Here is a 72,089-nt window from a genome sequence, read left to right on the forward strand (position 1 = left end):
TGAACATGGAAACCACTGTTCCTTGAGTAAAACAGTAAATTAACATACAAAGGAAAATAACTGTCTTATTTCTCATGTAGAGCAGAATTTGTTCATTAAGATCCATTACAAACTTGATCCAAAACAGTAAGCCAACTTAGGTGTCTGGTAGAGACCTGAACATTGCTGATGTTCAACTCTTAGAACAAAGGCAATAAAGAACCTTTCCTACTTGGAGAGGGAGTTCAGACTGGAGCCTTCCCTGAGAAGGATCCAAAGTCACAAAGAGCACATCTGTGAATTCTTTCCCATAATAACAGACTAACCAAGGAATGAACAGACAAAAATAACAAAGAAAATCAATACTTGATGTTGAATACTTAAAATCAAAAATCAGAAGCAAAGCTGACAAATGTAACAGAAGCCAACCCAGAGCCCCTCTGTCCATTTCAGGAGGTGAGATCCAATAGTCAGAACCAGCTAGATGAGGAGTACTGCTTTTTCAGTGAGCATCCTGGAACACTCAAGTGTGAAGAACTTGCACCTTGCTGTACTGAGCCATCTCTGAGCATCTCTGCTTGGCAACAACCCCCATGAGTGGGATCAGCAATGTGTGTGGGCAGATTTCCACAAGGACCCATGGCCTTGTCTCCTTGGAAGGCAATGCCAAAGGTATCTTTCCCATAGAATATGAATCATAAACCACCATTGCCAAACGAATCTTAGTGGTCTATTTTTCTGCCAAGGAAAGGAAAGGAAAAACACAAAAGACAAGGAGAGGAGAGGAGAGGAGAGGAGAGGAGAGGAGAGGAGAGGAGAGGAGAGGAGAGGAGAGGGGAAGGGAGGTGGGGGGGGAGTGGTCCTGCTTTCACATGTGGTCATTTAGTACTATTTTAAAAGACAAAATTGCAACTGTCCTTAGTAAAGTATCGACAGAGACTCTTTCCTAATCACACATTTTGTTGGGCACCTGAACTTTCTTCTAGGCCCATCTGTGTACTTCCTTTAAAAATCTAGTTTTAATACCAATCTACTAACTCACTTTAGCAAGAACCACACACACACACACACACACACACACACACACACACACACACACATAAATACACCCTTGATATCTGATTGCCCTCCACATCTGATCAAGTTTCTCATCCTCATCTCTTTCCACCTTTCTCTGCCCCTCTCATCCTCATGTCTGAGTACCTTGGCCTGTCTTCCAAAAAGGGTCTTCTTGGATTGGCTTACACAGAACCCCTTTTTAACCTCTGACTTCTTCTTAGCAAGTTTCCACTTAGTGACTCTGCCCTACTCCTCATTATAAATTCCCACTTCCTTACGCTATCTTGGGTTGAGCAGTCTCTCCCTATTGCAAAATCTTATTGTTAGTAATCTTTATCAAAGTCTACATTGTGATTTAACAACTATCACTGAATAACTCTTTCTTTAACAATATCCAAACTAAGACACAGCCTTCTGAAAAGACAAAAGTAAGGGAAGGGTAACAGGAAGACCTCCAGCATGTTAAAGGAGAAAAGAAGGAAGTCATTTACTGGATTCATTTTCACTGCAGTATTAATTTATGATTCTTAGAGACTTTGGCAGGAAAGTGGAAGAAAGGATTTCAAGAATTCATAGAGTCATTTAAAAAAAAAAAAGCATGGAAAGGGGTAGGGCAGGTGGCTGTGCAGCACATCTAGTCCAAGCAAACATGGGTCCTTGCTTTAACAATAATGGAAATTAAAACTAAATCAGGGAGCCACCATGGGGAATGGGAGAAGAATCAAAAAGCCAAACCACATCTTCCTGAGAGCCAGCCCGTGCACCAGGAGACAGGAAGAGCAGCCCCACCTCACCCCCGCCACAGTTAACAATGAGCTGATTCAGAAGAAGTCAGGCTGAGATGATAGCAACTGAAGTAAAAAATAATAATAATAATAACATAGTGCTTGTATTGCTGGTTGACTTTGCAGGCCTAAAGCTGGTAATCTGAGAATCTATTTGGAGGATGATAAAAGCACTATAGCAACTGAGGGAGATTTCCTTTTGCCTTGTTTTTGAAATCCAATATTTTGTTCCATTTTACTGTTTTGTTTCATTCCTATATCTAGTAACCTGAGCAACTATTTTGGAGATAACAACATGCAGTATAACAGCCACTGTTAAATTCCGACCATCTTGTTTTGAAATCCTATACTGTTGTTCTTTGTGGTTGTTATTGTTGTCATTTTGTTTTGTTGTTGTTTGATTTGTTTGCTTCTTGATTTTTTATTTCTTTTTTTCTTTAAAATAAAAATAAAAAGTTAAAATAAAGCAGGTATTTATAGGAAAAAAATCTAATAAAAGATAAAGAAATGATTCCAGGTTGAGTAGTAGCTGGAGGGGGGCACACTCTGATGAAGAGGATCAGACTCACTCACCCACAAAAAATGGGAGGTGAGATTTTAAGGATTGCCAGAGGTATCTCGGTGCTGGTTTTGTAGCTCAGTTCAATCCAGTGCCTGGAGGGGCAATCCTGGAGGAACTTCTGTGGGAGTAATCTGCATGACTTGAGGAGCAACTTCAGTGGTGTGACATTCTTCTGAAACCCAAGATACTTTAGGTCATAGCTAACTGTCCCTATAAACCTGTTATCCTGGTGTCCTCAGTCTTGAAACAAGATAAAGTAGGTGAATTTAGGATAATAAAAATCATTTTGCCAACTTTCAGAGAGATACTCCCTAAATGACTAATACGCCTGTATGCAGAGTTAAGAAGGATTTGATACAGAGTTTTGCAAACTAAAAGTCAAACTTTGTTCTATTTTTAGTTGTATTTTTAGTCAATTATTGTAAACTATTTGTGGGCCAAGTGAAGTGTTACAGTTTTTAGCAAAACCCACTCTTAGTCCTTGATGGCCTCAGAAGAAAACATGAAGAGTAATATGTCTAGGGCCTGGGAGTTTGTCCTTCACCCCTGTGGTGGTTTCTGATTAATCATGAATATGTCACCAGTGCAGTATTTGTCTCCAGTGCAGCATTAAATTTGTCATCGCACATATCCTTTGAAAAGTGCAATGTTCAAATTGCAAAGATGGAAGCTAAGGAGCAGCACATTTAAGTAAATTTTCTAAGGAGAGATTGGTTGGTAAACAAAACAGCAAAAATTTAATCCAAATTTTCCAAATCTAGAGATCTCCCAGTAGATTAACTTGCCTCACAAAGAGGCACAGAAAGGTGAAGACCATCCTCAGCAACAGCTAGGAGAGGACAACTAGTCCTCCTGATGACCAGACTTGTAGACTTTCCACTGTAAATAACACTGCAATTTCACTTGTTGTTAACTGAAGACAGATGACTCTGAATTAAATTATTGCAGCCATTCAGTGTGCTGAGTGTCTTTTGTTTTTGTCTGCCTTGCATCAGTCTTTCCTAGTTTCTCTCTAGCCCCTGCTTCACCTGCGCCCAGAATTCACTTTTGTACTGGGTGAGGCACTGACCCTATTTCACACATTCCTTTTAATTTCCTCCATTCAAAAAGTAACTGTATTCATTATTTTAAAAATAATAGTACATCTTTATGGGGAACACTGTGATGTTAGGGTCCAGGTCTCTTCTGAGATACTGACTCATTAATTAAAGAAAATTATTAGCAAGTAAAGGACTGATGTTTTAGCATGTTATGCCCGCCCAGATGTAATTAATGTGTTAATAGCTGTCTTTATTGTAGTAACCCAAAAGTTACAATATAAAGAATTTTAGGCATCAGGTTAGTCAAAAAGAAGAATATTAGTGGTCTGAGGGCTTCTTAACCAATAATTTTAGAGTGAAACCAGTACTTTCTCACTTGAAACTTGCCTCAACCTTGGCAATTTAGCAAGATCTTGTTTCAAAAAAAAAAAAAAAAAAAAAACCTCAAGACAAAATAAAACAAAAAAAAGATGTAAAGGCCGTGGGTTCAATTCTCCTGGAGATTAAAATACATTTACCAATCAATACACATTTGTTGAATGCCTGTAATATATTCAATACTATGCTGATTCTTGGGAAATGTGAAAAATGCAAGATTTCAGAGCACCATTCCTCACCTTAATTTGCCTCTATGCTAATATTCATAAGAATATTAGAAGAAATGGCATTCATATCCTATTACAGATCCTCTTTTTGGTGCACTTCTGAAAGCACCTCGAACTCAGCATTTCCTTTTCCAAGAAAACGTAACTGTCCTTTTGCCTTCAGGAAAACCTAGATGCCTTCTTTGGTTGATGAGCATTGGCCACTGTCTCACCCAACCAGCCAGCCCTGTTAGTTCATGCCCAGCCCTGCCAGTTAGCAATGATCCTACTGTTAGGATCATGCCTTTATCCTAATTGACTGTTGCAACCATTTTTCTGTCTACAGTATCTCCCCCTTGCTAATCCATTCTGTGCATGCCCTGGTTTAATGAAACCTTCAGCACACCTCTGTTCATGTCACTTCCCTGATCAAAACTTCAATGACTATCCTTTTCAAAAGAAGTCTAAATTTCTACCCTACAACCCAAAACCATTTATGGTTTGGCCCAAATACTGCTCTCCCAGCCCTACTACCATCATGACACTCTTTCTTAAGTTTTGTTACACCTTATTCATTGAACCAATTCCTATTCCTAATAAGAATTCCTATTTCCATACCTCTGTCAACTCTGTCCTTGGCAAGTCCTTCCTTGTCTTAGTTACTTTTCTCTCATTGCTGGGACAAAATACCTAACACCCAAATTGAAGGAATGAAAGGTTTATTTAGCTCACTGTTTGTGGAGGTTTCGGTCCGTAATTAGCTGGCTGCAAGGCAGGGTGGCAGGCACAGGAGCAACAGTTCAAGACTGCAGCCAGCAAAAAGCACCCAGAACAAAAGGTGGGGAACAAACCTCTTTTCCTCCCTTATATTGTAAGCAGGCTACCACCCTCTAAGGCAGATGTAGTGGTCACAAAATCTTTGTGTCTTCCTCTTGCACAGAATGAGGATATTTACAAAGTAAGGATCCTGGCTCCCTGCTGAGTTACTTAATTAAACTTCTAAACTTTTCAAGTTAACACAATGTATCAAACATAACACTCCTACTTCTTTTCCTTCCCACCCAAACTGGATCCATTCCTACCACTTTCCTCATAAAGAGCTTCTTTTCTATCTAAATGCTCACAGGATTTTATCTGATAATCTGAGAAGACACTGATCAATCTCTCCCCTGCACCACAGGTATTAATGGATATATATCATTCTTCCTGCTGGCCTACAAACTTCTAGAAATGCAAGACTAGCATTAATGTGAATACAATCAAAATTCTTTGGTGGCATACAGAAGTTTGCTGTTATTTTCCAATGAGGACAGAAATAAGGCAAGTTGCACCTTGAATTTAGCCTTAAAAAGTGAGAACATTTAAAATTCTGCTATAGAAAGGCTCTTAGAATAAGGCTAATTTCTAAACAATATTTGGAAGGGAAAAAGGGCTGTCCAGTTGAATAGAGGTCAAGGGACCTGAAAGTTAGTTTTTTTTTTATTTTACACCTTACTGATGAAATGCCATCAAAATAATTTTCCTAAACTAGACATAGCGGCCAGTGCCCATAACCCCATCACTCAGGACAAGAAAATCTCAAGTTCAAAGTCAGCCAAGACTACATAGTGAGTTTACAGCCAGTCTGAACTATATAGCAAAACCCTGTCAATAATAATAATGATAATAATAATAATAATAATAATAATAATTTTCTTTGAGTTATAAACTTTTAACTCATGCAGGGTGATAGCCCAGGAGTAGGAGGGGTAGAGGTCTGACTTCCACACTGGAGAGACTCTTGTATTGTCCCACTCTGTTTTCTCTGACTACTTTTGAGCTTTGTGTAAATGATTCCAACCACCCAAGTTAGGCATTTGGTGAGAGTATTTGCATTCATAAATTAATCTGCATGTTTTATGTTTGCACAATTGGTTCAATATTTTCTGATAATTTAGCTTTTCCTAAAACTGCTGCAGAGAAACAGAAAGCTAACTGGCCCTGAGGTTTATCTGCTCTGAGTAGCAGACTTTCCAAGACATACTCTGAAGAGAGAGAGAAGTCTAAGAGAGAGATTGCTATTGCTTGAATATCTGTGTCTCCCTAAATTGAAATCCTAATCCTCAAAGATGGTGAAACAGTACATATTAGGAAGTAAGGCTTCGGGGAGGGCATGGGCGTTTAATAATAGATCCAAGAGAGCTCCCTCACCCCTGCCACCCTGGGAAGACTCAGCAAAAAGGTACTGCCATTTGCTAGGAAACAGGAGCTCACCTGATCTGCAGTACCTTGACCTCGAACTACATGTTTCTAGCATTTTGTCACTGTAGCCTAAACAAACTGGGGTCATGTTATAACTAATCTAAACAGCTAAGGGAATCTGTGGCCTGATCCAAGTAAGCTATATTATTATTTTCCAGTCTATACAAAGTCTTGACTTAAAAATTGCCCTTACAATCATTTGCTTTTTAAAATGATATTGTAACATCTTCTGCTAAATAGTGTCGCACACGTACTGTCTTCGCCCCATTATAAGCACTTAATTCTGATTAGATATTTTTAATATAGAGGAAAAACCCATCAAATTATTAAATCCCATTACCAGCTATTAAAGATAAGCTGTCTAGAGTCCATTAAAATATATATGCTTGAATGCTCCTTCATCTCAAAAAAGTTGGAAAACAAAAATGAGAGACTTTGCTTTCCTAAAAATATCCATGCCAAACTGCAAGTATGTATAAAGAAGTTGTCACTTAATAATAGCCAGGCAAACTCTTATAAAAATACCTGAAACTAATATAACAATAATTACCCACTTGAAAGCTCCTGAGCCTAGCATGACTTCTATATTTATGTGAGCGTTATGTGATCCCATTTGATTCTGTCTCATTTCCCAGTAATACAGTGTCACATATAATGATGTTATCAACCTCAGAAAAACATGTAACTGTTGTAACAGGGTATCTTAATCCTGCTAAATTGGTAGTTTGTCACTAATTTGCGGCAGCACTAATTTTCTCAAGGTACAGGCACCATGCATAGCAATCCACCTGCATTTACTAAGCCCAGGCTTAGCAACCCAGGCCTCTCCTTTAGCAACACTGCCACCTTCTGCTTGATGTGGGTTTGAACTTTTATCCCTGCGTCTTGGAGTGTCCTGAGAGTGACTTCAGATTCATATACACTCACAGTTGGAAGAGACCAGAAAGAATGTCTCATCCGGCCCTCACGTTCTATAGACAGGAACCTGAGGTCCACAAGAATTAACTCATTTCCCAGTGTCACAGCTATGCCGCTCAGATCAGAATTTACACATGACCAATTCTCCCTAATACTCTTCCCACCAATGTACCTATTATAAAGTGGCCTAGAGTGAAGAAGGTACCTTGACTTTATAGGGTTTTTTCAAGCATGAGACTTTAGGTTATTTTTGTTTAGTACTTTTTGTTTATTTATATTATCTAAAGTCATACCACAAACAAATATTATGCCTTCAATTTTAAAATGTTTCTATTTGTTCAGAGTGTGGCTTTAAATAGAAAAAAAAGTTCTCCAGAAAAGCAGATGATAATTATTTTTTTCTTTTATTCTATTCCTTGTGTTTTCTTTTTAGTTGAGAAAGTATTTCAAATCAGGATATGATACCAATGCAAACAGGAATAGTTTAGAAAACATAAAAGAATATATATATATATATATATATATATATATATAAAACTTAAAAAATATTTTAAACTTTATATGTATTTTAAACTTATATATAAACTTTGTATGTATTTTAAACTTCTTTATATATATATATATTTTATACTTCTTAGAGGAGTAACTACAAGAATTCTGTGGTGAGGATTTTTTTTTTTATTTAAGGAGAAAAAGAAGAAAACAGAAAAAGGGTACAAGTAATACCAAATTTAAAAAACAAACAGTAAGAAATCACTAGTTAATAGACTACATATTCTCATCTTAGAAATAGTTGTTCAAGTTACAAAATTAAAGCATATAAAGTGGACTTTCAAACAGTGAGAGTGCAAACAGCTTTGTTCAATGATCAAAAAAACTCAGTAATATGGTTATCTATCTTATACACTTAAACATTTATGCAGTTATAACCTTTAGAGCACTTTCTTTTCTTTGCTTTTGTACAATGACAATTACACATTTTGGGTTTTATTACTCCCACAGTTCTTATTACTTTTTTTGAAGAGAGTAAAACCAAATGCGACATAACAGAACAGAGTCAGTCAAATCAAAAGGATGATATAATAGATAATGTAAGAACAAAACACAAGGTGATCAACAATGGTTACCATACTGCCTCTTGCTATTTTAAGAAGAATTGGCAGTTATAATAAAATTGAACAAAACAGTAAAGAATAAAACAAAGCATTGGTGACATTACAGGACTTTAAAAGAAGATAATAGTCAACCAGAATGGGCATCATATTGAATCTTATTGTCTTCACAGTTGTTGCCTATACTTTCGAACTTGGTACTATCAAGCAAAGCAAAATAAGGGAAAATCAGTCAAAACAAGATGGTGAGGGCAATACAGGATTTCAAATCAAGTTAATAGGAAATCAAAGTGGGTTACTATAATGTATCCTGCTATTTTTTATTTTTCCCTTAATTAAAAAGATAAAAATAAAAAAGTAAATAATTTTAAAAAGGGAGGGGATTGAGATAAGAGAGGGCATAACAACAGAACAGCACAGGTCAAAACATAGCCATTTAAGCAAAATAGTGTTTCACCACAAGACATCCTGAAATAAAAATAGTTACTATAGTGTCTCTTTCCTTGAAATCTTTGAGTATAACTTCTTATACTGTAGCACCAAACATATCAAGACACTATAAAACCATTCAAGAGAATGACATTATTACAGGGTATTTAGAACCAATTAACAGAAAATGAACAATGGTTTCTGTATAATCTCCTTGTCTATAAAAGTTTTAGCTTGTATTATCATATATAATAAAATCTGATACAACCTTTTAAGACCGATGGAGGCAGAAGAATACAAGTTTGATGGGACTTCAAAACAAGATGAAACTAAATCAGCACTAGCTATTATGATGTTTTGTTTTCTCCAAAATAGCTGTTCCTACCATCTGATTTTCTCTGCCTCATTTCTGTTGAGCTCTTTTTCTGTTGTTTGTTGTCAGTTTGTCTTCTTCATTTCGCTTTCTGCTCCATTCATTGTGGCCTCTCTGCCACTATTTCTGGAATCTTGGTATTTTCCTTTTTTAGAATATCCTGCAGTATTCTCTGTAGAGTTGAATTGGTGGTTACAAATTCCCCTAGTTCCTCTTTATCCTGGAAGCACCTTGTTTTTCCATCAATTTCTAGGGACAGTTGTGCAGGATATATCAATCTTGGCTGGAGGTTATTATCTTTCAAAGCTTGAATTATTTTCCCCACACTCTTCTTGATTTGATGGTTTGTGCCCATAAGTCTGCTGTAATTCTGATGGGTGTTCCCTTGTAAGTGATCTATTTCTTGTCTCTAACGACTTTTACTATTCTGTTCTTATATTGGACTTCTGGAATTTTGATTATTATATGCCTGGGTGTAGCTCTGTTTGGGTTGTAGGTGGCTGCAGTCCTGTATGCCTCATACACCTGAGTATCTTTACCATTTGCTAAATTAGGGAAATTCTCTTGAATTATTTTTGTGAATAGCTTTTGTAGTCCATTTGTTTGTGTCCCTACTTCTTCTTTTATGTTCTTAACTCTTAAGTTATAGATCCTCTTATCATCTTCTAGCCTTTGTATTGTTGCTGTTTGTTTTTTTGTTATTTTTAAGAAGTTTTTCATTTCATTCTCCCATATTACAAATCTGCCCTCCAGTTCAGATAATCTATCCTTAGTTTCTTTCAAGCTGTTATGCCAGCTTTCGATAGAGTTTTTAGGTTCCTGGTAATCTCTTTGAACCTGCTTCACGTATTCTATGTTTTCTCTATTTTCTCCATCAAACAATTCTCCCCTTTTTTTCTGCACCATCTGTTTTTTCTTGGACAGTGCTTAGCATTTCTCTAACTATTCTACTTATATCTTGCTTCAGGTCTTTAATAACTTCATTCCTGAACTCATCTATGAGGCTCTAGAGATTGTGCTTTATGTCTGTTGGTGTCGTGTCTGATATTGCATGTTTCTCAGGATTGGGGGCCGAGGACCCTTTCTTGTTGCTCCCTCTTCCCATATTTTTTGTTCCTTTTATACAAGCGTATATAGGAGGCCCAGTTTCTTTCTTTGTTGGCTACAGTTTGTTTGAATTGCACTGGCTAGGTGTTCCCACCCACTGCAGTGTACTAGAGAGACAGAGACCTGGGCAGCCTCTGCTGGGTCCACCCCTCCAGGTCACCTACCAAAGGCTTTACTGCTAAGGTGCACCGTCAGGTGCTGGGACCTGGTTTGGGCTAGCTTACTGGGTCTTAGTCAGCGGCATCACCCAAGCCAGGTACTCCCCACCAATCTCGCTTGAGAGGGGAATATGTGACGGAAGTCACTGCAAGGCCCAGTTCCGGCTAGTCTGCCCGGTCCCAGTATATCCTTTGCTGAAGCCTCCCACTCTATGGAAGGTTCCCCGATCTGCTCACTCACCGCAGGTCGATGCAGGGCTCCCGGCCAGTCCCACTCTCAACCTCATTCACCGCTTCCCACTCTCAGAGCTTTCACACCTCTCTCCCTGCTGTGCCAATTGGGATGCTGCAGCAGCTGCAGGAAATTCAAATCACAGCCTCCAGTGGCGCAGGGTCCAGCTTCCGTGCTGAGACCTTATCTGTTCCTGTTATGTCACTGGGATTGCATTTCCAGTTGGTTTCTCTTAGTTTAGTTTGTTCCTGGGTCAGCAAAGTATATCTCTCCTTGCTTAGGACTTCTCGCCTGGCACCATTCCTGTATTTAAAGTGGAGTTTCTCAGAGAGCTTCCAAAGCTGCTGCTGTCTATCCACCATGTTCTCTTGTGGGTGAGGATTTGCATGCTTAGCAACCTATAGCTATATTTCAAAATAAACAACTGTAATCTTCATAAACTTGCATTTGACATTTGTTTTAAATTTTTGTATCAGATATCTAAATTGAGAATAAATGAGAATAGCCTATTTTTTTTTCTTTTTCTTCTTTCCATCCCTCCATTCTTTTCTTCTTTCCTCTTTTCTTCCTCCCTCTCTTCCTTTCTTTTCAATTTTTGTGGGTGGAGCAGGGGTGCTGAAGATTGAACCCAATACCTTTGCATGGATCTATACCTTGAGTCCTTGTCTGCTTTTTGTTTTGAAACAAGGTCTCACTAAGTCACTAAGTTGGCCAGACTGAGCTTGAATGTGGAATCCTCTTGCCTCAGCCTCTTAGGGTGCTGGAATTACAGGTGTATGCCACCAGGAAATGACATAAACACAACTTAGACACCATTTATTATCCTTCTAGCACATTATATATTTGCAATTATTTTGTTAATGACTTTCACATCAACCTCATGATGGATATTGATCTGTAGCATTCTGATCTTGTAATATCTGGCTTTGATATGTTGGCCTCATAAGGTGGTTTGGATCTTCTGTTTTCTAGAAAAAGTTCTTGTAAAACTGGAAATATTCGATCCCTGGTACCGATTAAAATGAAAAAGATGAAAAAAAAAACTGGAAATATTTCATACTTATACATTTTGTACAATTCAACAGTAAATCTATTTGAGGCAAGTTTTTGGTTTATGAATTCAAATGCCTTAAAAATATAGATCAATTCTGATTTTGTCTCCTTTTTAGTTCATTTTGGAAATTGGTATCTTTCAAAGATTTGTCCATTTCATCTGAATTGCCATACATATTTATTGACATATTGTTCATAAGTACCTGATATTATCGTCTCAAAATCTATAGAAACTGTGCTGACAACACCAATTTCAATCTTGATTTCAGCATTCCAAATCTTTTTCATGATTGGTCTGGTCAGAGATTTATCAATTTTATCAATGTTTTCAAGGAACCCGCTTTTCGTTTTATTGAAGTTATATAATGTTTGTCTGATTTTAATTTCAGTAATTTCTGTTCTTTATTATTCCTTTCTTCTACTTCTTTTTTTTCTAGTTTCACATGGTACAAGCCAAGATCACTGAATGTAGCCATCCTTCTGATATAAGCATTTAAAGATATGAATGGATCTCTGATCCCTGCTTCAGCTGCATTCTTTAAGCATTTCATGAACATCTGGCTCTACTTTCTCATTCTGCTGCTGATTCTTTCTTTTTGTGTATTGTTTAACTTGCAAATAGATGAAAATTCTGAAAGGATTTTTGGTATTGATAACTAATTTAATTAAGTTGTGATCATAGAGCATATTCTGTATAATTTCAATTGTTTAGAAGTTATTGAGAATTGTGTTGTCATATAGCATATGGTCTTTAAAAATATTCCATGTGTAATTGACAAGAATAAGTATTGTACTGTTGTTCAGATGAACATTTACTAATAACATAGAGAATGAATTTGTTTTAATATTTTATATCAAGTCGATTTTAATATTTTTATATTTCTCATGGTATACATTAACTTTTAATTTAAATTTTGTTTTAATAGCTTTTAGATCATCACAATCATCCAGGAATATCATCAAATCAGAGTTGAATATTATTGCCTAAGGCAATAAATTAGTTTAAAAGCCGAAGGTCATTAGTATTCTGAAATTCTATGATTAAGCATAAAACTTGAAAATGTCATTAGAACTCCTTATTGAAGGCTCATGGAAAATTTGTTCTAAAATTTAAGACTAGTAAAAGTAAGAATTATTCATTTTCTCAAAGAGTAACATTAAACTTACACAATGATCAATGCCTTTAGCATTATGAGTGTAGTTATAATTATCCCACATTACATTTTGAAAAGTACTTGCTGGTGGGTAATGAAGTTTGCTTCTGTTTTCCTAAAGCTAATCTGGTCTTAATCTCTTTAGGCTATGATTTTTTGCGTAGCATACATTGTACAGTCTCGGCTGTAAATAGGAAGTAGATATCAGTGAGCTGCTCTGAGATAGTCTGGAATCAAAGTTGAGAATCCCACAGGAAAACACCTTCCTTTCTCAATCATGGGATGATATCCTTGACTCAGTCACACAGCTCAGCCTACCTGCAACACTCAAGCAGCAGGGCCATGGACTCATGCTTCTTTTCTCATATTCAAAGCCAAGATCTTTGAGAGTTCTTTAACTGTAAAGAAGTCTGATAATCACACCCGATTTTAGCATCTACATCTTTAATTTAGGAAATCTGTAACATGGAGTAGAATTTAAGCCAACTTTGTGACAGGTAGTAAAGGGTTAACACTAATTGCCTTCTAATTACTCTCCAGTCCAAAAAGGTATAATTTGTCTGTATTAAGGATATTTCTATCATAAACTATATCATTAAAAACTATGAAAATAAGTATTAGGACGTGCAGCTCTATTTCCCAAATAGACTTAGCCAAAGCACATAAAGGCATTTTGTTTGTAAATTATCTCAATTCTACAAAGTACGATCATACATCCTTTACTCTACATCATTCTTTCAGCAGCCAGTCAGACTGTGTATTGCACAGTTGACACCTCACTGTGTCAGGGGAGGCAGTAGTCAGAGAATATTAATGAAGGTTAAACAAGGCAAGTGTGCTTCAAGGTAGTAAGAAATGGGAAGAATTTACTTCTAGAACTTTGCATATTGAATAGGTCATTTACGCCCTCGAGAGTTATTACTGGATTAAAGTGTGAAAATTTCCAATATTCTTGCTGTGTGATCATCTGTACTTGTATGACTTTGTTTCCAGTGGAAAGTTCGTAGTTATTAACAGGCCAAACATTTTGCTGAAAAGCTTTTACCTCTTAACTTATGATGAGGAACACATTCGGCAGTTGATTGTTGATCAACAGCAACTGTGCTTGGCTCTTACCAGGAATTTAAAGGAAATAAATCAAAACATAGACAATGTAAGACCCATAAAGTAATGTGCAGCAGCTTTTTCCTACCTATTATGTCACAACCCAGTAAAGTAGACATGTCTAAAAATTGTCAAGATTTCTCATTACAGAAATGATTGCTTTTTGCTGAGAATTAATATATCTTGATTAATAGAAATCATTTAAGGCTTATCATACAAATAACATCAAGAAATTATCAACTTTCAAACTATTATAGTACAGTAAAATATACTTACCATCAAAACTCTGCTGAACATAATTTAATTATTTTCTGGGCATGTTGAGAGGCTTCAGACTTATGCTTCTGAGTCACTGTTGTTAACAGCAGCAATCATTAATTAAATACTTGATATATGTATATAAAGAAAGAATCATACCATATAATAACTCCATGTGTTTATTAATCATGATGTCTACAATGTCAGCAGCCGCTTCACACCAAAAGTGCCCTAACCTACAGCTTCTGCATAGTGACAGCCCAAGGCAGCTGTGGTTCATGTTCAGACAGCACCTGCTAGCTGGACCCACGTGATCTTTGACCCATGAAAATCCAATACATAGTCGAGCCAGTAATTTATGACACTCGTTGAGATAACCAAAAAAATCAACCTCTATCTTAGGGAAATTTAACTTGCAAAAATAAAAATTACAGATACCAGAAAAAATCAGTGAAGTTTGATGGGAAACTGAACAGCTGAATTTATGAGTAAAGCAAAATTATGAGTAAGCAGGGTCATAAAGTAGAGGAAGATAAATAATGGAGGATGAAGAATGGTCAAGGAACTGAGAAGAATACAGCAGACCTATGAAAAGCAACTGAATCAGATTAATGGCAGAGCCCTTGACTCAAAAGCAATTGACTTCTCCAAATGCCTACGTCTACCTTGAATTCTGAGCTGACATTTGGTTTCCTATTGATTCTCATATTTTATTCTCACCTCTCTCTTCAGAGTACTTTAGATAAGTTGATGGACATCAAATCTTTCCAAACTAGTCAGTAAAATCAGAAGAAAAAGATTAAATTATAGGTGTCTACAGCTTCTATGGCATTCCTTTTTTTATTTCTTTTCTTTTCATGATCTTCTCAAAACTGGAGCTTGAACCCAGGGCCTCAGGCATGCTAGGCAAGCCCTCTACCCCTAAAATACATACTTAGCCCTTTATATTTTTTACTTCAAAATAGCTTCTCTAATTGTCCAGGCTAGCCTTGAACTTGTGATCCTTCTATCTCTACCTCCTCCTATCTGGGATTATAGTTGTATGCCACCATGCCCAGCTCCATAGCATTTATTTGTCACTGGCCTGTTTCTCACAAAAGATTAGCGTAGAAATAATAATAGAATTTATTTCAGTTACCAGGTTTTCAGATTTAATTTTTCATAGCATGGAGGTTCTCTGTGATAACGATTCTCATATAAAGGGCAGATTGAATTCACAACTATACATTTTAGATTGAGAATCAAGCCTGGACTCTCCAATTGCACCAAAGCCAGCTCCACAAAAGGAGGAATCCTAAATCCCATTGCTGAAACTATTTTGAAAGATTCAAGTAGCACTGTTGTTGGTCTTAGGTCCATGGAAAAATACAGTTTGTATCCAGTCTCATGTGAAGCTCTATGTTAAGTTCACCTGTGCCTAAGTTTAGTGTACAAAATAGAAATGGAGAAAAAATCTAAAGAAATTACAATTACAATGTTCAGGTTAGCAAATTTACTTAGGATAAACTGAATATAGCAGAAATGCTGGGATAGGAAAGAAGATAGGGAAAAAGAAACAACACTGAAGACTAGATATTCTAAAAGTTTAAAAAGGGCCCAAAATCTATATAGAAATGTACTCCTGCTCAAAACCAAAGTGGGCCTAGTCTGGAGAAATGTAAAATCAGGCCTAGAAAAAGGTGGACTAAAGAACTAGGAAGACTAGCATCTCATTCATGATCCATACCCTCTCAGCTTTCTGCAGGAATAAAACAGCACAAACTTGTGTCCATTAGTTCAATGTTATAATTTCTTTGGCTGTAAAAAAGAAATTAAGGGGCACTGGTGATCAATGTTGAAAATAGAAGTGTATTGCTCAGGGAATTTCAATTTCATTTTGTTATATTATGTTAATGCACTTACTTGTTTATTATATGCCTGAGAATATTTGTCCTGTATTATACTGTGGCCTCTTCTAATTTCTACTACAAATAGAAATATCTAATGGGTTCAGTTTTTTCAGGTTATTCCAAGATGTGGAATACTGTATGCTCTTTGTAAATAACAAGTAAAATCAGCTCAGAGTTTTGGTAGCTATTGTACCTAACTGTATCCTTTACCATCCCCCTTCACCCTGGAGTCCAGGATCACTACACAGCAAAATGTCACTGGTGGATCCTATGCACCGCACCTTGGTACCCACCATTACTACCAGACTGCAGAGTAAACTCCCTGTCCAGATAAACACCCTGACCAGTGGAAGTCACGCATGGTGGTAACTGGTGAGGGCTGAGTAGGCATTAGAAGAACATAACCACACATCGTATGGTTACTCTGGGGAACTACATTCTATAATGCTAGTCACTGAATCAACAGTTTTTGGAAGGTGCATTTTGGAGCTGCCTAAATATCTGTGTAGATGTGTGCTACTTAAGAAAGACTTCAAGATTTTCCCTGGGAATAGATACAAAGGGATTTTTTAATCAAAGGAGAAATGTTAACTTCTTTTTCTTTAAATTTTCTGCACTCAAAAGAAGTATTGCCTTAACACATTTGTTTTGAGAAGTCAGACATTTTACCATAGTTAAAGAGTTGCTGTTTTTATACATTGCCTAAAGGTGAGTCTGAAAAGAAAAATGCCAAGTGTTTGTGTCATTTGAAATGTTAAAAGCTTTTTAAAATCTATTATAAAGTTTACATGGCAGGGCAAATAAATTTTTTAATGGCAATAGGGGAAAAATAATTCATTTTGTGGGGAGCCTACTAAATTAAAGTGATTTTTAGCACACACTGCATTCTCCTTGCTTCAAAGAGAAGTAATAGTTCCGAGACCAGCCCTTTTTTTATTCCCCCGAGAGGCATAAAGAACAATGACTGAAATGACTTTGAGAGGAGAAAAAAGAACTGACAGCCAGCAGGAAGAATGGATACCGCTGTGAAAAGAGGACTGAGAAGGAAAAATACATCCTGGGGAGGAAAAGTAAAGGAGAAGCTGAAAATGGGAAAAAGAAACCCAGAAGAACAAATGTGTCGGCAGAAGTCAGAAACACTATAAAAGTTTTGCATTCAAAACATAAAATACAATGGACATGATATCAATTAGAAATAAACAATGAGAAGAAATTTATATTACTTCTAGTGTCCATGAAATATGTTTATAATATGAAATTCTATTTTATTAGTGTAGTCACTATTTCCAAAGCTAACAACAAGACTGAATATTCATATTTACTATATTTATATTGTGATACATGTTTATTATAGGTATAAATATAGATTTCCTAGCTGACATTTTAAACACTCTAAATTGCATTGAACCCCACAAAAAAATAATTAAATGAGAAAAAGAGTTTGGATTTCCTTAAGAGAACATACTTGCTTCTTTATTTCATTGCACGAGAATTCTTACATGAGGTAATCATCAAATCTTATGTTTCTTTTTCAACGTCATTATATTTTAACATTATAACCAATGCTAAACTAAAAAGGTGAGGTTAATAGCTTTTCTGGATTAAATATATTTCTGATTTTTTATGAAGTAACAACAAACAGTAAATATTAAGCAGAAGTGTTATAAAATACAATTTTAACAACTCTTTCCCACTCTATGTACTTCAAAGCATTCTAACACTCAGTCCAGCAACGTAGCCAGTCTTTTACTAATTGTAAGTAAGTATGTCCCCATTAGAATCATTGCTTTTCTTTCCTCAGAACCTGTAATGCACAATAAAATGCTGTCACACTATACAGACCCAGACAGGCCTCATTCACTCTGAGGCTCATGTACAAGGCACTCCATGGAATTCTGCAGTGTAAAAAACTATGGAACTTTTTCATATTAAAGCACATGTTACAAAGCTATAGAACAACTGACCGTGATAAAGATAAAATGTGAGAAGGAGACAAGGGAGGGGGGAGGAGAAAGGGAAAAGGCACTTTTTAAAAGAAAAAATTGGAGGAAAAATGGAACCAGAACTTTTGTAGAAGGGGAGGTAGAGAAAAGAAGAATTAAGATATATTATGTACAAGTACAAATTCTCCAAAATGAATATGATCATTACACATGGCAAACATGCATTAATAAAAAGTGTGTTAGTTGTTGTTAACTCAAGCACCAGCATACTCAGTCTTACAAATTTGAATTATAAGAAATTCCAAAGGTAAAAGGTACATAGGGACTCCAAGCTTAAAATTATGCCTTGTATTGTATAACTACTATAAAAAATTATATGTGGTCTTCTGTGTTTAAATATATGTAGAAATGGAGTTATAATATATGGAGAGTTGAATATTCTCATATACATATAGGCCTACAAATACATGAATTTAAATGGAGACAATAATAAACATAACAATAGTTATTAAAAATTGTGTTCAACCATGCAAAACACAAGCCTAGCCTCAGATATCTTAATGAGAGGTTAACCAAAATTTCAGAAAGTCTATCATTCTAATCTTATACTAATTGTTTTACTAGTTTTAATTAACGGGGTGCTGAGCCAAGAACAGTGGTGCATACTAAGATTCCCAGCCACTTGGGAAGTTGAGGCAGGCAAGGGGATCACAAGTTCAAAGTCAGCCAAGGCAAGTTAGTAAGACCTTGGCTCAGAATTAAAACCTAAAAAGAGCTGAGGTTGTAGCTCAGCATGCTTGGGTTTGCTCCCCAACACTGAAAACAAAGGAGAATAAGAAGGGGAGGGGTTTTCTGGTACCCAGATTTTTTGTTTTGCATCGTATCTTGATCAAAAACCAAAATATTTTGAAAATAAAAATTATAGGTAATCTGACAGTCACAGACAAAATTTTCAATCTAAATCCAATATTTTATAAAAATAACCATCTTGCATTTATTATAGTAAAACAAAAATGATTAAATCTATTTATATGAGTAAAAACCTATTTATGTGATATGAGCATATTAATGAATGTTATGGCTGTGTTTAAGTGACCCAAAGCTGCATATGGTCATAGGTAGGGCTTTTTCAGACATGTGTGATGCTCGGATTGTTTCAATGTTCAATGCTAGGGTTAAGGGTGTGCATGCTACCCACCTTAAGGGCAGGTAGCCTGGAAAAGATATAAAGTACATAAAGTGACTTGTTACTTGCTTGCTTTTGCTGTCTTCTGCCTGGCATGAACTGTTTCTCCTCTGCAATGCTCCTGTGCCATGTCACCCTGCCTCGGAGCTAATCAACTACAGACTGAAACCTGTATGAACTGTGAACCAAATGAAGCCTTCCTCGCAACTTGTAGGCATTGGGTATTTTGTGTAAGTAATGAGAAAACTATCTAAAACAATGGATTATAAGAAGAAGACAATTATATAACCACCTCAATAGATGAAATGAGAAATGACATTCATCCTATTCATCGCTTTTTAAAAAGTGAAACATTACTAGAAAACAAATTGCATTGACCTAAAAAGGATGCACACCAAAACTCAGAGTGAATGTTAAACTAAAGGAAAGTCTAGAAAGGTATGAGGTCTCTTTATTTTTTAATATGTATGCTTTTATGGTATACGTTGGTGATACATGACAAATATAATCATTGTGGGGAGTTGATACAATGTGATTTTTTTTTCTTTTTTTTTCTTTAAAGGAAAAAGAGAAAAAACAAAACAAAACAATATAAGGGTACAAGTAATACAGAACTACAAAAAAAAAACAGTAAGAAATCACCAGTTAATAGATTACACATTATTATCTTAGAGATGATACAATGTGATTTTTGATGGAGATGATATTAAGAAAAAAACAACAGCAGAATATCCCTGTTCTCCAAAACCTGCATGATTTTATTCTGTCTTTGTAATCTATATATGTAAGTCTAAACAAAAAGCCCAACAGAAATTTCTGAGAAACTGGAAAAACTGATCCTACAATTTATTTTAAAGAATAGTGAACAGCAAATACCAAAGACAGTTATGGAGGCAAAGAACAAGCTAGAGTTACTTGCTTGAGAAGAAAGAAATCAACATTGCAGAGCAAAGCTCCAGAAGTTAACAGTCTCAACAAACTGGACCCATGGAATAAACAAGTGCTCAGAAAAAGACTTCAATAAGTGGTGTTGGTCCAAATAATTGATATTTATTTTTAAACATATCTCTTTTAAAAACTGAGTTACTGTACACAAAATTTGCTCATGGCTAAAAGATCAAAAAAATGAAAAGCAAAAATTTAGAACATTTATAGAAGGGAAACTGTCTTCAGGGTAGAAAAATATTTCTGAAACAATAAAGAAAATACGTATACTACTAACTACATGTTAAAAATAAAACATTAATACTAAAAGATAGATAAATAAGAAAAGACATGTTCCAGACCCAAATATACAAAAATATAACCGCCACTGACTGGCATCTAGAATTTACCAACAACTCTGAAAAATAAAAAAAACTCATCTTCAATATAAAAGTAGACAAAGGATATAAAGACAAAAGCAAAGCAGAACTATTAAGGAACAAAGGAAAAGACATTCATCCTAACCAGCAATGTATAAAATGCAGACTTAAGACCCAATGTGATATCATCTCATGCCCACCAAGTTAGTAATAAATGTAAAGTCTAACAGTACCAAGCGCTGGTAAGAATAAGGACCAGTAAATTTTCAAAACTGCTGATAGAGTTATAAATTGGCACAATGTAGGAGCAAAATTGAGCAATACCTGACATAATTAAAGATAGGAATATTTTGTGTCTCAGCAGCTCAACTTATAAGCATATGGTCCAGAGAAACTACTATGAGGGTAACCAAAGAGTCTACACGAAGTATTCTTGCATGATAGAAATGTAATGAAAATAATCCTATTTATATCAATCGAAGAATGAATTAAAATTTTATATCATTAAATGATGGGATTTAATTTTGTTATATGATTCTTATACTTCTCTTTATATTTAAAGTAATGTTTAAAATAAGCAAGGAGGAGACAAACAGAGTTAAGTATACTTGAAAATACAATACTTCAGAGTATTTCAAATTTATGAGCTATGCTGGAGAATGATCAAAGAAATCATTGCACAATAAATTCACAAACACCTCAAAGACATCAGAATGAATAATCCTCACAGAACAGGTCCCATCAGACTAACCTAATTTTGTAACATGACAGAATAATTGGCCTAGAAGAACAAAGGGAAGAGATAAATGTGATGTCCCAACTTCGGCAAGAATTCTTATCCAGTGCCATATGATATTGCCATTAAAAAATAAATAAAAGAAAAGGCAAAGAAAGGTGAAAAGGAAAACAGGGATAGCATAGTCCAGACCTAGCCTGCAGCTGATAGGATAGAATGACTAGCACACTAGAAGATGGATAACCCTTCTTTCTCCCGGCCCTTTATCAACAAAACTAGTGTCAATATTAGGTTACACATCTCTAGGCTCAGGGGCAAAGACCTTAAATGTGATGCTGGCATCTCTCTGAGGAAATGAGAAGAGCTCTATAATATGGACATGTTATTTATTAAATTGAGGATGTGGTCAAAACCAACCTGACATTGTAAGAGGAGATAATGAAAGAGCAGTTCACCTATGAAAGGGAATATAGTATCTTAAAAACAAAAGAAACATAACTGCAGCTCTAACTACAAAGTTCTCCACATGAAAAATGTAAAGAAAAGTAATAATTTTCACCAAGCAATCAGTTTGACAGAAGACACATTGGACAGCAAGAGAGGGAACTGTCTTCTCTACAGATGCATCTCCGTGGACTCAGGTAAAGAAACTCACACCAGCAAGCAGCCAAATGATCTCACACAGAGACGGATTGGTTCAGAGTGTAAATCAAAGCAGAGGTCTGAAGGGGCAGCCAATTGACTTTCAACATTACATGTCACTGTGATCTGAAAACTCATTACAATAATAGAACACAGAGACAGTAATACTGGCCTGTTCGTGAGACCAGTTATCCTCCATATTGGTTCCATTAGGTGTCCACTGAGTCTCCACCACTTAAAAGAAATACAGACATATAATCTTGGTGAGGAGGTAAAAATCAACAAGTCATTTATAAGATTGTACCCTTAGGGGAAAAATGATTTTAAGATCCAGTTGACAAGAGAATTTTACTAACCTATATGAAATATACAAAAGGCCTCACCTAGAATTTTTGGCTGGCTTGTTTTCATTACAAAAAAGAAAATAAGAGTTTGCATATGTGACTTGAAATTCTTGGTTTAAATTATCTATATTATATTATATTTTATACCTGACAGCAGGTATAAACCTTAGAAAGGATTTATGTGAGAAACTGTAGGGTCTCCTTTTAAAGGGGTAATTTTTAATAAAATACATTGTATTATGTTCTGGATAATCCTCTCAAAATTTCTGTCAGTCTTCAGATAATCTTCCCATAAAAAGTTATTGAAATTATTTTTTTAAAATCTTATACAAAAAAGTCACTATAAGTATTCAGTGAAGTAAACTTTGCAATGTGCAGTGAGAGTGTTTTACCTTAAATTATACACCCACACTCTAAAAGAAAGATCAGCATTAATGCTTTCAAAACAGCTAATGCTTCACAGAAAAATATATAATTTCAGAAGCCATCTGCCCACTAGTCATATTTTCTTTGTTACTTCCTTGTTTTCTTAACTGCTTTGTTAATGTTTGTATAAAAACAAGACCTTGCTTTCATGAAAGCACAGATACTCCACCAATGTTTATGATATTACACTGTTGTTGAAATTACACAGAACAAAATCACACATGTAGTTCTGAAGAGCTTGCATGCCAAACGCATGAGCATTCTCAAAATAAGCTGTATGTGTGTGCTCGGCGTAGCAAGGCTGATACCTTCCTGTTCTCCAGTGTGTCTTTCATCTGAGGAAGGGGCTTAACTCTTCCATTTCTCAGGTAGAATCGCAGAAGGGGTGGGAGGGAGACAAGTGCATAGGGTGGGACAATATCTTCCTTTGTGTGGCTTCCATCCTTGCTTTCTTAAAGGATCGAGGTCAGGCTGGGGAGGCCTTGCACAATTGAATTGTTCAGGAAGGGCATTTTCCCCCTCCTGGTGTGAGATTCAACAACAGCTGTCTTTAGCCAGCAAGGACCACTTAGAAGTTTGGGTCTTTAACATCTCTGCCCTTCAGGCATAATAACTCTGGTAACTGAATAAGCTCTTGATGCAAATATGCACACAAAACTTTTTCAAGACTCCTTTGAAGTTCAACACAGCCACGAGAAACATATTACACTGGGAAGAATTTCATCATCTCCAGACCCAATTAAGCAACACGTTAAAAGTTAAGAGGCCTATAAGCCATCCAAATAGAACACTCAGAATGTTTTAAAACAGTGAAGCTATTGATTAATATATGTTTATGATACATTAAAATGTACCCAAAATTAAATATCTGTGTAAAAGGCATATTATTACACCACCGTTTATGTGTAAATATCAATGTCAGCACCATCGTGCACCCCTTGGTGTCAAGTGGCACCCACCTCAAACAGACCACCCTGCTTTTTATTTTTTCTGGCTTTCATTTATTTCATAGGAAGTTCACAGTGCTGCATGTCTATGCACACATCTCCAAGTACCTGCATACTCCTCTAAGTCACATCCAGAGAGTTCTTACACCTTAGGTGGATACTCAATACATCTAGCACATTTATAAATGATTTACTAAGTAATAAAATCCTTTTACCTTTTCTGGGTAAGAACATGAAGCAAAGAAAAAACATTTACAGCAACCTGGGTTTAGCAAAAAAAATGCAAAAAATGTTAAGATAAAATTATGAAAGTAGGACTCAAGGAAACAAAACGTCCCAACACCACGGGAAAATCACATTTTTTTTTTTTGCTGAGATCCCAAAGCTTCAGTAAGTTGTTAAACATGAAGAACTGTACCACAGCTCATAGCTTTATGAATGCAGATAAACCAACATATGTGGACTACCAGCTATTGAGTAAAATTTGGAATAGAAAAAGAGTTCTTAATGAATTGTAATGTTTTCAAATATCTATAAAAATCCAAGGAAGGCAACAAATAGTTACTATAGAAAACTAAGATTTCATGAATAGATAAGCAGAATATCTTATCTAGCCTTCAATAGTCTTACAGACCACAAGTGCATACCAAGTTCAAATTAGATGTTTAAAAACAGTTAAAGGACACTGCATGACCAAGATGGCAGAGTGGTAAGCAGCAGAGAAAACAGCCTCTCTGAGAGTGAAGTACTCCAAGTTCTAAAGGAAAATAATTTTCAACTCAGATTGATGTACTCTGCAAAATTATCTTTCAAAATTGATGGAGAAATAAGATACTTCCCCAGTATGGGGAATGGCGATAGACTTAGCAAGAAGATGAACCACACCTTCTGAGCCAGAGTCTGCCATGGGGATTGGGAAGAGACCAGCAATAAGACAAACTACACCTTCCTGTGAGCCAGCTGGTGTATAAGTTGGGAAACAAGAAGAGCATTCCCCCCAACTCCCCAGAAAGCAGCTGGATGATTCAGAGGATTCAGATGATAGCAACTGAGAGGAAAGGAGTAGCTTGATGCTTGTATTGTTTGACATACTTTACAGCCTGGGGCTGGTGGTCTGGACATCTATTTGGAGGAAATGGTAGTGTTGTATGTATTGTAGCAACTGTGGAGGATTTCCTTCTGTCTTGTTTTTGAAATACATTTGTTTGCTCCATTTTACTATTTTATTCCTGTGTGTCATAACCTGAGAAGCTATTTTGACAATTACAATATGCAATATTACAATATAACAACCATTGTTAAATTTCTATACTCTTGGTTTGAAAACTTATATGTCTACTGTTTTTGTTGTCATTTTGGTTTTGTTATTGCTGTTTTTTAGATATGTTTGTTTCTTGATTTTTCTGTTTTTTCTTTCTTTTTTCTCTTTAAAATAAAAAAGAAACAAGATATTTCATGACAGAGAACATCTGAGGAAATTTATGACCACCAAATCAGCAAGCCAAAGTGTTTTGAACGACCTTCAAGAAAGAGATAATAAGGAGTATAGCTCCATTAACCCCAACAGAAGGAATCCACCAGGGAAAGCAAACAATTAGAGTGAGAGGAAGAAAAGGGAATCCAACAACAGGAAAATAACATGAAAAGGATGTCAATACATATAATTTATAACTATCAATGTTAATGGTTTCAATTCACCAATCAAAAGACACAGACTGACAGAATAGATCAAGAAGCAAGATCCAGCAAAATGCTGCGTACACAAAACACATTTTATTCAAAAAGAAATTAATAGACTGAAAGTCAAAGGATAGAAAATAATACTCCATGTGACAGGAACTCAGAAAAAAGCAGGAGTAAACTAAGCTATTTGCAGACAAACAGTGAATTTCAAGCCAAGACTGATTAAGAGAGAAAAAAAGGTTATATTCTCATAAAAGGAACAATGCAAGAGGAAGAGATATCATAAGTATATATACAACAATATCAGAGCACCCAACTATATAAAACAATTATTAGGAAATCAAGCAACCAGCCGGCCTCCCTGGTAAGCAGCCGTAAGCCCACTGGCATGCGGGTTGAGAATCAAACATCCCATCCCACCCCCTCTTCCCTGTTAGCAAATGGGAGTCAAAGGTCTGAGCATCTCTTGGGAGGTTGACCGTATGCAATGTAGCAAATAGGGGGGATTTCCTTCTACCATCTCTTTGAAGGCAAATATCGTTATCATTGTTTTTGCTTTGTCCCGATTAACTGTATTTCTCTATTCAATATTCTGTTTGGATAAGTTCTATAATGTTCTGTATTACATTGATTTTGCTATACCTGATTGAAAGGAACAACTATAGCGAAGATAATGAGATATATATGGTACCTATTACTATTATTCCAGTAATTTGCTGTGAAGTCCTGTACCAATTTCACTGCACCGTCTCAATTGGCTTTGTTCTGTCTTATTCTGTTGTATTTTACTACCTTCGAAATAATAAAAAAATTTAAAATAAATAAAACAATTATTAACAGACATGAAAAATCAAATAATCCCTAATACAATTGTATTGGGATATCTCAATATCGCACTGCCACAAAAAGACAGATCAACTAGACAAAAAATAAATAGTGAAATATTAGAACTAAATAAACTGTTGAACAAATGGCCTTAGTAGATGTCTACAGAGTGTTTCACCTCACAACATCAGAATACACATTGTTCTTAGGTACACAGGGGACAGTCTCCAAAATAGACCATATACTGGCTCATAAAACATGCTTAAGTATATGCAAAGGAACTGAAATTATCACATGCATACTATCAGACCACAGTGCAATGAAACTGGAAATCCATGCCAAAGGAAACCACAAGAACTTCATAAACACATGGAAACTAAGTATCACCCTGCTGAGCAGCAGATGAAATTAAAGAAGAAACTAGGCAGTTTTTACAGTTGAATGATAGTGACAATACAACATGCCAGAACTTATGATACATGATGAAAGCAGCCTTAAGAGAAACATTTATGGCAATAAATATCCATATCAGGAAAACAGAGCAAGCACAATAAACAACTTAATGGTGAACTTCAAACTTAAAAAAAAAAAGAACAGGCTAAGCCAAAAGCTTGTATGAGAGAGGAAATTATAAAGATCAGAGAAAAAAATAATACATTGGAGACTAAAAGAAATAAAGAATCAATTAATCAAAGAGTTGGCTCTTTGAAAGATTAGATAAAATTGACAAACTTACCAAAAAAAAGGAAAGAAATAACTCAAATCCACACCATTAGGAATAAAAATGGTGAAATCACAATGAACCCTGCAGAAATCCGGATCATCTATACCTATTTTGAAAAGTATTATTATAATAAAATGGAAAATACAGAAGAATTAGACAGGTTCCTATATACATATGAATATTAAAGTTGAATTAAGAAGATACAAAAATCCTAAATAAACCAATATCAACCAATGAAATCAAAGATGTAATTAAAAACCTATCAACAAAGACAAGCCCAGGCCCTGATGAATTCACTGCTGAATTCTACAAGAAATTTAGAGAAGACCTAACACCCATACTCCTCAAACTCTTGGATGAACCTGAAAAGGAAGCAATACTCTCAAATTCATTCATGGAATCAAGCTTTACCCTAATACCAAAACCAGAGAAAGACCCAGCTAAAAAAGAGAATTGAAGGCCAATTTCCCTAATGAACACAGATGCAAAAACCTTTAATAAAATACTGGCATACAGGATATAGCAAATCATCAAGAAGATTATACACCATGATCAAGTGGGATTCATCCCAGAGATGCAGAGATGGTTAAACATATATAAATCCATAAATGTAATACACAATATTAACAGAGTCAAGGACAAAAATCATATGAACATCTCATAGATGCAGAAATGCTTTTGATAAAGTACAGCACTCTTTCATAAAAAAACCATGCAGAAAACTGGAGTAGATGATTGTTATCTCAATATGACAAAAGTCAACAATGGCAAATCAACAGCCAACATCATACTAAGTAGAAAAAAACTGAAACTATCTCTCTAAAATCAGGAGCAAGACAAGGATGTCCACTGTCTCCACATTTTTTGTTGTTGTACCAGAGATCAACTTTTTTTGTTTGATCTCTGGTACAAAAAAAAAAAAAAAAAAAAAAAAAAAACTCACACTTACCAGGAAAGCACTTAAACTGCTGAGCTAAATCCCCAGCCCCTCCACTCTTATTCAACATAGTCCTGGAAACTTCAGCTAGAACAATTGGACAAGAGAAAGAAATAAAAGGAATAAATATAGGAAAAGAAGTTAAACTATCATTATTTAAAAATGGCACAATACTCATAGAAGACCCCAAAGCTCCACCTAAAGACTATTAGATTTAATAAGCAAATTCAGTAATGTAGCTGGATACAAAATCAACATTCAAAAATCAGTAACCTTTCTGTACATAAATAACAAGCTCACTGAGAGAAAAAATTTGGGAATTTCTTTCATAATAGCATCCAAAGAAATGAAATACCTAGGAATCAATTTAACAAAGGACATAAAAGATCTCTATGTTGAAAACTACAGTACTCTGAAAAAGGAGGTTGAAGAGGATATTAGAAAATGGAGAGCTATTTCATGCTCTTGGGTAGGAAAAATCAATATAGTGATACTTCCAAAACTGCTATTCAGATTCCAATCAAAACTCCCACCAGCATATCTCACAGAATTAGAGAAAAGAATACTAAAATTCATCTGTAACCAGAAAAGACTTAGAATAGCAAAGGCAATCCTAGGCTACAAAGACAAGACAGGAGGCATCACAATCCCTGACTTGAAAATATACTATAAAGCTACTGTGAAAAAAACAGCATAGTGTGAGTTGAAAAAAAAAAAAAGACTTGAAGATCAATGGAACAGATTAGAAGATGCAGAAACAACTCCAGACCTTCTAAATCACCTTATCTTTGACAAAGATGTCAAACACATTCACTGGAGACAGACAGCCTCTTAAATACAATGGAACAGATTAGAAGATGCAGAAACAACTCCAGACCTTCTAAATCACCTTATCTTTGACAAAGATGTCAAACACATTCACTGGAGACAGACAGCCTCTTAAATAAATTGTGCAGGAGAAACTGGCTCTACACATGTTGAAGATTAAAATTGCACACTTATCTTTCACCATGTACTAAACTAAAATTGGAATAGATCAAAGTTCTTTTTTTTTAATTTTTTTTATCGGTACCAGGGATCAAAGTCACAACTGTGCGCTTGCAACCAGGTGATTATGCCGCTGAGCTAAATCCCCAGCCCCTAGATCAAAGTTCTTAATATTAAAACAGAAATATTAAATCTTCTGGAAGACAGCAGAGATAAAACTCTTGAAGACATAATTGTAGGCAAAAACTTTAAGAATAAAATCATAATTGCACAGGAAGTATCACAAAGAATCAATAACTGGGACCTCATCCTATTAAAAAGCTTTTGCATAGCAAGATCACCAAAAAAGTGAAGAGACAACTTACAGTGTGGGAGAATATGTTGTCAGCTGTACCCCAGACAAATAATTACTATCAAAAACTAATAAAGAACTCAAAAAAATCAGTCCTCCCAGATTTAATGACCCAATCCAAAAATAGGCACCTGGGATGAATACATACTTCTCAAATGAAAAAATGCAAATGGCAAATAAATGTGTGAAAAATGTTCACTATCACTGGTCATTTGAGAGGTGCAAATTAAAACAACACTGAGATTTCATCTAACATAAGACAGAATGGCTATTATCAAGAAATAAACCATTAACAAATGTGAGTGGGGCCATGGGGAAAAAGGAACCCTTCCCCATTGTTGTTGGGAGTGTAGACAGGTGCAGCCCATTGTGTAAATCAGTATGCAGATTCCTTAAAAAGCTAAGCCTAGAGTTTTCATTCCACCCCTTCTGGGTATCTTCCCAAAAGAATTAAAAACATGATACCAAAGTGATATGCACCTATGTTTATAGCAGAATAATTTGTAATACAGCTTGAAAACAACATAAATGCCCATAAACTGAGGAATGGATAAAAACAATGTGGTATTTTTATATATTGCAGTACTATTCGGCCATAAAAAAGGATAAACCAGAGAATTTTATAGGTAAAAAGATGCAACCTGAGACCATACTTACAGGTGAAATAAATCAGGTATACATGTAAACATCATATTGTCTCACTAGTCTGAGAATCTGAAAGAAATAGCATATGAATGTGTATACATATATATGCATATTATATAAGTACACACATATACATATATGTATACACAGATACTATACACATGTATACACATATATAAAGGTAGTTAAATAGTTATAGTAATGCTCTTTCTGAGTTCACTGAAGAGAAAGATTTGTGCTGGTATTGTTCAGAGGATTGAATAAAGATGTGCTCTAGGTGAATGATTTGGGGATGACAATGCACAATGTATGTATAATTGTTGGCCCTAATTGATGTGTTTTGAATTTTTTTCTCTTTGAAATAAAATGGATTTTTTAAAAATTAAAAATATGGCATCAAGGATGTAAAAAAGCACATATAATTTTTTTAAAAAGTTACAACCTACCACATTAAAATTTTTAAGCTTAGTCACAGAAAAATCTATAGCATAAATGTTTTAAATTCCACTTTTAGAGTCACAATATGTCAAAAGTATTCAAAAGAGATATCAACTATTTTTTTTAATTTGGAAGAACTATTGATCACATTTTCCCCTCCCTGGGCACTCAGCTGCTATCACCATGTAAAAGCACTGCCAGGAGTGGGGTTAATTCAGTGCTAAACTCACACTAAGCATGTGCATTTCTGAGTTCAATCCCTACCCCACATACTCAAAAAGAAAAACAAAACAAAATTGCCAAGAAACATGAGAGCAGCCTCTCCTACAAAATGATATAAACTAGCTTCAGGCAGGAGGAAAGAGTCTGTAGTTGCTATAATCAGGGCATAATTTAGGTTTAGTCAAGGAGAGACTATTGTAAAACCAGAATGCTCGATGCATGTTCTTCAATTCATGTTAAATACCTCCTTAATGGATCAAACAATGTTTTAAGTCTCTGGAACCTCTTTGACCAAATCTTCTAGGAGCAGGTTGGGCTCCTGCTGTCTAATACTGGGTTTCTTTGGTCAAAATCAATTAAAAATATGTCTCCAAATATAAGACTTGGCTTTAATGGAATACTATGCAAAGAGCATTATATTTATATTTCACACCTACTCATACTGTTCTAAGTTTTTTTAAGTACATTTTACTGTGTTTTTGTGATAATATATATAACAAAAATTTCAATTTTAGATCCTTTCTAGGTATATCACACATATAATGTCCTACAACTATTACCATATCTACCTCTAAACCTTTTCATCACTCTAACTAGAAACTCTGTAGCAAGTAAACAATTTTCACTCCCTGGTGACTTCTGTCTACTTCTGTCTCTGACTGCCTACTCTTAAGTATTTGATGAAAGTGGAATCATACAATATTTCTTCTTTTGTGTCTGGCTTCTTTCATTTAACATAGCATGCTTTCAGAGTTAATCATCTATGTTGCACTATGCATTAAAATTTCATTCTTTTTATGACTGAACAATAATCCACTGATGTATATTTCACATTTTGTTCATTCATCTACCAATAGACACTTGGGTTGTTTCCACTTTGGGTTACTGTGAATAATACTGCAATAAACAAGTCTTTGTTTTCAGTTCCTTTGGGTTATACCTTAGCAAGAATTACTTGGATATATAGTAATTCTAGGGTTAACTTCTAGAGAAACCTACACACTGTTTTCCACAGAGGCTAACACACTGTTTTCCACAGAGGCTATAACATTTCACATTCTCAGTAGTGTGTTTTTCCCATTTTTAAGCATTTTTAAGTTTAAGCCTCAGAATAGCCAAAAAAGGAAGGAAGAAATAAAGAATTGACCTACAGCTTAAGGCACTAGCTTAGGTGATCTTTAATCTTGTCACTCTGTCCCCCTGACTTGGATAAATAACCTGTAAAAGTCCCCTCATTTTAATACTTGGCTTCATTTTTATTTTTTCTGTAACACAATTATGTGTAATTAAGTACACATTTCTCCATTTAGTTCACCAGCCCACATATTTCCATTTTCCATGACAGGACTGTGGGAAAGTATTATTTTGGTTGAATGGAAGGAAACATGTCTAAAGCCTATTATTACTTACCCTCCATGTATGCTGGGAATTATTTTCTGATCCCTAAATACCCTGATCCTTCCACCTCACCAGATTGTGGTTATACTTTCCAGCCTCTTTCCTCCATTAACGAGTTTTCCCATGTCATTTCCCAGAGCAATTGCAGGCTTCTCTTCCTGCTTCTGGCAGATTGATTGTCTCATTTAGTGGTGTGGTTTTGCTTTGCCTATAGGAAGAATTTCTGCTGCATTAATCTTTTGTCTTAAAATTTTAGGAATAACTCTACTACAAATACAATTTAAGGATTCCTGAGAATGTGAATTGGGTGTAATTGCAAAAAAAGAGAGAGTCTCTCTCTCTTTGTTTCTGAAATCTTCACTCAATAATATATCTTTTGTACCATCGATTAATTAGTGGTCTGATTGCAGTCAGACCACTAAGTCCTTAGAGAACAAGAACCCCACTAGAGGGCGCATATACCCAATGTGCAGCTAGAAATAGGCCCTTTCCTCTCTATGAATGTACTTAAGAGGATGGCAGTAAATACAAAGTGTTATTATCAGATGGCTAGCAGCAACGACTGAGGCAAACGAGGTACTCTGCTTGATTTCAAAGGCAGCCAAAAATTTCAGTGATCAAAACAATACAACATTTTTAAAAATAAAAATGAATACAAAAATAATCCATGACAAACAACTTATCAAAATTTTAAATGAAGATAGGATTCATATTCATGATTGTCCCCTCTGCCTCTGGCTCCAGTGTGTCTCAGCACAGCACTGGTGGCAGGAAAAGTGCTCATTGTGACTAAATAAAAGCAAAATTACTGCAACATTTGTACGGTTACATTGTCTATTTCCTCAAATTTATCTCCCATGGACCTCATGAAACCCTGGGCAAAACTGTGAAAAAAAAAGTTTACCTCACTTGCTTCCATCTCTTTTTTTTTAACCTAGGGATCCTAAGCCTCCTCGACTTTGAGGACCTCCCGCTTGGCCACCTTAGCTGGACCTGTTGTCTCCAAACACAGACTAAACTTTATGTGAATCCCTAGCTATTTTGGGGTTGATATCAAAAAGGCTGAAAGAGAGAGTAGTATTATAGTAATGTAAGTTCAAAATAAGGTTACAGAGACTAACCAGTTATTTTAGAGTCACTTCCATCCCAATATACACAGCTGGCAGACCTTAATATTTACTTTAGTTTTGGCTTTTGTAGATGGCTGTCTAAAAATTCAGGACACCACGAAAATATAATCTATTCAGTTTCTTGGGTTACCACACAATAATCATCATTAATGACTTGAAATAGTTACCCAGGAATTATATAAGAGTATGAAATATCGTGCTAAAAATGTTGAAATCTTAGTGTAAGAAGTGAAATTTCAAATAGTAACTAACAAATAGGTCCACAGAGAAAAGAAACTGAGCAAACACATATGAGGAAATTTTTTAAAAATAGGCAGTAAACTCAATGCAATTTTTTAAAACTAGTGTTGAGGTTACAAAATTTGATGTGAGGAAATCTGAGATATTTAAGAGATCAGAAAATCAACATTGCAGTAAAATTTTTTTTAAAAGTCAAGTAAAATCCTGGATTTAGGGTGCTTATTTTCCAAATAGAACCTGAGAAAAATAAGAATCATTAATCCACCCACAAATCTGGCTAAAAGGAAAAATAGTCTAAAACCAAGTCACACTTTTGGTAACTTTAAAAAAAGTACCTCATTATTAAAATCATTATTTTGATTTGCATAAATCAAAATTTAAAAATACAAATCACTTAGAAAGCTAAGTCATTGCAATTCAGCACAACTATTTTGGGGGCATGGAAAAAATCTGAGTAGGTCAGTCTCATATGTTGAAAATGTATCAATTTACAGATTTGTGGTAAAAGTAAACATGATTCATATTTTTCTCTCTCAGATTTGTGCAGTTTTCCTACTGTAGTAGGTTTTTTGTCTTCATATAAGTAGTCGTTTATTTTCTATAAATTGCCCTTTTTTGAAAATCAAATTCTAACTCATTTTTAAAATACCTTTAAAACATTTAAAGTAAATAAAACTTTTTAATATCATCTCAAATTATACTTCTAAGTTTAACATAATGATCATGTGAGAGTTGTCCCAAGTGACAGATAATTATCTAATGTAATCACGAGGTCCATGGAGAAATCTAAACAAATATGTGATGCATACATTGAAATCTACCACCCACACTCTGCAAATTGCCAAGATAAAGTTCCCATTTGTTGCTTTGCCATCTTTTCAATTTTCCCAGAAATTCTGCATTTCTGATCGGCATTCAGCCAGTGAATTACAAAGTGACTCACTTGTCACTGGATATTCTTTCACAAGTTTTCCTAACTGTGGCCCTCACAGTCCCCTTGGCAATAATTATACCTGTGCTTCCTCAAGTACAAGCCTAACATTATTAAAATTAATATTGATCTATCTCTGGTTTCCACATCATTACTAGAAAAATGACACCACCACACGCATGATGCCACATATATGGATTGGGTTGGGGGGCTTTTGTTGTTATTATTGTTTTGTTTTGTTTTGTTTTGTTTTGGCATTTTAGGAAACAAAGAATGTTTCAAACCAGCTTCAAAATATCACATTAAGCTCAGAGATGTAACTTATCATTTTGCTTTATTTTCAGATACTTGATTTTACACTTGGTGAGCAGGCATCCCTAATTGATAAACACTAGGCAAGTAGTGAGGTGGAACTAAACGTACCATAACTACATGCAGAGTTGCACTGCAAAACTGAAGAGCCTGAGCTACGAAGACACAGTGCTGCACACTGCAATGTTCACTTAAAGCACGAATGGTAGAAGGCGGCTCGGCAATTGTTCCTGCACAATTCATGTATTCTAAACTACACTCTAATAAATTGCGAGATCGGGTCAAGCATACTTTAAGTGGACTAAGGCATTGGATAAAACTAAAATGAATATAAAATTTCATACTGTGCCTGACATTTCAATTTTTACTGAAATAAAGTATTCCTGAAAATTTATTTCCAAGTACTTAGTTCAGAGTTTAAATACTGGCAGACCTAAGTGACCTGTTCTAATAACATTTTTAATGCTTATACAAAATGAAGATAAGTGCATCAATAAAACATGAAAATGCTTGGATGTGAAGTATTTTCATTTTTCTACCTTAGAATGAAGTACAGCCAGTCTCTGTATCCACGGATTTCATATCCATGGATTCAACCAATCTCAAATTGAAAATATTTGGGAGAAAATTTGCACCTGCATTAAACATATACAAGTAAGTAATACAGGATAACAACTAGTTACACAGCCTTTACATTGTGTATTTTATGTATTTCTAAAGGTGATTTTCAGTAGAGGCTTTGGAGAACAGGCTTTGGAGCCTGGCTTTGGAGAACAGATCTGTCAGGAAAAGTCAGGTTTAAAAAAAAAAACAAAAACAAAAAAACTGGACTACACAGCAGGAAGGGAGGTTAGCTAGGGAAGGTTCATCTATATGTACATCTGAAATTATTGCCTGAGTTTTGCCTCCTGTCAGATCTTTGATTGCATTAGATTCTCATAAGAGTGTGAGTACTACTGTGAACCATGCCTGTGAGAGGGATCTAGCATACGTGCTCTTTTTGAGAATCTAATGCTCCACCTGTGGTGGAGCTGAGGCAGTGATGAAAGCACTGGAGAGTGGCTGAAAGTTCAGGTTAACATTAGCAGAGAAGTTTGACTGTACCACTAGACCATAATAAACCATAATAAATTTGAACTTGTGGTTCAAATCAGAACCTGTGAGTGACAAGTGACAATTAAGCTGTACTGTGTAGCAGATTTATAGTGGCAAGTGAATTATGCTTCAATTGTTCTGCTGCATCTGGTATGCTCCTCCCCATTATTTTCTTTACCATTTCCACCATGCCTCTTTCCCACACTACACACTTCTCTGAATCACAATTTTGGTAAACCCACAAGCCAACCCTAGCCAAAATGATAAAAGGCAAACATCACTGGATCACTTCTTTGAAAATGGGTGAAGTGCAGAAAACCCCAATCATAAGAGAGCAGAAGATACCAAGACTGCCAACAAAAAGAAGGTTGCACTGAAAAGAGAATACTGAGAGTCTTACTTAAATTATGAGTTCATTGTACAGGTGATTCACAGTCTCCAAGCCCAATTTGTATAATAGGTGACAATCAACTACCAAAGCAATGAAGACTTCAAAACTCCTTTGTCACATGAAGACCAAGCACTCTTCATTAAAAGACAAGGAGTTTCAAAAGAAAAAACATGAACATGAAGAAAAAAATCAATTACCATCAAATGTGTATGCACAGTGGGCCTCATTCCTTGTGGTTAACCACTGTGTTAAAGCACAGCTCTTTACTATTAGTGAAGAGCAGATCTTCACTGCTATTAAGGATGTTTCTCTCAAACTCTGAAGAAATACTGCAGTTCAAAAGGTGACACATGCTCCTCTTTTAACTAGTGCCAAAACGAGACAAATTGATTAAATAGCGGGGTATTTAATCAATGAGGATCAATGAGTCACCATTCCAGGTTGACAAATCTACCAATGTTAACAAGGCAAAAAGGCTTGTATTTGTACAATCTATGTTTCTGGAAAGTGTCCAGGAGGATATGTTAGGTGTGCTTTTGTTGTCAACCAACACTACAGCTGCAGAACTATTCAGGCCTTTGGATTACATATCAGCAAAGCCATATTGATCACTTTGTGTTAGTGTATGACAGACAGCAGCTGCCATGACTGAACAGCAGTCTGGTTTCACTACTCAGGTCAAAGGGGTTGTTTCTGAATGTGAGTCCACACACTGTGTCGTCCATAGAGACATGTTCACTAGCCAAAAGATGTCATCTGAACTTAACATTTTGTAGTGTGATTAAAATCATGAACATTAAAGTGGACATCCTTAAGTCATGCCCGTGTATGTAGCTGTGTGAGGAGAAGGATATATTTTAGGCATATCTTCCCTCATATACAGAAGCGAGATGACTTTCCTAAAGGTAGGTCACTGGCTGAAGTTTCTGAGTTATGAGAGTTATTCTAGTGCTTTATATTTTTAGAAAAACAGTCACCACTAGCAGCATAATTTACAGACACAGAATGAGTTGCAAAATTTGCTTATTGATGTGACGACATATTCCACTGGCTCCATAAACTCAAGTGGTCACTTTAGAGACGAATGACACCACCTGTATTCAGGACACCAGATAAAATAGGTTCATTCAAAGCCAAAGCAGAATGATGTGGGCATCAAGGGAACATTAGTATTTTGACATGTTACAAATATTAGCAGAAATATTGAAAGGGACAGAACTAGGGCCTTCTCTCTCCCAGCTGGTACATAATCCTCTTCTCAGTCTTCAAAACTGTTGAGCATTACTTCCCAATGACAAAAAAAAAACCCTGAACTGGCAAGGTCCATTGACCCTCAACCCATTTGTGAATAAGGCAGATGAACTGGCTTTGTCCATGCTAGAAGATCAGCTGCTTGAGACGCAAACAACAGTGTCATTAAAAGTATGTTTGAGACAGTTTTAAACCTCCATAGACTCTGAATTAAAATCAACATAGAATATCCTGATATTGCCACAAAAGCACTGAAAAGTCTGCTTTCATTTCCCACATCCTATCTTTGTAAAGCAAACTTTTCTGCTGTGACAGCAACCAAAATGAAATTGTGAAGTAGACTGGACACAATCAACACACTTTGAGTGTCACCGTCTCCATCATCCCCAGATGGGACCACCAAGTAGCAGTAAAACAAGCTCAAGGCTCTTGTGGACTCTGCATTATGGTGGGTTATATAACTGTTTCATCATATATTACAATGCAATAATATTTTAAAATGCACAATAACTATAATGTGTTTGAATCATTCAAAAACTATCTCTATCACCTCCTGTCCATGAAAAAATTGTCTCCCATGAAAATAGTCCCTGGTACCAAAAGGATTGAGAACTGATTTAAAGTATAGTTATGTACCTTACAATAACATTTTGGTAAACAGCAGATGTCATATATAAGGATAGTCCTATACAATAGAGCTGAAAACTCTGCCACCTAACAACATCACACCATTAAAATATCATAGCACCATACATTAGTCATGCATTTAGTGATGCTGACATAACTACCTACCATGCAATCAATTATGTACAACTGTATACAATACATAATACTTGATAACAAAATAGTGGCTAAGATAGTTACTGTACTATATTTTTTTCATTATTTTACAGTGTGATCCTGCTTGTTTAAAGAAGTTGGTTGCACAGCTGTATGCTACACTCTACCTGCAGCAGCTTGACATGTGCTGTATTTACTTTATCTCTTGACTACTATTTTATCTTCAATTTAATCTTCTGTTGTTTTGCTCTGTGTGGCCTCTAAGCATATCAAATCCATTGCTGATGTTCCCATCAAGAGGCCATATGAAGTGATTGACCTGGAAATGACACTAAAATGATCAAGGACTATTGAGGCAAACAATAAGTCACAGTAATCATTCGCCAGTTGGAGATGCCTCATTGCATCTTCAAGACTGTGACTGTGACCCTCAAGAACAAGATCAAAGCAACTCTTGAAGGATCTTCATTTTTTTTTATTTTTTAGAGAATAAAACCAAACAAAATAAAACAGAATAAAGTCAATCAAATCAAAATAGTGAGAGTGAGACAGGACCTCAAAACAAGATCATAGGAAATCAGCAATAGCTGCCATAATATATCTTGTTATTTTCAAAGCCATCAGATATAATAAAATCAAAGGCAATGAGACAAAAATTCAAGAAGGGCTCTTACAAGATTTAAGGAAACTCCTAGTGACCTGGATTGCAGACCAGACACAGAAGTATATCTCCCCCAACACCATAATGATCACAGGCAGAAGATCAAGCTTGTTGCAGTGTTGAAAGAAAAGCCCAGACCCAACTACAGGCCAGCCCTGTACAATTTAAACCACCCACGAGTCATTACTCATTACATAATGTGAAAATAAGTGGGGAATCGACAAGTGCTGACTGAAATCAGCTGAGGAATTTTTGGGAACTCTAGAGAAGCTGAATGTAGAGGAAACTGCTTGTCAAGATCAAACCTTCAATATGAATAAAAGCTCCCTGTTTTGGAAATGAATGCTTGAAAGGACTTTCACTCACTAGAGGGCCAGTTAGGTGCCAGATTTCAAGACTTTTAAGGAGTGGATAGCAGTCCTGTTTAGCAGCAGTGTTAGAGACTACCAATGGAGACCCTTTGTGAGCTGGCCCAGTGAGAAGCCCAGAGCTTTCAAGCACGTCAGTGAGCACACACTGCCAGATCCCACAGAAGCACTGAGAACTCACACATGACCCAGCTTCTCCTCCTGTATTTCTACACCCTACAGATGTACTGTTTGGAGAATAACATCATTTTTGAGATTTTGTTTATTATCCATAATACTCCATAATAATAATTCTCTTTTCACTGTCGATCTCCATTTCAATACTTAAGTGGTATTTCTTCCTCCATATACCTCCTCTCAAGAATCTTGTAAAGCCTGCTACCCAAGGATGACTTTTGCTCAGTGATTTCTCCAACTAAAGGAAACACTGAGAAGTTACTGGTGCAATTCTGGAAGGATTTTAATGTCTACAACTGCATCAGAAATATTAGAGGAGCCGTAAGAACGGCAGAGGTTTGGATTTACTAAGGAAAGATGAGAAGATTTCAAAACCCAAGAAGGCTTTTGTTGAGATGCCAAACAATTTTAACCTGTGTGCAGATAGATGAGACTGTGGAATTCTTGGGGAGTTTCCTGAGGAATTACAAGAAGGGTTGTTAAAACTACAGTAAGAATGCAAAGATGAAAAAGAAAAAAAGCAAAAAACTTCAGGAGAAAGAAAAGAGTAACCTTCAGTAAAATACACCTTGAAGAGTTTGCTAGAACCTTTCATAGCCTCAACAAGCACCTCAACAAGCACCTTCACAAGGTTTAAAAACATGGTCTCCAACACCAAAAGGTTTTCAACAATGCTATGGGCATAATACACAACAGATAGAATATTTATGTCTTCCCCAAGTTCATATGCTAAAACCCTAATCTTCAATGTGATAATACTTGAAAGTGGGGCTTGTGGGAAGTACTTAGTTTATGAGGGTGAGGCACTAGGCAGGAGTGCTTATAGTGAGTATCCTTATAAAAAGCGGCCACAGAACAATGTACCATAACTCATTGTGCCATATGAAAATACAAGGAGAAATCAGCCACTTGCAATAGAGGGTCTATACCAGAACCCATCCACACTGGCACTCTAATCTCAGCATTCCAGCCTCTAGAACTGTAAAATGAATTTGTTGCTCATAAGCTACTCAGTCAATGGTACTCTGTTGTAGCAGTCCAGACCGAGCTATCACAACAGCCTTGAATTGAATGATTATCATCATTGAGTTTATGGAAGCCAAGAATAAGCTTTAGAGTGTTTATCCTAGAATTTTAAAATTGATTAATTATACTTTCTCATGCATTTCCAAAAAAATAATTTATGGTGAGTTGGATAAGACCTAGCAAACCAAATTTCACACCATTAAGTAAAATCATAGGAAACACAAGATGTGATTACGTACAGTTTGGGTTTACTCCACTGCCCATCAGAACCCCTACCACAATGGCCACATCTGACCCAACAGCCACTGCCTGGCGCCAGCCTACAACTTAATGAAGATCTGAGAACAGACTTCTAACCAGCAGAGAGATTTTATCCTGCATAGGTACAGAGCCAGTTACCCAGAATGATCTCTTTCAGGATTCTGAACACAAAACACTTACAAAGTGTCAGCAATAGTTGATAACAAAGGCAAATCTCAAGAAACACAATATTAAATCAAAACTATGAGGCAGTGGGAAAGTCCTAAGGTAACAATTCAAGTAATTGTATTTATTATCAAATAAAATTATTCTCCTCAGTGGTATCATTCATTCCATATAAGAGATTAATCTTACCACTTTTTCCTAGAATACTTTGACAAATAGATGTTTTTCTCATGCCTGCATCTGATTCAGCCTTTCTCACTGTCATCTGTCTTTTAATCATTGTTCTGAGCTCACTGGAGATTTGCTGCTCTCTTAGGCCATTTCTAGTTGCTGAGACAAAATATCCTACACCTTCAACTCAAAGAAAAGGTTCACTTTGTCTCGCAGATTCAGAGGTCGTCGGTCCCACGCATAGTCAGCCAGCTCCGAATAAGAAATGGCCTGGTGGAAGAGCCTGGCAGCATAAAGCTGTTCACACCATGGCATCCAGGAAGCGGAGAGAGAATAGAGGAGGCTGGGAGGGAGATCTGCCCTTCAGATCACTCCCACTAACTGCCTGCAGCCAGATTCCCCTCTGAACAGCACCTCAGCTGCTGAATCCTTCCGTGGATGAACCCAATTACCAGTACAGCACGCCCAGGATCCATTCACCTCTGCACAAACCTCACCTCTGAACGTATGCACCTCCTGGGGCACGTTCTAGATCTAAACCCTAACAGTCCCAATCCTAGAATGAAACTCTCTTTGCCTTTATCACACCAAAAACCTTTACCCTAACACTATTACCTATAACACAGGTTACTCAAAAGCAAAGATAATGGAGGATAATTAAAGTTAGAAACAAGGTTAAACTTGTTCCTAAACACCTATTTCCATAAGGAACTCCTTGGCCATTCCCTGCAACAGGTGATGTCCATGGCTACTTCTCTAGGTAATCCCTGTCTTTTGTCCATTCTACCAGGACTCACTTGCATGTAGACACATAGTAGATAAAACAAGTGAGAGAAGTCAGGTGAATACAGGAACAGTTTTACTCCCAGTAGATGTGGCAAAATAGTAATCATTTGGGGAGAGGACTTGTGATATTTTCCTACTGTGATGTTATAAGCCAAGCTTCTAACAAGGTTAGTACTAACATATCAGAGGCAATTTTTCAAAAAACTAATAAAACTACTGTAAACTTTGTAGGACACTTAAATCCCATCAGAATTTTGAGGGTCTCTCTCTATGTCTCTGTGTCTGTGTCTGTCTCTGTCTGTCTCTGTCTGTCTGTCTCTGTCTGTCTGTGTGTGTCTGTCTCTCTCTCTCTCTCTCTCTCTCTCTCTCTCTCTCTCTCTCTCTCATTTTATTCATGTTTTCCTACTGCTTAGCTGCAGCATGGACAACTCCCAAGCAGTCACACCATCTTTGGATATGATTATATCTATATTATTCTATTCAATTCCAAATTTTACATTTAAAGGGCACATTGAAACATGTAAGGAAGAATAGCGAGAAATAGAAAGGCTCTGAAAGCCCACGTCACAAACAATAACTGAAGGATCCACAGAGGGGAAAAAAGATCATGGAAACAACTTACCTGAGGGCAAGAATTTTAACTCTGGAATCACAGGCAGGTGAAACTAGCACCAATGGAAGCAAATTAAAAGATGTAGTCTTGGCTTCACATTGAGAAACTTCAAGTACAGCTGTTCCACCAAAGATATATTGCCTTTAAAACAGTGACCTATACAAATATTTTCCAGGGATGGCATCATATTTCTGCAGTGGGAAGGTCAGGCTTGATGACAACATTAACTTCATCCAATATTCTATATTCCATTAGTTTACATTTCCTTACAAATTTACATGTTTATATATAAAACGATGATCAGGCTGAAAAACAAGCCAATGCATGTTGTCTTCCACACATTTAAATTTTTAAACTAATAACTTATTTGCATAATATATGGGCAAATTTATTTTTATCTAAAAACCCTAAAGTAAATGTCTTCTAAAAATAAATGTAATAGTATTGATTCTAAGACTACTTACTTAGGTCACAGTAAATTTGAGGCAGTCAAACATAAACAATTTTTGCCTGAAAATCAATACTCAAACCATAAGAATGTCTCCAACTCAAAATGAGTACTACTATGTGCTCTTCAGGAAGCCACTATCCAAGTAAGATCCTCCCAACAGAAATTGGATTAAGCACTAACTTTATGGCTTACTTGCACAAGTCACTGGTCTGTGGAACAATTTTTCTTCTTTAAAGTGAAGCCATTCACATCAAAGCTATTCATCTAGATATCCATATTAATGGCACTATCCATAATACCTAAATAGGGAAGCATCTAAGATGTCCATCAACAGACAAAGAAATAAAGACAATGTGATGTTTATATACACTGGAGTGATATTCAGCCATAAAAAATAAATTCCTTCCATATGTAGCAAAGTGAATGGAACTGGAGGATATTGTGTTACATGAAATAAGTCAGACACAAAAAGACAAACACTGAGATTTTCTTTTTGATTTTGTTTGTTTTGTTTTTTTGGGTTTTTTGTTTATTTGTTTTTAAGACAAGGTCTTGCTATGCAGTACAGGCTAAGCTTGAACTCACTTATGTAACCCAGGCTGGCCTCAAACTCAGTGATCTTGCATCAGCCTCCAGAGTATTGGGATTATAGCATGTGCCACCATGTCAAGCTGCAGTTTCTCTCTTACATGTGGATGTTCCAAGAAGATCTGAATGTAAATAGTAATGACCAAAGGTTGGGAGGGCGTACGGAAAACAGAATGCAAGGAGGTGAATAATGACTATGAAAATACTTAGTAGTAATGAGGTGTAGTTCACAATTACCTATCATACATTTTATGAAGACAAGCATTCAAGAGCTCCAAACACAAAGCAAAGATTAAGATGAAAATATGAATTACTTTAATTTGATCATTGCACATTGCATATATATTGATATATCACACTGCAATGTGTACCGTATAATTACTATGTGTCACTCAAAACTTTTTTTAAATTTTAGAAAGTAGAAATCCTAGCTACCTTGATTTGATCATTATATACTATATACATGTATTTAATTATCACAGTGTACCTAATAAATAGGTACAATTAAAATAAAAATTTTTAAATAATAGTGAAGCTACTAATTCAGCGATACCTCCCACATACCTGATGGGTTTCAAGGTCAAATTGAATGACATATGTGAACATATTTGTAACTTTTACATTTTTACTATTAAATGCAGAGGAAAATAGCCTATACAAAATTCTATAGCTGGGATTTCTTGCACTGAAATGTTTTTAATGTTCCATAAAATCTTTGCTTCCATTTGCAAAGTTGCCTGGTTTTACTATACTGAGCTACAGTTTAAGATATAGCCATTTCCTAATTATGGTTGTTTCCTACATTATAAAATTAATTGTTATGTTTTAGCACTGGCTAAACTTAAATAGTTTTTACTCAGATCACATGCTGTGGCATAATATCCTTTTATTTTATTCCAGCATTTCACATTAATTTTATACCTGTCTTTTGCAATATTTCTACCTTTAAAACATTTTTGGAAGTTAAATAACATACCGTAGATCAAGGAGCTGCCAAACAATCAGAACCCTTGCTCTTAATGAGTCATCCAACAATTATTGTAAAAGAAAACTCATTCAACACCAAAGCTGAGCTTTTAGTTTAAGTTATTTATAAAGCAGAAGGGAAGGATTAGGTATTTCTGAAACAAAAAATTTTGTACTTGTAGTATCTTGAACAATTTTACATGCACAGTATGTTTTTAAAAGTTTACTGATCCACATTTAGTAATAAACTCCATGGGATGTCTGGCAGAAATCCCCTTCCACAACAGTTTACATCTACCATCTGTGTCTGCAAGAAGCTTCCAGATACTCTGCCACCTGATTCACTGTCCCAAATCTCACTTCTATTCACAGGCTTCTTTTAATTTTTATCATCTACTATATCTACTCTGAGATGAAGAAAATATTACCAAAACAATACAGTATTACATTTTTCTGCAATCAAAATAAGACTGAGGAATTTCTACCAGGCAATTCAATGTGTCATGGATTGATGGATGTCCTCTTTGGGATAAGAGTGTATCAGCAACAAAAGATGCTCACAAAACAAGGGACTCTAGTTTGCTGCCTTTATTTGACAGATAATGAAGCAGGGGCCAAGGGTTCAGAAACTAGATTGAGGAGAGTCTCATGTCAGTGAGTGGGAAGAAATTCACTGTAGCTGACTGCAGCACTGGTGCTTTCTCAATGCACCATTCAAATTCATTCATCCTATGCAACCTGGGGACTGCCCATTCTGGGGTCCAAAGGGCAGCCTGACAACCATCAATTTGGCGTTGGATCAGAAACACACTAATAAGAAGGAGATGATTTCCAAGGAGGTAAAGATTGGCTGCCTTCCCAGGCCTCTTTTAGTTGCCCTCCCCTTTATTAATCGTTTTTCAATCTCTATAACAAAGCACTAGAGATAATCAACTTATAAGGCAAAAGAGTTATTTTGGCTCAGAGTTTCAGAGGCTCCACTTCAGGATCTATTGGTCCCCTTGTTGTGGGCCTATGATGAGCAAGGCCGTCATGACAGGTGCACATGGCAGAACAAACCCACAACCTCATGTCCAGGAGCAAAACAGAGAGAGGAAGGGATTGGGCCCTACAACCCCCTTGGAGGGCAGGCCTGCCTTGACCACTTAGACCCCACCTATTAAAAGTGTCACCACCTCCCAGTGATGCCAGTCCAAGGATCTAGACTTTTCAGGGCATGCAAGATTCCAAACCATAACCCACACCCACAACTCCCAAAGTTAACAGTGCAGGTGAATGTGGCCTTTTCAGTCAGAACATCAGAGGCTTGAGTTTTGCCTCTCCTATTCAACTTAATGCTCTTGGGCATGTTACTAACCCCTCTATGCCTCCATTTTCTTTTGCCTAAAATGGGCTTAAGATGCAACCACTCTTAATTCTGTGACATTTTAATGAGACATACTTTGTGATGTCTTTCATGTAAGTCATCAGTTTTCTAACAGCTGTTTTATTAGAACCACAGATCTGACATGAATACTGAGAAAGCACCTGGTTAAACTCTAAAAGAGACTCCTAGAAACCCAAGGTTCTCCTGCACCCAGAGACAATTTTACAATTGTGCATTATCCTCTCACTATTTACTACTCTCTACTGAAACATCCATTTCTCTAAACAAATTAGTGTCCAGCTAATTTGGAACGATATCACCCCATTTCAATACTGCCTTCCCAGAGTATGATCTGCATGTCAGAGTAGAATAAATGAATAAATCTGTTACCATATCATCTATTTGCTACCTCAATATTGGCCAGGCTATTCTTGGGCATCCTCAATTATGGACAGTGCATATGTCCATAATTACTAGGACAGTGCATATGAAAGTATGAATCTATTGTTTCTTTACCTAATTCAAATTAAAATCTTTCCGTCTCCAATACTGGAAAAAATAATCTTAAAAATTATTCACTATAAACAGATAAGTGTTCTAGAAGGGAAAATGGTAATTGATAAAGTAAGGCCTGTACTTAAAATATATCACATGCAGTCACTACCCTCTTTTTTTTTTTTTTTTTTTTTTTTTTTTTGTACCAGGGATTGAACTCACAATCTTGTGCTTGCCAGACAGGCACTTACACCACTGAGCTAAATCCCCAGCCCTACTACCCATTTTAAAACTCTAATATTTCATCTTGAGGTAGAAGAGTAGTTCCAGGCTTAAGGGGAGAAGAGTGGAAAGATAAAGCCAGGTTTAAAAATTATTAGTTAACAACTGCTGCACATAGAACCCATGTTGAACAGTCAAATGGCTTCTCAAAAAATATTTAGCAGCCCCTCTTGGAATTCATGTGGCTTTTAGAGTGAGTGCTGCATCTTTCAGTTTCTAGATTGTGAAGAGCCCTCAGATGGGCAAGTTGATGATCTATTTTTTCATAATAACCTCTTTAACTGGAAAAGTAATATGTATTTCTCATGTAAAACTTGGAGATGCTATAAAATTTTTTAAAAAGTAAGTTAAATCCATCAATAATCCCCTTCATCTTGAATTGGGAACTGTAATTATTGTAAACTTTGCCATACAGAAATTAAACAGACAAGGACAGTGCAAAGGGGAAACTTTGGCTGAGCCAGATCTATATGATACCCAGGGCAGGAAGAAGGGGGTGAAAGGGTGAGGCTGTGGGCATTGGGAGGCAGTGCCCAGAGCCCTGAAGCCATCAAGGATTCTCAGTGAGGTCTGCTTGCCTAGAGACTTGCCCACACCCAGGAACTCTCATGGCATGAGGACTAGGAAGCCACACCCAGAGATTCACCACCATCTGAAATTCTCAGTGAAGCCCACTGTGGGAGAGACTACCAGCATGGAAAGTAACTAGGACTTGACCTCTGGCTGAATTAGAGAAACACAGGAAAATGCCAAAACCAAGAAACAAAATGCAATCTCAAACTTCCAGCCCATCCAAAAGAACTAGACATGGAAGAAATGAGAAACCACACACCTGATAATTTCTCAAATGACAGCAACAGAAGCAAAGAAGCAACTCTATGAGGCTGTCAATCAGAAATCAAATCAGAAATAATACCTTTGATTTAAAAATGATAATCATAATGAAAGAAGTGGTGAGCATATGCAACAAAGACATAGATTTTAAAAATAGAGGCACATAGGAAAATGAAAAAAAACCTTAAATGAGCAATATAGGAAAGAATTAGTATGAAACATTTGAAGAGATATCCAGGAAATCAAAAATTTCATCAAAAGCTGGTAAAACTACACAAGTGAAAAAGAAGATAGACTCTCAGACCTTGAAGACAGGTTTGTAGCTAGTGATCACAAAAGGAACAATCCTTTAAAATAACATGAAATCAAGAAACAATTCAACAGCTGCAAAATGATGCAAAGAAAAACAATGTAAGTATGTTAGGCGTCAACAAAAAAAGGAATCAACACAAATGCCATAAAAAGATTATTTGCAGAAGTAAAAGAAATTTCCCAAATATGGGACAAGAACTCAACATCCAGATAAGTGAAGAATATAGTATTTCAATTAGCCATAACCAAAATAAATCTACACAGAGACATATAATAATCAAGATCCCAGAAATTCAGCATAAGAACAGAATATTAAAAGCCATTAAAAAGAGAAACAGATCATCAATAAAGGTAAGCCTATCAGAATCACAGCAGACTTCCCAACACAAACTAGAAACCATACTCATAAAGTGAAATAAATCAGACTCGTATGTGTAAACATTGTATTGTCTCCCTCACGTAAGAAATTGAAAGAGTAAATAAGATCCAAAAGTTGCAAAGATAGTGTGAAAGTGAAAGAAGCTTCTCAAAAGGAAAGAACAACTGAGAGCAAGAAAAACAGAAAACAAGAAAAGGGAAATATATATATATTTATATATATATATATTTAATATTATATATAATATAATATTATAATTATATATATTATATCACATATATGATAGGTAAGATAATTGTACAACTACTTCTGTTAGTTCATGGAAAGAAATAGAGTGTTTATTATACTTTGTTCTGTTTTGCATGCCTATATCTTGTAATCTGAGCAACTATTTAGAAAATAACAATATACAAGTAACATTACTATTGTTAATTTCCTATCTTGTTTTGAAATTCTATGTTGTTTTTATTGTTTTGTTTTCTTTTTATCTCTTTAAAATAAAAAAGAAGTAGGTAAAAATAAACACCTTTTAAAGGAAGCATTAAAACTAAGGATTATTTTGGTAAAATCTAAGTAGCACATTGCATAAGATTCAACTCTCACACAAAACCAACTCAAAGGGACGACACTGAAATGGTCACCTTTGTAAACCTTAGACGTAACACACCTGGAAGAAGGAAGGAAGGAAAAAAGTAGGAAGACAGGAAGGGAAGAAGGGAGGCAGGGAGGAAGGGAAAGAAACTCTTGCTATCATTTAGGCTGAGCATGGTTCACACCCAGAGCTAACTTGTAGGAGAAACACCTTGGATGCAAATCAGTGTAGCAAATAGCATGTCCTTGGGGTTTGCTTTTCAAGACTGAGGTTAGTCTATGTTTTTGCTTCCTTGATCCAGAAACTCTGCTACAGTTTGGATCTGAAATGTCCCCCAAAGGCACATGTGTTAAGATTTGCTCCCCAACATATTACACTGAGGGACAGTGGAATCTTTAAAAGAACAAGGGATATATTTCCATTTTCTGTTATCTTCTTTGATCTCCTTTTTCAGAGTACTGTTTTCAATGTAAAAGTCTTTTACGTCCTTCATCACATTGATTCCTAAGTATTTCATGGTTTTTTGGGGGAGTACGTTTCTCTAATTTATCTGTGGATTTGTTATTTATGTACTGTTTTTTGTACAGGGGATCAAATTCATGACCTCACACTTGCCAGGCAGGTACTGTGACACTGAGCTATATTCCTGGCCCACTATTGATTTTTGAGTGTTGACTTTGATTCCAGTTACACAACTGAATTTGGTCATTAAGTATCGAGGTCTTTTGGTGGAGTTTTTGAGGTCTTTCATGTAGAGTAATATGTCATCCTCAAATAATGATAATCTAACTTCCTCCTTTCATTTTCTTATTCCTTTTATTTCTTTCTCTTGTCTAGTTGCTCTGGCTCATGTTTCCAGGACTATATGACATAAAAATGCTGATAGTGAACATCCTTGTTTTTTTCCTGAGTTTAGAAAATTTTTAGTTTTTGACCCTTTAGTATGAAAATTATTTTGGTTTGTCATAGATGGCTTTTATCAGGTTGAGATAAAGACTGTCTGTTCCAATTTTCTGCAGGGTTTTTATCATGAATGGGTGTTAAACTTTGTCAAATGATTTTTTCTGAATCTATTAAGATGATCATGTGATATTTGTCCTTAATTCTGTTAATATTGTGATCACATTATTGAATTATATATATCAAATCACCCTTTCATCCCAAGGATGAAACTTACTTGGTCATGGCATATAATCTTCTTAATGATTTCCTGCATTGTTTGTCCATATTTATTGAGGATTTTTTAAAAGAGAAAAATTAACAAAAAAAACCAAAGATATAGAATTTCAAAAACAAGATAATAAGTTGGCAGTGGTTAATGCATTGTGCAATATTATCTTCAAAACAGTTGCTCAGATTAGAAGATATAGGCATGCATAATTGATCAAACAATATAAGCACAAAGCACTCTTTTCAATAAACTAAAAGAAATGAGTAGTATCAGCTACCTTTTGTATATATATTTTTTCCTTTTCCCTTCCTTCTCTTATTCTTTCACCAATCCCAGTTGTTCTTTAATTTTAAGCTGCTTCTTTCCCTTTCACAATATCTATTGTAGATTTTGAGTCTTCTTTACTTTTTCAGTTTCTTACATGAGGAAAACAATATGTTTACATATGTGGGTTTGGTTTATTTCACTTATGAGTAAGGCTTTTAGTTGCATCCCCTTACCTATAAAAGCCTCAAGTTTATCTTACTTTATTGCTTGGTAGTACTCCATTATATAAAAATACATCTTTTTAATCCATTCCTCAGTTGATGGACATTTGGGTTGTTTTCAAGATTTATCTGCTAGAAATGATACTTTTATAAATACATGTATTGCTGTGGTACGATGTGGGTGCACATACATTGCTGTGGTATGATGTTTTTAATTCTTTTAGGAAAATATTCAGATGGGGAATATCTGAGTCAAATCAGACCTCCAATCCTGGTTTTCTGAGGAATCTCCACACTGATTTCCATAATGGTTGTATCATTCAATATTCCCACCAACAATGGAGAAGTGTTCCTTTTTCCCCACATCCCCACCAGTGTTTGTTATTGGTTGATTTCTTGATGTTAGCCATTCTTTCTGGGATGAGATGGAATCTCAGTGTTATTTTAATTTGAATTTCTTGAATGACCAATGATGTTGAACATTTTTTCATATTTTTATTGTTTTTTAACTTTATTTAAAGAGAAAAAAGCAAAACAGAAAAAAAGGTAGAATAATACAGAATTTCAAAAAAACAGTAAAAAATCACTAGTTGATAGATTACATATTGTCATCTTAGAAATAGTTGTTCAAGTTATGAAATTAAAGCATACAAAGTGGACATTTAAACTGTGAGACTGCAAACAGTTGTGTTCAATGATCCAACAAAAACTTAGTAATGTGGTCCTCTATCTTACACACTTAAATATACATGCAGTTATATCCTTTAGAGCACTTCTCTTTTTACAATAACAATTACACATTTTGGGTTTTATTACTCCTACAGTTCTTATTACTTTTTTTGAAGAGTATAAAACCTAATGTGACAAAACAAAATAGAGTCAGTCAAAACAAAAGGATAGACATAGTACATGATGTAAAAACAGAATACAAGATGATCAACAATGGTTACCATAATGCCTCTTGCTATATTCAAAAGAATTTCCCATATCATCAGGTATAATAAAATTGAACAAAACAGTACAGAACAAAGCCAATAAAAATGAAATATTGGAGATATTACAGGACTTCAAAAGAAGATGAGTCAAACCAGAATGGGTATCATAGTAAACCTTATTGTCTTCAAAGTAGTTGCCTATACCCTCAGACTTGATACTATCAAACAAAACAGAATAGAGTAAAACAAGACAGTGAAAGCAATACAGGGCTTCAAATCAAGCTAATAGGAAAACAAAAATGGTTACTATAACATATCCTGCTATCTTTGGAATAGCTGTCCATGCCATCAAATCTAATACAAGAAGACAAACTGGAACAGAATAAAACCAAACTAAACAGGACAATGAAAACAATATGGGTTTCAAATCATGATAATAGTTTAACAATGGCCACTGCTTTCCCTTTTTAGACAATTCCTCCCCTTTCACTTTCACAGGGTGCATTGTACATTTTGCATCCCCCTAACTCCTTTAGTTTTTAGATTAGGTAGGCAGCCCGCTACTCACCTAATTGATTCTGAACATTTTTACCCCTGAGCATGATCTCAAGTTGTATCCATTTACCTACAAGAGCCTGAAGGGTTTTTTTTCTTTATAGCTGAGTAGTTTTCCACTGTATAAAAATGTTATGGCTTTCTAGCCAATCTGCAGCTGATAAGCAAGCTACACCCACTTTTATCCAGTTGCCTCTCACACAGAGCATTGTTTTCTCATCTTTGACTTTCAGTCTATAAATCCTTCTTTGGGTTCATTGTATTTCTTATGTAGAACATCTTGATAGATCCTAACTCTTGATCCACTTTGCCTGTTCATTTTCATTGGGGAATCAAGGCCATCCATATTAGTGGTTATGGCCAACCTTCTCTGCCTCATCTCTGCCATGTTATTTTTCTACCATTGGTTGTTTACTTTTCTTCTTCATTCCACTGTCTGCCCCATTCAGTGAGTCCCCTCTGCTACTGTTCCTGGAACAATGGTTTTTCTTCTCTCTCCAGAATGTCCTTCATTATTTTTTGTAAGGTTGGTTTGGTGATCATGAATTCTCCCAGTTTCTCTTTGTCATGGAAGCATCTTCTTTCTGCATTAATTTTGAGAGATAGTTTTTCAGGATACATAAATCTGGGTTGAAGGTTATTTTCTTTCAGGACTTGTAATAATTCACTCCAAGCTCTTCTTGATTTGATGGTTTGTGTCAAGAAGTCTGCAGTGATTCTGATGGGTTTTCCTTTATAAGTGATCTCTCTCTTTTTCTCTGACAGCTTTTAATATTCTGTTCTTGTGTTGAATTTCTGGAATCTTGATTATTATATGTCTAGGTGTAGATCTATTTTGGTTATAGCTGGCTGGAGTTCTGTATGCCTCATATATCTGAATATCATTTCCTTTTCCTATGCTTGGAAAGTTCTTTTTAATTATTTCTGTAAATAGCATTTGTATTTCATTTGTGTTTATCCCTGATTCTTCACTCAGATTTTTTATTCTTAAGTTATAGATCCTCTTCTCATCTTCTAGCCTTTGTATTGTTATTTTCTGGTTCCTTGTTATTTTTATGAGATCTTTCCTTTCTCAATTGCAAGCTGCAAACCTGTCTTCAAGGTTTGATACTCTATCGATAGTTTCTTTCAAGCAGTTTTGCAACTTTCATTGGAGTTTTTAATTTCCTGGTAATCTCTTTGCATCTGTTTCATGTGTTCTAAATTTTTTTATATTCTTCATTGAAGGTTTCCCTCCTTTTTCTATGCTCCTCTGTTCTTCCATCTGTGTCTTCTTTAGAGGTGCTTAGCAATTCTTTTACTATGTTTCTCATATCTTCTTTTACCTGTAATAGTATTTCTGTTCTAAATTCTTCTATAGCTTCATGGAGATGCTTCTTTATTTCAGCTGCTGTTGCTTCAAAAACTGCAGGTGTGTAATTCCTGATCTCTTCTGTGTTTATACTTCCTGGACCAGTACTGCTTGGGTTGGAGGCCAGAGACTGCCTTTTGCTTCTTCCTCTTGTCATGTTCCTGGTTTCTTCTGGACAAGTGGTTATTGGGGTCCCAGGCACTTCCTGTATTGGTTATAATTACTCTGAAGTGTGTTGGCTAGGTATTTCTGCTATTTGCTGCTTTCCCAGTCTGCTGGTGGCTACTGGAGTGTAAGCAGGGGCAGGGCAGGCTGGCCCACCCCTTCTGAGCTGGTTAACCAACCGCAGGGAGTCTTCACCACATTAGTGTGCACTGGGCGGGTGGGATTGATTAGGGATAGCTTTAGGGAAACCTCAGCAGTGGCTATTAGACCATGCAGAGAGGCGGCACACAGTCTAAGCAATTTCCACCAGTCTGCTCTGAGCTAGGAGCAGCTGAATGAAGCTAACTGCAGTTCTGTCTCCAGGCTTATCCTGCCCAGCTCCAAAATGGCACCTGGCCAATTGCTCACTCCTGTGGGAGGACTGAGTCCCCCACACTCACCACCAGCCAGTGCAGTTCTCTGGTCTGCTGCTCCCCTCCACCACCATGCCTCCCTGTCAAGGCCTTTGGACTTGGCTAGCCATTAGCTTCACCATGCCCATGCATCTCTGGGTTCCAACAACACTTCTGGCATAGTGGTTCCAGCTCCAATGAAAGTGATGCCAGCTACTGCCTTCTTCTGTTTAAGTTTTTCCTTCTTTATTTTTCTTATTGTCTCAGGGGGCTTCAGTTCTCACTTTAGTTTCTTCCTGGGTTGAGGAGACCCACTTCTTTCCTTCTTGTCTTCTCCAGAATGCTATATTCCAGCATCTGGACTGTTTCTCTCAGAGAGGCTGTTTACTCTGCTGCTTACTGTTCCACCATCTTCCCAGGCCCTTCCCCCATTTTTTCATATATTTATGTGCCATTTGTATTTCTTCAACTGAGAAATGTGTATTCATCTCTGATGCCCATTTTTGGATTGGGTTTTGAATTTGGGGGACCTTATCCAATGAAGTATTGTTTTCTATCCTTTGACTTTCAGTATATGAATTTTTTGCATTAAATGTGTTTCTCATATGCAACATATTGTTGGATCTTACTTCCTAACCCATTCTCCCAGTCCATATCTTTTGCCTGGTGAATTGAGACCATTTCCATTGATGATTATAACTGATAGGCACTGACTTATCCCTGTTATGTTATTTTCCTATTGTTGGTTTCCATTTTTCCCCTTCTGTTTAATTACTTGCCTTACCTGGTGGAATCATTCTGTTGCAGTTCATGGAATTTTAGTCTTCATTAGGTCTTTCTAGAATGCCCTTTAGAACATTTTGGAGTGCTGGTTGGGGGAAATGAATTTCTTCAGCTGTTCTTTGTGAAGGAAGTATCTTATTTCTCCATCAATTTTGAAGGATAATTTTGAAGGTACATAAGTCTGAGCTATATATTGCATTCTTTTAGGGCTTGAAATACTTCACTCCAATCTCTCCTTGACTCAAGGGATTTTGTTGAGAAGTCTGCTGTGATTCTGATGAATTTTCCTTTATAGCTAATTTGTTTCTTTTCTCTAACACCTTTTAACATTCACCTCTACAACACTCCAGGTGCCTCCTGCTGGCTTGAACTCTGTTCCTTGACTTTGGGTGTCTCCCACAGCTGCATCTCGCCCAGATACTGGGACAGACTAAATGGAGCCAACATGCAGCTGCTCTGAGCTCTGAATTTAGTTGGCCTCTTTCCAAAATACTGACCACCCAATCACTCTCTCTTGGAGATGCCTGAACTGCACTGTAATTACTATTGCAGTCTTCAGCATCCACTGCTATGTTCTACTCATATGTTTCTCCATGGAAGTCACTGGGTTCACCAGTAGTCACTGTGCCTCTGCAGGTTGTGCCACCCCACCTATGCTGAGAGCCAGGGATCAGTGGAAAAGTGCCACTTGCCACCTCCCTCTTCTGGGTTAAGTTCCCTCTCTTTTTTCTCCCTGTGGACTTCAATTCTTGCTTCAGATCCTTACTGAGTGTCAGGAACCTACTTCTCTCCTCCTCCCTTTCCTCATGTTGCTATATTCCAGCATCTGGACTCTAAATGTCAGGGAGGTTGTTTCTCTGCTGATCACTACTCCACCATCTTCCTGGAAGTCCAATGACAGCTATTTGTACTTAACTTATTTTAAGGGGAAAAAAAGGGTACAGAAGCCATATTGCACTACTCAGTAGTACGGAGCAGCCACCACTAGGCACCTCCTCAGCATCAATTCTGTGCACTGACCATATCAAACTTCCAATTCTTAGCTAGCTCTGAATTTTCATTCCTCTCAGCATAGGGCAACAGAGGCATTGACTAACTGATTGACCTAATCTTCCCTCTCAGGCAGTTGGTTGTCAGAAAAATATTTCTTAACAGTGGGTGCAAACACTTCATTCAGCCATTACTTGAGCAACTGCCTCATGATCCAAGATTTCATATTGGCCCTCCACATGACAGACAGTATGGCTTTGTTCACATTTGGCTCCTTAAATGCATGAGAGGATGTACACCAGTGATGGCTTGGTTTTCAGATGAGCACTTGAATTTGCACACAGCAAAAATGGTCAGTCTATCTTTTAGGGTCTTGGGCTCTGACACTGCCTTTTCCTCCTGCATGATATACATTCTGTTCATCATCTTCTCCCAGAAGAGCCCTGTTTCTCGGTGGAACATTTGTTGAGCAAAGTACCTTCTGCCTTCATGAATTCTTTCTTACAGGCCCCTGCAGCAGCCTTGTCAGAACTGGAAACCTTGCCCTGTCTTATCACACAGTGTATGACACTTCTCTTGTGAAATTTATCAAGCCAGCCTCTACTGGATTTAAATTCATCATGTGTAGTACTTATAGAGGTGTTTCCTTGCAGTAAATCGCTGTGCAGTTTCCTGGATTTTTCATAGATCATAGATTCACTAATGTTATCACCTGTCAGCTGTCTCTCATTCAACTACATGAGCAAAAGTTTTCCACCTTTTCTAGCATGGTTAATATTATTACTCCTTTTGCCACATCAGCTCCTTTGTTGGCATCTTTATTCTTCTAAATAATCAAGATAGTTGGTTTCACCAATTTATACTTTAAAGTCAAATCAGTAATGTGAATACCATGCTCATGCTTTTCTACAATTTCCTTCTTTGAGTCAATGGTTATTTTCTTCTCATTCTTGCTCTGCCCTTATTTGCCAACTTCATTATTTCTCTACACATTCTTCTCACTCTTATCACACTCTGCACATTCTGGTTACCTTCATTGCTGTTGTGCACATTCTTGTCACCTTCATTACTCTGCACTCTCTTTGTACCACCATGCTTGCTCTGCACTTTCTTTGGAACAATGCTGGACTTAATAGTATTGTACCACAATTCATGTGCTAATAAGAATATCAAAAATGTCACAGAATGTGTGCATAGGTCTGCCTGTGTCCATGATCTCAATTAGAGGAAGACGTGACCATATGTCAGACCTAGGAAGATGGCCGTGTATATGCTCATGTAGAGAAGGTGGCCACAGCCATGTTCATCACCCAATGCAGAGTTTGAAAATGGAAGCAAAATTTGTTGGACACTTCTGCTCATGAACCAAGTTACTCATGAGCAGAAGTATTTGTTAATCAAGGTATTACTATAAACTAGCAGATCTTAGGATAAAGAAGAAAATAAGCTAGGTGTGGGGATGTATATATAACACTAGCACTCTAGAAGCCTGAGGCAGGAGGATCACAGGGTCAAAGTCAGCCTGGGCAGCTTAGCGGCTTAGTGAGACCCCATCTCAAAATAAAAAAGAGGTCAGCGATAGAACCTGGAGTGAAGACCCAGTACCACCAAATAACAATAATTATTATTATAATGATGATAGAGGGGATGATGGAAATAAAACACTACAGAAATTAAGACTCATCTGAAATACTAAGACACTGAAACATGGCAAGAGACACAGAAGACAAGAATAACAAAATTTTTAAAATTATCAAAGGAGACTTACCGTCAGTTTTGGTTTCTCTAAAAGAAAGGCATTTCTAAAAAGTTTTAAGTAAAAGAACAAAAAGCAAATGAGAGCTTCAAGGTTTTGAAAACTGAAAAAGAACACTATCTCAGCAAAAAGCAAACATAAGTGTTAACATTTAGACATATTCAAGAAAATGAAAAGACTTCAGATAAAGAATCCCTGAGCAGGAAAAAACAAGCTATCTAAAAAGGGAAAACTGAGGCTTATTTATACTTCTTAGCAGCACTAAATATAAATATATAATTGGCCTATACCTGAAAAGTCTTCAAGATTTCTTACCTTGAAAAAGAAAATGTAATAGTAAAAGATTTTTAAGTGTTTTTTTCCATTCTCATTCATCACTCAGCATGATCCCTCTGACACAGATGTATGCAATTCTGCCTTGAACATCAGCTGGATTGTCTTCTCATTCAATTCAATATCGACACTGTCTACGAAGAGCCTCACAAGACTGTCCCCATTTCTGACACTAATTGCCAAATTCCAGGTTGTGATCTATCGTTCAACCTATTAGCTCTAAACTAAAATTCTAATGATTTTCCCAACTCAGTTTAATTAATTTAAAGAAATACTTATGTTTACCAGGTTATAAATAAAGGATACAATGTATTCTTGCTATAAATTCAAATTTTATAAAAGTATTAATTGCTTTCTTAAGATTCTAATGATATCATGGAAAGTTTTGGTTACAATTTTCATTGGCTCTGTGCTTAGGGATAAACCAAATGAAGAGGTAGAAAAGGCAAGGTCTGGGAGGGCGAGCCCAGCATCTTCTGTCTCCAACCCTCCTAGCATGTGATGTATTTACTAACCCAAAAGCTCTGCAGATCCTATAGTTCAAGGATTTTCCTGAAGGATTCATCATTAGACATGATCAGTCATTACCACCTCCAGTTCAGACTTGTCTCCAGTAATGGAGGATAAAACTAAGAGTTCCAAGCTAATAACCATAGGTTGGTCTTTCTGAATGGGCCCCTATCCAGCAGCCCACAAGTTCTTTCATTAGAACAAAACACATTTGTATCTCCCAGGGAATTTCAATGGACAAGGAACTTTGACTCAGGAATATTAGCACAAAAGATTCTGTTGATATTCTTGTCACTCCAGAAATTTTAAGATTTTTTAGGCACTCTGTCCCAGAGATTGGAAGCAAAGTCCAATATATTCATTCCTCATTTCTTCATAACCCAAGGATTAAATCCCCAACTGAACATGCATCAGTAAAAATGATCAAGATATAATATATACATGTATCAGTTTCCCAGGATGAATGTAATTATCATGTATCACAAGCATATAGTACAAAACTGAAAAACCAATCCTAAAGTTTAAAGAAATATAGAAAATTCCTGTATTTTCAAAAATGTAGGGGGATGTATCTCCCCCAGAACCTTTCTGGAAGATAATACTAGAGAAGAAGCTACAACCAACGAAAGTGGGATGGAATATTTCCCATAAAGAAAACTGACCATGAGCCTTTAGTTCCAGCCATGAGACTAAAATTAACCTAGGATGAGGGATTTCAAAGTGGTCAAATATGATTACCTTACCACCTTTTGTCAAAAATTATAATTTAAAGTGAGTTACTCAAATATAGCAGTTCCTCTTATCTGAGGAGATGGTCTGTGACTTTCAGTAGATGGCTGAAACTGTGACTAGTACTGAATTCTGTTCATAGAACATTACAAGTGTGTCCATATGTTGTCAATAAAAATGTATTTTCTGTTCATGTCTTCCACCTGATAATTTAATGCTTTTTCCACCTTCAATAAGAGCTAATCATCCATTATGGTGGGAAGTGTGACAGCAAAACTTGTGCAATTTTTTCCCACAAAGGGAAAAAAGAAGGTAAGTTAAACCTAGAAGTTAGGGATAAATTTTCTCTTTCCATATAAAGTAGAGGACATTTATCTTTTTGCTTATAAGTAGCATTTAATGGTTTCTTTTCAGCACATCTAAATTTTCAGTGTTGCTAAGCTTTTACTTTGTGGCCATTAATTAGCAAAAGGAGCGTTTTCTTGAACACAAGCATTATGACCAGGTTACAGTACATTGGGCATCTGACATAGCCATTCTATGACTAAAGGGCAGGTGGTGTGGCTAGGTTAGATATGCTGGATAAAGGGGACAGCTGACATCCTGGGTGGAACACAGAGGGACATGGTATGATTTCATTGCATTACTCAGAAACACACAATTAAAACTTCAGAACCATCTACCTCTGGAATCTTCCATTTAATAATTTGAACTACAGTTGATTGCAAGTGACAAATTAAAAAACTGAGACCACAGATAATGAAACACAGTGAAATTATGGGTGAAAGGGGGCTACTAAAATAGATACATAATGTACCAAAAGGTAAGCACTTGGAAAAGAATATGAATGGGCTGGGGATCTAGCTCAGTGGCATAAGCATCTGCCTGGCAAGCATGAGGTCTTGGCAAAGCCTGACTTATCTTTCTTTTTTCTATTTTCCCTGTCATCCCATTGCCACTACTCTCCTGTTCATGCCATCTTTTTCTTTCTGGCAAGCATGAGAAGAAGAAGAAGAAGAAGAAGAAGAAGAAGAAGAAGAAGAAGAAGAAGAAGAAGAAGAAGAAGAAGAAGAAGAAGAAGAAGAAGAAGAAGAAGAAGAAAAAGAAGAAGGAGGAGGAGGAGGAGGAGAAGGAGAAGAAGAAGGAGAAGGAGAAGAAGGAGGAGAAAGAAAGAAAGAAAGAAAGAAAGAAAGAAAGAAAGAAAGAAAAAGAAAGAAAGAAAGAAAGAAAGAAAGAAAGAAAGAAAGAAAGAGAGAGAGAAAAGAATATGACTATAAATAACAAAAACCAAATGGTTGGGCAAAGATAGTCAAAGGAAGTAGAAATACTGTCACTGGTTATACTATGAACTTAAAAGATATCACCTAAAGAAATTGATAACTAAGTATATTTAGTAAAAATAATTAGTCAGTTGAATAAAATGCAAACCTTCCAAATTATTGAAAGAAATAGCCCAAAACAAAGGAAAATCAGGTTATTTGTGAGATTTTAAGGCTATCAAAACAGAGTAAAATCTAAAATAAGGAAAAGAGCAAACAAATATATCAAATACAGAAAATAGCATTCAAAAAAAAAAAAAAAAAGAGAAAACCAAAGATCTGATTGGGCTCCCATTGGGCTCAATAATATAAGACCAATGACTTTAAAAATGATTCATAGCAGTTTAAAATGAAACCACGGTGGTAGGTATGCCAGCCATATGCAAACATAAGCAAGAAGCCATCATTTTCTTAATGGCCAGACTCAGGTTCAAGGCTAAACATATTTTATCAGAATAAAACATATTGCAGGTACCACCTGAACTTGCATAATAATGCAGAGTCAATCTTTTTTCCACTGTCCTAGGAGCAGGAGAAATAAGAATAACCACCAGGAAATTTGTAAAGCTCTAGGCCTGAGAACATGCATGTTAGATACAATAAATTTTTCCCAGTTGAAAGTGATTAAAGTTTCATACCAGGGCTGCTTGTCATGCATGCAATTATAACTGTGAATGATGAGAAAGTCATGTCCACTGGATACCCTTGAGATGGTTCAGAATTTGGTCCATCATTTCCATCAATCTTATTCAGAAAAATCTGATGGAGGACACTCAAGGCAGAGCACACATCTTTTAAATCTAAAAGCCTGACTTATCTTTCTTTTTTCTATTTTCCCTGTCATCCCATTGCCACTACTCTCCTGTTCATGCCATCTTTTTCTTTCTGTTCACACAAACTCACTTGCTCTGAGCATACCTTCACACATTAGCTTCAATAAATGCAGCTGCTTTCTATTCTTTGGGTAAATACTTGCAATTCTTTGCTGATGAGACGTAAGAATCTTGGATCTATTTCTCAGGAACTCTCATGCATTTGACCAAAAGAACATTTACATAATAAAGGTATATTACCCTCTATGTATCTAAAAGTAAAGGATGTGTACCTAGTAACCATTTAACATTTATTAAACAAAAATAAAAAGCACTACATGAATAAATCTGTAGAACTATGTTAATAATAATAGTTTTTAGCCAGGTGTGGTGGTGCATGCCTGTAATCCCAGCACTTGGGAGGCTGAGGCAGGAGAATTGCTGCAAGTTCAAGCCACTAGTTCAAGGCCAGGCTGAACTACATAGTGAGACCCTGTCTCAAAAAGACAAAATAATAATAATAATAATATTTTTGATAGGTTTGCTCCCTGTTTGTCCTCAGTTGTTGGCATTTCTAGAGCAACTGCCTGAGCTCCAAAACAACCACAGTCCACTTCCATATCCTGTTGTCACCCTGCCTGCACGGCTGGATCGGGCACACCTGGCACAGCAAGGCATCGCCCACTGCTATGACAGCCAATTCCCGTGCAACGTTGCCGCTCAGCTAGGCTCACTTCACTGACCCATTGCTCTCGGCTTGTCACTGATACCCCACTCAGTAAACTTGACTCGGACTCTGCTTTGGAGTTTGGTTCCTTCTTGCTCTTCTTGCTCTCACCCCTCTTTCCCTTCTGCCCCAGGATAACACAGCAGGAAAGCCCTCATGAGACGTTCTTTTTTTTCCTAGCCTCCAGAATAATGAGCAACAAACGTCTGCTTGTTATATAAGTTACTGCTCCTCAGGTGTTCTGTTATACCAACAGAAGCCAGACTAAGACAGGGGATTTAGAATTTAATTCCAGTTATAAATTTTACAGCTGTTTTCTCTACTTCTATGAGTCTTAGACTTTAATTTTATCAACTTACAAATGAACATGTTCCTATAATACCTGTTCAAATTAATTATCTAGTTATGTTGAAGTAGAACAAAAAGTAAAAGCTCATAAAATGCAAAAAGACAAAAATTATAGTTTTATAATCTCCAGTGGATTGTTTCATCTGGGATGACATAAATGTTTGAAAACGATATGGCTTTCAGACTTGTGTGACATTCAAGATAAAAAGTTGAAATATTTAAATTTGATAGGTCTATAAAACTTGTTGATACAACAGATCAAACGGTACAATAAAGTATTAATCATTGAAATGAAACAAAGGTACCATGTTTTATTTCATAATAAAAGCAATGGTTTTAGCAATTCCAAAAGAGTACCAGTGCTATCACTTAAAGACAATTGGTAAATTCCATGAGAACAGATTCTATGCTTTACTGCTCGTTATTTCCAGAGCTTGTGACAGGACCTGATGGAGAATAGGGACACAAAAGTATTCTTGCAATAAATTAAAGCTTTAAATGGAAGTATAACCCAAAGAAACAACTAAAAATGTAATGATACAATGTGTCTTTGAAATTCATTGTGAACCATTTGCATAGTCATTCAAAATTCTGCTATTCATATTTTCATGATGTCTAGGGTCCCACTGACTTTTTACCTGGCATATTTACTGTACTGTTTGGGCTGGAGATCATACAACAAGATTTGTAATTTCTTGAGCAATTTTCTATGTTGTGGCACTTGCTTTTTTCACACACATTCACACACGCAGAAACTCACACTCTTCTCAATTACACTGTTGTCAGGCCGCTCACTTCTCATGCCAGCTGCTCCTCCCACCTGCTCCCCTAAAACATAATGCAAACCCAGCATCTGATGCACAGAAGGACCACCCACCAAGATAAGGGGGGGGGGTTTCTGAGGACGGTTCTATTCTAAAGTCAGGGGAAGCAGAAAGAATTCAAAACGTAGGTAGCAATCAGATAACAGGATCTCACTTCAGACAAAAATACAAATACTTTGGCATCAATCAGAAAGTAGGCAAAATGTCGCCCGAGAGAAGGATTTGTGTCCTTTTGGTTGAAGTTCAAAAGTCCCAAGTTTATTGCTGAGGATGAAGGTCATTTAGTGATGAAGATTTTAAATTTTTCTTTTATTTTTATTAGGATGTTTGGACTACACAATGATTATATTTATCATAAGGTGTTGGTACATGTACATAACACATCTTATTCTTTGTACACGCCCTTAACCTCTTCTGCTTCCAAGTCTTGGTTCTCTTTCCATTTGCAAAAGATGTATCTACTTGTTTCCAAATACGTATCTTTTATTTTGCTTTTTAATTTATTTATACTTTGGGTTTCTCTATTTTATTTCAGAGAAGATGAAACAGAATAAAACCAATCAAAACAAACCAATGTAAGAAATACAAGACTTCAAAACATTACAAAATCAACAGCAGTTATCATAATGATGTCTTCAAAATAGCTGCAGATAATCTCAGACATAGTCAAAATCAAACAGAACATAATAGAATAAAAACAATAAAAACAAAACAATGAATGCAGCAAAGAATTTCAAAACAAGCTAATAGGCTGGAGCAAAGATGGCAGATAGATAAAAACTGGCTACAGAGGCTCCCTGAGATAGTCAACTTCGAATTCAACATACTATAGAGTGGGGAGCCCCTAACAGAGGGAGATGAATTCTCTCATCCCAAGAAGAAATTAAGGTGACTTGCCAACCATCTGAGGTCCTGCTGCAGCTTGCCGAGGTCTCACTGCAACTTGTCAAGCCATCTGAGGTCCCGCCGCTTCAACATTGAGTTCAAGGGTCGGCAAGCCAAAAGGAGAACTGAGCTGGCAGGATGCCTACATCGACCTGTGGTGAGTGACAGGAGTGGAGCCATTCCTAAAACGGGGGGCTCCAGCGGATGACGTTCTGGAACCGGGCAGGACTGGCAAGTACAAGGGGCAGCAGTGACTTCAGTCAATTGTTCCCTTCCCAAATGGGATTGGTGGAGTGAGCTAGGCCTGGGTCACATGAGCTGGCTGAGACCCAATAGGTTATCCAAAATGAAGTCCCTACAGCAGTGGCACACACTAACCACACTAATCCAGTGAAACCTCAGAAGTTTGACTGACAGGGCAGACTACAGCAGCTTGACTGACCCAGAAGGGAGGCGGTGCTAAGCAATACAATGCATGGCACATCAGCTTGACTGATCCCTGCACCTGCACCGCTGTGCTCCAGCCAATGCCTCAACCACCGCTGCTGTGCTCTAGCCACCACCACCAGGAGGGGAGGTGGCACAAAGTACTACAGTGTAGGTCACAGGGCTTAACTGATCTGGAGGGGAGGCAGCACAAAGTAATACAGTGCAGGTCACAGAAGTGTGACTGACCGAGAGGGGAGGCGGCACAAAGTAATACAGTGCAGGCCACAGCAGCTTGACTGATCCAGAGGGGAGGGGAGTATATGCTGTCCCTGTCTACAACTCACTAGCACACAGCAGTGGGAAGGGTCATCTATCCAGAGTGCTTCAGAAGAATTGTAACCAATGAAGAAGGAAACTGGAGCCTCCTAGAAGAAGCAAAAAATATGGGAAGAGGAAGCAAAAACAAAAAGTCCCCAGGTCCCAACCCTAAGAACATTGACCCAGAACAGGTAAATACAAAGGAGAATGAGAACAGCAAACATGCAATATCAGACACAGTGCCAGTGGACATAAAGAGATATATTCGAGACCTCATAGACAAGTTCAAAAGTGAAATATTTAGCTAAATAAAGCAAGATATAAGAAAATTAATGAAAGAGATACTAAGCACTCCTCAAGCAGACACAGATGGAAGAAGAGAGGAACTCAAACAGAGGAGAGAACCATTTGATGAAGAATATTTAAAAAAAATATAGAATACATGAAGCAGATTCAAAGAGATCATCAAGAAATTAAAAACTCTATGGAAAGATGGCAAATCAACTTGAAAGAAACTAAGGATAAATTATCCAAACTGGAGGACAATTTTGCAATGTGGGAGTATGAAAGAGAAAACTTTTTAAAAATAATAAGGAAACAAACAGTAACAATACAAAGGCTAGAAGATGACAAAAGGATGTATAACTTGAGAATAAAGAATGTGAATGAAGAAGCTACAAACAAAGGAACTACAAAGGTTATTCACAAAAATAATGAAGGAAAACTTCCCAAACATAGAAAAAGGAAATGATGTTCTGATATATGAGGCATACAGAACTCCAGCCACCTACAACCAAAACAGAGCTACACCCAGGCATGTAATAATCAAGATCTCAGAAATTCAATATAAGAACAGAATATTAAAAGCTGTTAGAGACAAGAAACAAATAACCTATAGAGGAAGGCCAATCAGAATAATGGTAGACTTCTCGACACAAATCATCAAGTCAAGAAGAGCCTGGAGTGAAATATTCAAAGCCCTGAAAGAAAATAACCTCCATCTCAGATTGATAACCCTGCTAAACTGTCTCTAGAAATTAATAGAGAAACAAGATGCTTCCAAGACAAAGAGGAACTTGGGAAATTCACAACCACCAATCCAACTCTACAGAGAATACTGCAGGGCATTCTAGAGAGAGAGAAAAGTACTAGAATTCCAGGAACAGTGGCAGAGAGGCCTCAATGAATGGAGCAGAAAACAGAATAAAGAAGATAAGCAGACAATTGATGGCAAAAAAGAGCGTAACAGAAATGAAGCAGAAAACATTTTATTCAAAACTGATATGATCGATAGTATCAAGTCTGAGAATATAGGCAACTACACTGAAGATGACAAGACTCTACAATACACATTCTGGTTTGATAACTGCTCATTTTTGAAGTTCTATACTATATACAAAGTTGAGTTTTTATTAATACTGTTATGTACTGATATATTCAATTATACTATGTCTGATGACATAGCCAGTTCTATTGGAGATAACAACACAGGAACCATGGTAGAACTCTTTGCACAATGGTCTTATATGTTTATTTCATTTCATGTGTTTATAGGAATACGTTTTGTTTTGCCATGCTTTGTTTTATTTCTCACTCTAATATAGAAAGAATAGAAATACATGTTAAGACTCATGCATGTGTAGAATCTATAAACAGTTTATGAGAACTGATCTTATGATACATGATAAAATGAATAGATACTTTAAAGAAAAAGAGACACTAAAATACCCAGTGCTGATCCTGGAGTGTCATAATATGAAACCCAGCAATAGTATTATTCTTTGTTCAGAGTGATATTAGCCTGCTTGGATTTATTCAATCTCAACATAATTGAAGAGATGGATAACTGCATGTACGTTTAAATGTATAGGATTGATAATCATATTTCTAAGTTTTTGTTGGATAGTTGAACAGAACTGATTGCAATCTCACTGTTTGAATTTCCACTTTATATGCTCCACTTTAGTATCTCAAATAACTATTTGTAAGAACACAATATGTAATCATCAACTAGTGATTTCTTACTGTTTATTTTTTTGTTTGAAATTATGTATTATTTCTACCCATTTTTTGTTTTGTTTAGTCTTTCTTTAAATTAAAATTTTAAAAAAAAGACCCTACAGTACCCAGTGTTGATCACAGAGTGTCATGATGTGAAATCCAGCAATACTATTATTCTTTGTTCAGAATGATTTTAACCTGCTTTAGCTTCTTTAATATAAACATAAACGAAGATATGGATAACTGCACATATGTTTAAGTGTATAGGATTGACAACCATGTTACTAGGTTTTTGTTGGACAGTTGAACAGAATGGTTTGCAGTCTCGCTGTTTGAATTCCCACTTTACATATTCCATTCTTGTACATTGAACAACTATTTGTAAAATAACAATATGTAAACATCAGCTAGTGATTTCTTACTGTTTATTTTTTCTCTGAACGTATATATTACTTCTACCTATTTTCTGTTTTGTTTAGTCTTTCTTTAAGTAAAATTTTTAAAAAACAAGCTAATCAAAATTGCTATCATAATATATATCTTGCCATTCCTTGAAATAGCTTCTCCTGCCATCAGATTTAACATAATCAAACAAAAAAAGAGAATAAAACCCAACCCAACAAAACAATGGAAATGATATAGGACCTCAAAACAAGACCACAGGGAATCAACAATGGCTGCAACCCTCAGAGGCAGATCCCTGGCTAGATGTCACACTGCGTACCACTATCCTTGAAACACTTCACTCCAATGTCTCTTGGCCTTTAAGCCTTGTATTCATAAGTTTGTTGTAATTCTAAATGATTCATTGTCTCTAGCAACAGCCTTTAAGATTCTGACCTTCTGATAGACTTCTGGGATTTTGATTATGATCTATAATGGAAAAGTTCTTTTCTGTTCATGGCTGTTTGAGGTTCTAATGTATCATTTGTCTATGTTTAATTCTTACTCGATACTTAGAAAGTTTTCTGCTATTATCTCTCTAAGCAGATTTTTATACCATTTGTGCCATCTTGATTTTTCACTAATTCCAATCAATTTTAGATAATTTTTTTATAACACCTAGCAGGTGTTGTATCCATTTTTCATGTTCTCTTGTTTTTAGGCTATCTTTGAGTATATAATTACCTGCATCAACCTTAGCTTTTAGTTTTGACACTGTTCTCACATTGGACATTTCCGCTTTCAATAGAAATATTAATTACCTGGATTTCTGTTTCTGTGGAATCTAATTTTTTGCTAAACTAGTTGTTCATATTATGTATTATTTTGTTTATATCCATCTTTTATTAGTGTGTTCTATAAGTTCACTGATTATTTTGTTTAGTAAGTCCATAATTTGTTCAGTTGTATCATATTTGAACTCACTATGCATCTTATCTTTTGTTTTATTCTTTATCATTTCATAAAATTCAGCTGTTTGGCTTTTGATTTTTTCTGCATCAATTCACCATGGGTGAACTTAGAGGGAGTGGGAGTCTTGGGAGATCATGCTACTGTTGTTGTTGTTGTCTCTCTTCTCATGTCTGTAGTGGTCCTTTTTTCCTTTGTTTCTTTCTTTTTGTGTCCTGAAGGTTATGGGTCAATTATAGTAGAAAGACCTTGTTGTTTGTAAGGACAACTCTTTCGTTAGTATCTGCATTCCAGTGACTCTGGGAATATCATATGTCGACATTCCTTTGCCTCATCCTAACTTCTGATCACCTCAGCTAATTCTGGAGGAACAGGGTGCAGTGTAACTAACTCAACTTGGTTTTTTGGAAATGATCCACAGTATTATTGTGACATAAGGGCAAATCAAATGTTGGCGTATAGTAAAAATCAATGAATAGCAATAACTATGCTACTCTGGCAATAACAACCACAATAGAGTCAAAGGAAAATGAACATTGATGTATGAGTCAATAAAGGCTACCTATGTTAAATAGAGTTTTTGTGAATGGGGAGAGGAAGAAGCAGAGAGGAAGGCAACAAGGAAAGGAATTAAAATGTGTGAGGTACATGGACAAATGCTCCATCATGAATAGGATCATTATGTACTAGAAACATATACCAATAAAAATAATTAAGTCCTTTTAGAGCTATCAGTTTACTATCCTTAACAATGAAAAAGAGATCTGTGCCCCAGAAGGCACACACAAAAGAACTGTCTTACAGTAAATATCTACTGAATTCAATGGCTATAGTATGATAGCATAGAGTCAACTAATTATGTAAATATTAGTAAAGTTTAGTAGTAATACCAATAAAGATGGAGAGGGGAAAGGAAAATTAAAGAAAATATCTTGAAAAATAAAAAAATAAAAATATCTTCCTAAGGTGAGGAAGAGATAAATGATCCTATTAACAAGTACATAAAATTAGTAGAGTCAAATAAAAGTAACTAAAAAAACAAACAGGGATCATGGTTTCCTATTATATTGCTTTGAAGTCTTATAAAGCTTTCATTCATTTGTTGGATTGGTTTTATTCTGTTTTCTTTGATTTTATTATGTATGATTGTATGAACAGCTGTTTTTAAGAAAACAAGACATTATGGTAGCCATTACTGATTTACTATCATCTTAGGTTGAAGTCCTACCATGCTTTTGTTATTCTATTTTGATTGGTTCTATGCTGTTGTGTTTTATTCGATTTTATTATGTGTGTTAGTATAGACAACGTTTTTGAGGAAAATGAGATACTATAATAGCTATTGTTCATTTCCTGTTACCTGATTTTGAAGCCTTATAATGCTTTCATTCTTTTGAATGGTTTTGTTATGTTTGATATTATTGTGTATGAAGGTATGCTGAACTATTTTGAAGAAAAGAGACATTGTGGAAAACAAACAAGGAAAAAATGCTGAAAGTATAATAAAGAAGAAATCAATTAATTAATTAATTAAACTCAAAAACCCCTAAAAACCAATGAAGAAGAAGAGAAATGATTTTAAAATTTCCTGCACTTTGAAATAACTGGTTCCCTTCCAGGAGCTGCAGTATTAAAAGTCACCAAAAATATGAGTGAATGAATGAATGAATGAATGAAAATAAAAGCCACCAGACATGCGGGAAGATTTATGCGTCCCTACTAAGGTCTATTTTCTTTCCATCCTCACTTTCTGGTGTGTGAATGCTGAATCCTGCCCCATCTTTCCTCCTGGGTGCTTTTAGTCAATGGTGGCTGTCTTAGAGTTATATTCACTTCAGCACTTCCAAGTCTCCATGTACCGCATGTCATGGCTTTCTCCATCAAACTTTATGGCCCATGGGTTTGTGAGGTATCCCCACCACTCCAGAGGCCATTCTGTCCATACACCATACGTTGTGACAATAAACCAAACCAAAGCACATCCTTGATCATGTTAGCTATACAGAAAGTCATCAGATCACTCAGCTCTGTGTTACATGTTAGCAATAATGAGGGCCGTGGGTTCAAGGAGTCTGCTGGACTTAATGTCAGACTTTCAGACCCAGTTCCTTCTGAAAACCACATGTGACCAACCTTGCTTCTTTACTTGGAGGGTGGGATGACCATGTCCTTCCCAGTCCATGTCTGGTCCACGTCCTCTCTGTGACTGTCTCTTGTAGCTATCTCCTACCCTGTCATTGTGGTAGGTTGACCACAAAAACCTAAAAATGTAGTTGCTCTATTGCTCAGTCTTAAACATTCAGCCCCTTCCCAAAATGACTTCTGATCAAACACTCTCAAATACAGCAGGCACTTCAGTGGATTTCTTCTCCAATGCTAACATGCCATGAGGAAAGAATCATTTTGCAGCAAAATCCTGGGCTATTTTTTCAGTTAACAATAAACATGGGAGATTTGCACTTTGAGCCCAGTCCACTGTTTCTTCCTGACTCTTTCCAGGATTAGCTTATGTTAGTGAAGACAGGTTCTACCTTCCCAGGAAGACAAAATTAGCTTCTGCTTTATTTTTGTGCCTACATTGTACTCTGTCTCTCCAGCTTCTCTATAATTTCTAGTTTTCTTCTCAGATCCTTGTCAATTCTCCAAGATCTAGTTTTCTTCACCAAGTTGTTTTCCACGTGTCTCATTTTCAAATCCCAGAGAGGCTGAAGTTTGCTGCTGGTCTTTACTCTGCTATTTTTAATGGCAGGATCTAGTGGTAAACATTTTAGTGTCTTCTGAGAGAATTATAGAATTTCTAATAAAAATTCTTTGCCTAATTTTAGTGTCTTCATCTCCAGCTAGTGGCATGGTAATTTGGTATATTTCTCATACACAGCTTGATTCAAAGGATTTGGGTGCTCTGATTTCCTTGGAGAATATGATGTGAATATAGATGTTTTTTCCACAAAAACTTCCAAAAATTGCTCATTATAGATTGGTGAAGACTTACAATTGAAGGTGAAGTTGACGAATTAATCCATGTATTTTTTTAGATGTATTTAAGATGAGCTGTTACAAAATTATGCTGAATTCTATTTTTGGTTTTCTTTTATGGATACATAACTTATTTTTGTTAAATTGCATTATTATATTTCCTTTAATTGGAACTCATCTGCTCTGGAAAGTTAAACTAGTCACATCAGTGTTAATGACAGGAGCCATTCTTAAGAAGGAAAATCACAGAAGTTGGGAGAGATCAGAGTGAATAGCAAAAACCATGGGCAAAAGTTGTGGTGAACTGAGCTGACATGGAGCAAACAGAATATTTCACAGCATAGGAGCCTAGAACCTGGCCAAATCAAGATATTAATGTGAAAAGAATTCTAATAAGGAAAGAATAAATATTACTCTAGAGGGACAGTTTCAAGGGCAGTACTGCCAAATGGAGGAAAAGAGAGCTATTATTGTACATCCAAGTTTGACTCTTGAGAGTCCAAGTTTTATATTATCCAACAAATACTAATTGATGACAGTTTTGTACGAATTACTCTAAGAGTCCTGGGGTGAACAAAATAAGTACCTCTTTTATACCATGGTGTTTATGTTATGGCAGAGTGGGTGGCAGGGGCAGATCAAGCATTACCAAATAAGTAATGTGATAAAGAAGCACATAAAACATTAAGGATTATGATAGTGCTATTAAAGAAACAGAGTTATAAAGCATGCTAAGAAGTAAAACAGGGAAAAGAGACCTGTTTTTATAAAGAAGAATAGTCAGGGAAGACTGCCTAGAGCATGAAGGATGAGGGAGTGACAGGCATGAGAAAAGCAGGGCAAGTGCTTTCTGGACAAAGGACATGACATAGCATATGCAAAAATCCAGAGGTAAGAAAAAGCCAACTTATTCAGAGAACTACCAAAAAAAAAAAAAAAAAATCCCATGTGACTGCAAACTGTGCAGCCCCTGGAGCTGCCAGCTCTTCGTAGCAGTTTATCCCACAGCGAACTACAGGCTTGAAATCACAGCTTCCTGGAGTGTCTAGCTTATTCCTCCACTTTCACTTTGTTTTGTGATCTATTGGTCTCAGCTGGTGATAAATAGGAAGAAATTTTTCTTCAAAAGTTATTTTTGCTTGGTTTTGTTTTAGTGTAATGATAGAGTTCAAATATAATAAACACCAGGAAGTTGTTTAATCACTGAATACGCATTTGTATGTGTGTCCACAAAAGCCCACCCACCTAAGAAATGCTGCCCTTGTTCATGAGGTTACCATGGCAGCCATCGTTTAAGGAGCAGCTCATTTACCCTGCAGCTGTGTATGCCCTGCTGGGTCTCAGTGGAGCAAAGCCTCCATAGAGAGCCACAGCTAGAGGGAGTCAGGTAGGCACTCAGACCTGCTGAGCGAACAAAATATACAAGATGCCATTAATTGTGTGGTCTGAAGTCAATTTCCCCCTTGCATTTGTTGGTGGTAAGGCTAATATTTAGAAAATCAGCTATTTCAGATGTGAAAAAGATTTGAAGCTTGGCCCA

Source organism: Cavia porcellus, unplaced genomic scaffold, assembly GCF_034190915.1.
Source record: "Cavia porcellus strain 051 isolate PalLab524CR breed Dunkin Hartley unplaced genomic scaffold, mCavPor4.1 scaffold_14, whole genome shotgun sequence".
In the NCBI taxonomy this organism is placed as follows: domain Eukaryota; kingdom Metazoa; phylum Chordata; class Mammalia; order Rodentia; family Caviidae; genus Cavia; species Cavia porcellus.